General features: G+C 52.5%; 1 protein-coding gene across 5 annotated transcripts; it reads left to right on the top strand.

The window, feature by feature from the left end:
• The first annotated feature begins 19244 nt into the window (after positions 1-19244).
• Positions 19245-54261, top strand: LOC140729356 (thyroid receptor-interacting protein 6-like). Of its 5 annotated transcripts, none has more exons than XM_073049005.1 (10): positions 19253-19474; positions 31199-31409; positions 33196-33344; positions 35327-35446; positions 35759-36247; positions 39386-39506; positions 40812-40981; positions 42458-42636; positions 44266-44386; positions 53254-54261. In XM_073049005.1, the coding sequence occupies exons 1-10, from the start codon at positions 19370-19372 to the stop codon at positions 53383-53385; spliced, it is 1797 nt and encodes a 598-aa protein (XP_072905106.1). In that variant the 5' UTR covers positions 19253-19369; the 3' UTR covers positions 53386-54261. The 5 variants fall into 5 exon arrangements, with proteins under 5 accessions (XP_072905107.1, XP_072905106.1, XP_072905108.1 ...); XM_073049007.1 differs by having other exon boundaries at positions 19254-19438; XM_073049006.1 differs by lacking the exon at positions 44266-44386 and having other exon boundaries at positions 19245-19474.
• The last annotated feature ends 17357 nt before the right edge of the window (positions 54262-71618 follow it).

Here is a 71618-nt window from a genome sequence, read left to right on the forward strand (position 1 = left end):
ATGTTATTCATTCTTTGGGGTTGTTTTCTCTCTGTTTGGTGGATGTCTGTGAAGAGCAAGAATTTCAGGCTCTGTACTATACACATTCTCTGTATTAAATGGAATCATTGATCCATCTACCTGAAAGAGTCATTTTGTCACGAGATCGTTTCCTGTCAGAGTCACCGTCTGTTACAGATGTCTGCACCAAATGTCACTTTATGTACATGCAATCAGTAAGTAAGTAAGCTAATCTTAAGCCACACTCAAACTTGTACATTAAGGTTTATCGGCTTGTTTTTTAAACTGATCCTCCAGGAGAAGCACAAGCTTGTCATGGTGTGGAGGTTTACGAGCCTCAATGACCCAGAGAGCTGTGTTGGCTGGAGTCAGGGCTTTGTGCTTTGGCTCTCGGTTGGGTCACCCAGGCCAAACAGGTCAAAGGGTAGAGGTCAGACTCAGAGTGGTCCACCGGTCCTCCAGGTTCGAAGGTTCAGCTCAGGGCTAACAACCCTGACTGGTAAAGCAGAATTGTTATGGAAACATCCTTTTACATCCGAGTGTGACGGTATTCCGGAGTCTCCACCCGGGACTTGCATGATGAAAACCCGGCTACTGACATGATGAAGGAAGCAATGTCCCAGAGAGAGGACCTTCATTGATGCCCTAAATGCCAGCGGCATAACAAACAGTAATTTTACATTTATTGTGATTTTTTTTGTTTTTTATTCTGTTCTTTTGCTTATTGTGCTGTTTTGTGCTGCATTGGATACTGAATAACAATTATTTTGTTCTCCTTTACACTTGTGTACCAAAAAATCTTAAATCTTAAATCTATGGAGAGAAGTAAATCGACAGTGCTTCGGGCCAAGACGTTTCATTGGGATTGGAAAGGAAATTCAAAAGTTTAAAGTTCAAAGTTCAAAGTCAATTTTATTATCAAAGTACGCATATGTCACCATATACAACCCTGAGATTCATTTTCCTGTGGGCATACTCAGCAAATCTATAGAATAGTAACGATAACAGAATCAATGAAAGATTGACCAGAGTGCAGAAGACAATAATCTGTGCAAATGCAAATATAAATAAATAGCAATAAACAATGAGAACATGAGATAATAAGATAAAGAGTCCTTAAAGTGAGATCACTGGTTGTAGTAGCATCTCAATGGATGGGCAAGTGAGTGAAGTAATTCCTTTTTGTTCGAGAGTCAGGTGGTTGAGGGGTAGTAACTGTTCCTGAACCTGGCAATGTGAGTCCTGAGGCTCCTGTACCTTCTTCCTGATGGCAGCAGTGAGAAGAGAGCGTGTCCTGGGTGGTGGGGGTCCCCGATGATGGATGCTGCTTTCCAGCGACAGTGTTTCATGTAGATGTGCTCAGCGGTGGGGAGGGCTTTACCCATGATGGCTGGGCTGTATCCACGACTTTGTGCAGGATTTTCCATTCAAGGGCATTGGTGTCTCCATACCAGGCTGTGATGCAGCCAGTTAATACACTCTTGACTACACCTCTGTAGAAATTAGTCAACATTTTAGATGTCACGCTGAATCTCCACAGACTCCTAAGGAAGTGGGAAGAAGGTAGAATAAGAAAGTGAGGGGAGAGGAAGGGATTCAAGCTGGCAGGTGACATCAGGAGAGGGAGAATGTGAATGGATGCGGGGTTAGAGGGGGACGAAGTAAGAAGCAAGGAGGTGATAGGCGGAAGAGGTAAAGAGCTGAAGAAGAAGGAATCTGATAGGATAGGTAGGCCCTGGGAAAAAGGGACCAAGGCAGGCAACAGAGGGAAGTGATGGGCAGGTGAGGAGAAGATGAGAGGGAAACCAGAATGGGAAATAGAGGAAGAGAGGAGGAGAAATCAGGAAGAATTACTGGCAGTCTGAGAAATCAATGCTCGTGTCGTCAGGTTGGGGGCTACCCAGACGGAACGTAAGGTGTCTCCTCCGCCCTGAGGGTGGCAGTAGAGACGGCCACGGAGCAACATGTTGGAATGAGAATGGAAAGTAGAATTAAAATGGCGGCTACCGGGAGATCCTATCTTTCATTATCTCATTCCAATAATAACAGTTAACCTCATAAAATAACCAGATTCCAGTGGTGTGACGCCAGTTGCAGTAAAACTGAGAAGATTCTAGAGAAACACAGAATCAGTTCTACTACAGTCGCCGGAGGGTTTATTGAATTTACATGTATACAGGGGATTGCATAAAAATACGAAGAAGCATTAAGACACAGGAAGAGAATTTGCCCATTCAGCCCATTGTCTGCTCTACACTCGATCACAGCTGATTTATCGTGCCTCACAGCCACATCCTCCTGCCTTCTTACTGTAACCTTTGACACCCTTACTAATCGAGATGCTACCAACCTCGCTTTAAATATACTGTACCCATCAATAACCTTTTAAAGCCTTGCTAACTAAGAAACTATCAAAGGCAACACGAGTGAATCTGCAGATGCTGGAAATAAATAAAAACACAAAATGCTGGCAGAACTCAGCAGGCCAGACAGCATCTATGGGAGGAGGTAGTGACGACGTTTCGAGCCGAAACCCTTCATCAGGAGCCAGCCTCTGGCTAAAGGGATTCCTTCTCATCTTTGTTCTAAATGAACGTCCCTCTATTCTGAGGCTGTGTCCTCTGGTCCTCTCCACATCCACACTAACTAGGCCTTTCAATATTCAATAGGTCTCACTGAGATCTCTCCTCCCACCCGCCTATTATTCTAAGCTCCAGCGAGTACAGTCTCAGAGCCAACGAGTTCTCCTCATATGTTAACCTTTACAAAGAAAGATACTAGAAAAGTAACAATTCTGCAAGCTAATCTGCATTGTTATCAGCGACTGTGTGGTGTGAAAGTTTCGACCCTGCAATGAGAGACACCAAAGTGGTTAGATATTTGTGTTGAACTGCCGACCTTTTGTGTTCCTGTGGTCAAGATGCAGGCTGCAGATACCAAACGGCAAATAACTCAAGCAGTGCTGGAATCCTGCAAACCTCACCGGCCAAGTCTATAAGCAGAAGAATGATAAATTCAAACAGCTTTCAGAAAAACACGTCTCTTCATATTCACTCTCCTCAGCTGAGAGTTCTTGCTGAGAACAAATCACGGAGCCCTGTCTGGCCAAGGAAGGCATCACGCTGATGTTGGTTTAGACTGTAAAAGTGTTCGTTTTCTTGATAATTTGCTTTCCTGTGCTAGGATTAAAGTCAAAGTTCAAAGTAAATTTATTATCAAAGTAGATATATATCAGCATATACAACTTTGTGATTCATTTTCTTGTGGGCAGACTCAGCAGATCTACAGAATAATATCATTAACGGGGATCGGTAAAAGTCCGCCCAACTTGGATGTTCAACCAGAGTGTAATTTGTGCAAATACAAAAGCGAAGAAATAATAGTAATAATAATAAATAAGCAATAAATATCAAGAGCCTGAGATGGGGAACCCTTGAAAGTGAGTCGTTGGATTGTGGGAACATTCCAGTGCTGGGGCAGGTGAAGTTATCCCCTTTGGGTGAGGCTGTGTTTCCAGAGGCTGTTGTATCCCTTGAGATTCACTTTCTTGCAATCATTTACAGGAAAATAAAGATATTCGATAGAATTTATGAAAAAGCATACATAAATAAACACTTACAAACAAGCAATTTGCAAAAGAAGACAAACTGCATATAAATAGATGGATATAAAGATAGTTAGATAGATAAGCAAATAAATCATACTGAGAATATGAGTTATAGACTGCTTGAAAGTAGGTTGTGGAATCAGTTCAGAGTTGAGGTGAGTGAAGTTATCCACTCCGGTTCTGGAGCCTGATGGTTGTAGGATAACAACTGTTCTGAACCTGGTGGTGTCAGACCTAACGCTCCTGGTTCAGGAGCCTAATGGTTCTTGAACCTCTTGGTGTGGGATCGTGAAGGTTCGCTCTAATTGTCACACGCACACTGGACATCAAAACATGGAGTGAAATACATTTTTTTGACTCAATGACCAGCACAGTCCGAGGATGTGCTGGGGGCAGCCCACAAGTGCCACCACTCTTCCAGCGCCAACACAGCAGGCCCACAACTGACTAACCCTAACTCATACGTCTTTGGGATGCGGGAGGAAGCCCGCGCAGTCACGGGGGGGGGGGGGGGATGTGTAAACTCCTTACAGACTGAACCCCAATCGCTGATCAGTGGCACTGTAATAAGAGTTACGCTAAACCACCCGCTGCCCCTATCTGTGTGTAACTCGTGGTACGGTAACGTAGTGGTTGGCACTGGAAAGGTGGCACTGGGTAGCGTGGTGACAGCTGCTCAGCACAATCCTCGCTGATCCGATTTGGTGCGTTTCACTCTATGTTTCGACGTACGCCTGACAAATTACACTAGACTTTAACTTTTGTTCAGTGAAGTTTCAGCATTTGTAATATGGCTAATCGCGCATTTTTCTGGAAGTTTCTCTGCAGCCTGTGTCACCCAACTGAACCCATTTCACCGGAGACCGCTCATCACAGGGACGAGCTTTACACCTCCAGTGAGCTAGATTTTCTACCCACAACTTCCTTTTAATGTGTCTTTTATTCTTCTTCATCACTTTCTCTCTCTCCCCTTATTTTTAACCCCAATAAACAGCTATTATTACAAGATTTATGCCACATTCTTGGCTTCCAAAGAACCTCTGGATTAAAAGGCATTTAGACAAGCACATGGGTGTGAGGGATATGGACGGACGTGGCCATTGTGCAGGCAGAAGGGATTATTTAGTTGGCCATTTGATGACCGAGTTGTTTATTTATCTATTGGTTTAAGGCCCTTCTGGTCCTTCAAGCCACGCGGCCCCCAGTGGCCCCCAATTTAATCCTGGCCTATGTCCTGGCCTACCAACCGGTACGTCTTCGGATGGTGGGACGAAACCCTCATGGTCACGGGGAGAACGTACAAACTCCTTATATGTGGAAATTAATTTGACTGGTTCAGTACAACATTGTGGGCTGAAGGGCCTGTGCCTGTGGTGTACTGATCAATGTTCTAATATCAGCCGAATCCCACCACTGCAAGTGAACCTTTCGACCAAGGTCAGTGCACAGGACTGGGAACAGGAACCCCAGCAAATAGACGATCGGAATCACAACGGCCATCGTCTCTACTTTCCTAGGAGATTGAAGAGGCTCAGTTTATCAGCAAACACTTGAACAAACATCTCCAGATGTACCATTGACTGGTGTACCACAGTCTATATGGGGGTTCAAGCATACAAGAACGTAAGCAGTGGACTCTGCCCATCACATCCCTTCTCACTATCCACATCTACAGCAGGCGCTGCCTTCGGAACATCATCTGTCTTCAAAGATCCCCCTCCATCCAGGCCATGGCATCTTCTCACAGCTCCCACCAGCCATGAGCTACAGAAGCCTGAAGCCCCAACCACCAGACTCAGGAGCGGCTACTTCCCTTCAGTCATTCGATTCTTGAGCTAACTAGCACAGTCGTAATAACTACCTCGGTGTCAAACCCGTGGGATATGACTAAAGGGCGAATGGCTGGAGTCGCTTCACACTTTAGTGCAAGGGTGTTTATTAGCTGCATCAAAAATCAAGCTTACAAAAATTAGCGAAATAGAGAAAACTGCCAATATTTACGAAAAGCTATCTACCAGAAAACACAATAATAGATCCCTTCTTATACTTGTCCAGTGTGAACCCCTGATAGCCCCAATCTCTCTCCCCTACTGTGGTCAAAAAGCCCCATTTTATTCGGCACCATCTTTAATTACACACAAAGTTAACTTAAGACTGCGCATGAATTAGAGTACGATGCACCCCACAATGTAGTTACAATCCTATTACAAAATAAACACAAGTAGCTGCCTTAAGTACAGTATACAGACAGCATTTACACATCGCCAGGACTGAAGAAATGGGATATTCCGCTGTGTGTGGTGGGGCTGACACCAGAGAGCCAAACTCGTTTGAGAATACGAGAAGGCGATGAAGTGTTCGCACTCAGCACGACGACAGCGTGACAAGGCGATGTTTGTGTGTGTAAGGAGTGAGCCCTCACTCAGCACGATGACAGCAGCATGACAAGGCGATGTTTGTGTGTGTAAGGAGTGAGCCCTCACTCAGCACGACGACAGCAGCGTGACAAGGCGATGTTTGTGTGTGTAAGGAGTGAGCCCGCACTCAGCACGACGACAGCGTGACAAGGCGATGTTTGTGTGTGTAAGGAGTGAGCCCGCACTCAGCACGACGACAGCGTGACAAGGCGATGTTTGTGTGTGTAAGGAGTGAGCCCTCACTCAGCACGACGACAGCAGCGTGACAAGGCGATGTTTGTGTGTGTAAGGAGTGAGCCCTCACTCAGCACGATGACAGCAGCGTGACAAGGCGATGTTTGTGTGTGTAAGGAGTGTGTTTTACTGACTGCCCTCTGTCACACTGAGTGATGGCAACATGATGGCCACTTTGCGCTGGAGAGAACTTTGGTTTTGTTTGTTCTAATTGTGTTCTTTCTCATATAATTTATGTTTAACTTGTGCTTTTCTTGCAAATATCGTGTAGATGATGTTATGTTATGCAATACTGCTACAAGGACGTTTCCTGTGGTTCTAGTGTACACTTGCTCACCTGACAATAAACACAACGTTGACTTTGACATTGAAGGTGTACCCTCATTGGTCACTTTATTAGCTACACCTGTTCACCTGCTTGTTTAAACAGCCAATCACGTAACAACAACTCAATGTATTAAAGCATGATCGAGAGTTTCAGTTGATGTTCACACTGAATATCGGAATGGAGAAGAAATGACTTTGACCCATGGACTGACGGTTGGTGACAGACAGAACTATTTTAATTATTTCAGAAACAGCTGAGTTTTCACACCCCATCATTCTCTATAACAACCTGGGGTCCACCGACCCCTCATTTAATGGTAAGGGTCCATGTCATAAAAATAGGTTTGGAGAATAGTGTGAAAAACAAAAATCGTCCAGTGAGCGGCAGCTCCGTAGGTGAAAACGCCTCGTTAATGAGAGAGGTCAGAGGAGAATGGCCAGACTGGTTCAAGCTGACAGGGAGGTGACAGTAACTCAAATAACCACAAGTTACTACAGTGGTGTGCAGAAGAGCATCTCTGAACGCACGTCGAAGCACGAAGTGGATGGTTTACAGCTGCAGAAGACCACATAAACTTTATTCCCCTAACAAAGTGACCTGTGAGTGTGTGAGGAGGAGGAGGAGGAGGGCTGATGACTGCAGAGTGAGGGGTAGCCGGGCTCAGAGCGTTGTGACCGAAAACAGAAAGGCTTTGAGTGTGATCCAGAGCTACTGCAGTGATCTGCACTCCATCTCCGGAGTCCAGAGCTCTCTGCAGGTTCAACAGGCCTAGACAGAGTGGACGAGGAGAGGATGTTTCCAATGGTGGGACAGTCTCGGACCAGAGGACATCCCTTTAGAACAGAGAAGAGGAGGAATTTCTTTAGGCTGAGGGTGATGAATCTGTGGAATTCATTGCCACAGGCAGCTGTGGAGGTTTGTCACTGGGTACATTTAAAGAGTTGAAAGGTTCTTGATCAGTCAGGTCATCAAAATTTACGTGACCCTGATCAGGGTGGGGAGGGCTACAAATCGCCCAAGGGCGGCCTGCGGGGTGAGGGAGGGAAGGAGCTCCTTACACTTCCCTTGGCAGAGACGTATCTCACCCCGTCACCCTACGTTTTTGCACAACTTACTTATTTGTAGCACTTCTTATTGTAACTTGTAGTATTTTTAATGGCTTGCACAGCTACCACAAAACAACAAATATCAGTGATAACGAGTCTGACTGTGAAGTGAAGTTGGAGTGAATAGCTGGTTGCTGTAATAGTGGGAAAACTCGAGGTACCCAAATGGCCTTCTGCCCGTCGAATATATTCCAGACTGAGAGGCACTGGAAGAATCTGCAGGAACAGGCAGAAAAGTGAATCTGGAGCACGAGTTCCCAACCTTTTTTGTGCCACGGAGCAATGCAATTTAGCAAGGAGTCCCAGGTTGGGGGACCCCTGAAAGCCCAGAGCAGTTGTGGTGCAGATTGAGGGGTTGGGTGCCTCATTTCATTGAGTGGGAGCCCCCACTGAGGGTCACAGTTCCTCCTGCCATGTACCCCATCACTACCACTGTCTCTCCCTCGAGCACCACAAACTGCAAAGTCCTGTCTCTCTCTTTAGGCCGTTCCCAATGCTGTCACCGTCATTCCCCATTTCCCTGTTCTCTACGCCTGACTTCCTGCATGTTCCTCCACCAAATCTTGCCCAGCTTTCATTCCCAACAAGGGGATTAGTGTCGATGGACAAAAGACATCGGGATGGCTGTGGTTTCCGTTCTATACAAAGTTATTTTTCTACACATAGAGCGGTGGGTGGGAAAAACGCCCTGCTAGGGGTGGGTGAGCACGTGAGGATATTTAAGGGAGTCGTAGGTAGACACTGTTGTAAACTGCTGGGGCAGGAAACTCAGAGGAGGGAGCAGCACCAATAGTGGGGCGGATGAGGTTGTCAGGATTAGAGAGCATATCATATGAAGAGAGGTAGAGCAAGCTAAGTCTTTTCTCTCTGGATCAAAGGAGGATGATAGACAACTTGATAGGATGAACAAGATGACCAGAGGCATAGAGTGATGGACATTTTCCCCAGAGTGGAATTGGCTAATGTGACGGATTGGAAAAAAAGAACAAGGGGACGTCAGAGACAGGTTCTTTACACAAACTGGTGTGTGTGCTGGGGTGCTGCTAGAGACAGATACATTAGGGACATTTCAGACACTCTTAGAGAGCAAGTGGGTGAAAGAAAATGGAGGTGTATGTGGGAAGGAAGGGTTAAATTGATTTTAGGGTAGTTTAAAAGATTAATTCATCATTGTGGGCCAGAGACTGTACCGTTCTATGTTCTTAACGTTATATCTGCTTTTTATGAATAACTTCTGTTGGAAGTTGTACTCACTCTGCACTCTGAACCTTCACTCAACCTTTTCTTCATTCCCCTAATTCTTTATACTCCCTGCCATCAACTTCACCACCACCCATCACCCCTCCCATCGCCCACCCTTCACTCCTCTCCCCACCCATCGCCTCTCTCGTCCCATTGCCCACCCTTCACTAATCTCCTCACTCATTGCACATCTCTTCACCTAACACCCAACCCCATTCCCAACAGCCACCCTTTACCTATCTCCCCACCCATCGCCCATCTCCTCTCCCATCACCCACCAGTCAACCATCTTCCCACACCATCACTTATCAACTCGCCCAACACCCATTTCCCCACCCATCTCCCCACCCATCACTCATCTCCCTGCCCATAACCACCCTTTACCTATCTCCCCACCCATCGCCCATCTCCTCTCTCATCATTAACTCCATGCCCAACACCCATTTCCCATCTCATAGTTCATCACCTATTACCCCTTTCATCAGTTGTTCTCCCAACCCATTGTCCATTTTGCAACATCTCCCATCACCTCAAACATCACCCCACCAATCTCCATCTTCCTATTAATCTCCACCTCCCCTCCAATTATTTCTCATCTCCCCACTCATGACCCATCTCCCCTTCCATTAGACATACGAGTGCCTATAAAAAGTATTCACCCCCCCCCCCCCGGAAGTTTTCATGTTTTATTGTTCATAACATTGAATCACAGAGAATTTAATTTGGCTTTTTTGACTCTGATCAATAGAAAAAGACTCTTTCATGTCAAAATAAAAAACAGATCTTTACAAAGTGATCCAAATTAATTGCAATATAAAATGCAAAATAATTGATTGCTTAAGTATTCACCCTCTTTAATATGTCACACCAAATCATCACTGGTGCAGCAATTGGCTTTAGAGGTTACATCATTAGTTAAATGGAGATCACCGCGCGCAGTCAAGGTGTTTCAAATGATTATAGTAAAAATACACCTGTATCTGGAAGGTCCAACTGCCGGTGAGTCAGTATCCTGGCAAAAACTACACCATGAAGACAAAGACACTCCAAGCAACTCTACGAAAATGTTATTGAAAAGCATAAGTCAGGAGATGGATACAAGAAAATTTCCAAGTCACTGAACATAGCACTGTTGTAAATCTGCCTAGAGCAAGCTGATCTCAAAAATTGAGTGACTGTCAAGAAGGGACTAGTGAGGGAGGCCACCAAGAGACCTATGACCACTCTGGAGGAGTTACAATCTTCAGTGGCTGAGATGGGAGAGACTGCACATACAACAGCTGTTGCCCGGGTGCTTCACCAGTCGCAGCTTTATGGGAGAGTGCAAAGAGAAAGCCACTGTTGAAAAAAACTCACATGAAATCTTGGCTAGAGTTTGCCAGAAGGCACGTGGGAGACCCTGAAGTCAGCTGGAAGAAGGTTCTATGGTCTGATGAAACCAAAACTGAGCACTTTGCCCATTAGACTAAACGCTATTTTTGTTTTAAAGCAAACACCACACATCATCAAAAACACACCATCCCCACCGTGAAGCATGGTGGGAGCTGCATCACGCTGTGGGGATGCTTCACTGCAGCAGACCCTGGAAGGCTTGTGAAGGTAGAGGGTAAAATGAATGCAGCAAAATACAGGGAAATCCTGGAGCAAAACCTGATGCAGTCTGCAAGAGAACTGCAATTTGGGAGAAGATTTGTTTTCCAACAACCTAATGGCCTCAAGCATAAAGCCAAAGACACACAGAAAGACTTTAAAACAACCAAGTTTAATGTCCTGGAGTGGCCAAGTCAGAGTCCAGACCTCAATCTGATTGAGAATTTGTGGCTGGACTTGAAAAGGGCTGTTCACTCACAATGCCCATGCAATCTGACAGAGCTTGAGCAGTTTTGTTAAGAAGAATGGGGGTCGGGGGGAATAGGAAGGGACAGAAGGTCATGGAAGGAAGAAAAGAGCGAGGAGCTGCAGACAGGAGGTGATAGGCAGGTAAGGAGATAAGGTGAGAGAGGGAAATGGGAATGGTGAAAGAGGTGGTGGGGGGGGGGGGGCATTACCAGAAGTTCAAGAAATCAATGTTCATGCCATCAGGTAGGAAACTACCAAGATGAAACATAAGGTGTTGCTCCTCCAACCTGAGTGTGGCCTCATCGCGAAGGTAGAGGAGGCCATGGACTGACATGTTGGAATGGGAATGGGAAATGGAATAAAAATGGAGGCCACTAGAAGATCCCATTTTTTCTGATGGACAAAGTGTAGGTGATCAGGTCTCACTGATATACAGGAGGCCACACCGGGTACAGTCGATGACCCCAACAGATTCGCAGGTGAAGTGTCGCCTCACCTGGAAGGACTGTCTGGGGCCCTGAATGGTAGTGAGGGAGGAGGTGTAGGGGCAGGTGGAGCACTTGTTCCACTTGCAAGGATAAGTGCCAGGAGCGAGATCAGTGGGGAGGGGCAAATGGACAAGGGACTCGCCTAGGAGCGATTCCTGTGGAAAGCAGAAAGTGGGGGTGAGGGAAAGATGTGCTTGGTGGTGGGATCACGCTGGAGATGGCAGAAGTTATGCTGAATTATACGTTGGACCCAGAGGCTGAAGGGGTTGTGAGGACGAGGAACCCTCTCCCTGGTGGAGTGCCGTGAAATGGAAGAGATGCGGTTGATGAAGCGCCATTGATGGAGGAGGAAGGGAAGCCGATCTGCTTTGTTCTGGAATGAAACACCTCATCCTGGGAACAGATACGGTGGAGACAGAGGAATTGAGAGAAGGGAACGGCATTTTTACAAGTAATAGGGTGGGAAGAGGAACTGTATAGTCCAGGCAGCTGTGAGAATCAGTGGGTCTAAAACAGACATCAGTAGATAAGCTGTCTCCAGAGATAGAGACAGAGAGATCGAGATAGAGGAGGGAGGTGTCAGAAAAGATCTGGGTAAATTTGAGAGCAGGGTGGAAGTTGAAGGCAAAGTTGACCAAGTCAACAAATTAATATAGCGTCAATATAGCGTAGAAAAAGCTGGGGAGTGATACCAGTGCAGGCTTGGAACAGACTGTTTCACATCCATAGATGCTGCCTTGCCTGCTGAGTTCCTCCAACATTTTGTGTGCGTTGCTTGTGTATCTACTAAACACTGATTTAAAGGGGGTGAATTCTTATGCAATCAATTATTTTGTGTTTTATATTTGTAATTAATTTGGATCACTTTGTAGAGATCTGTTTTCACTTTGACATGAAAGTCTTTTTCTGTTGATTAGTGTTTAAAAAAAAGCCAAATTAAATCCTGACGAAGGGTCTCGGCCCGAAACGTCGACAGCGCTTCTCCCTATAGATGCTGCCTGGCCTGCTGTGTTCCACCAGCATTTTGTGTGTGTTGCTTGAATTTCCAGCATTTGCAGACTTCCTCGTGTTTGCAAATTAAATCCACTGTGATTCAATATTGTAAAGCAATAAAACATGAAAACTTCAAACACGAGGAAATCTGCAGATGCTGGAAAATTAAACAACACACTCAAAATGCTGGTGGAACACAGCAGGCCAGGCAGCATCTATAGGAAGAAGTAGAGTCGATGTTTCGGGCCCACAGTCAGGACGAAGGGTCTCAGCCCGAAACATCGACTCTACTTCTTTCCTATAGATGCTGCCTGGCCTGCTGCATTCCACCAGCATTTTGTGTGTGTTGCAAACATTAAAACTTCCGGGGGGGGGGGGGGTGGTGAATAGTTTTTATAGGCACTGTATGCTCACACATCACCCCTCGTCCAAACTCTCCACTAATCTCCCTCCCACTATCTATCTCCCATATCCTATCTTCCTGCCCATCACCCATCACCTTACCGATCCCCATCTCCCCACCTCTCATCCCACTGATCTCCATCTCCCCACCCAGCATCCCCACCGATCCCCATCTCCCCACCTCTCATCCCACCAATCCCCATCTCCCCACCTCTCATCCCACTGATCTCCATCTCCCCACCTCTCATCCCACCGATCCCCATCTCCCCACCCATCATCCCACTGATCTCCATCTCCCCACCTCTCATCCCTCCGATCCCATCTCCCCACCTCTCATCGCACTGATCTCCATCTCCCCACCTCTCATCCCTCCGATCCCATCTCCCCACCTCTCATCGCACTGATCTCCATCTCCCCACCTCTCATCCCTCCGATCCCCATCTCCCCACCTCTCATCCCACTGATCTCCATCTTCCCACCTCTCATCCCTCCGATCCCCATCTCCCCACCTCTCATCCCACTCATCTCCATCTCCCCACCCAGCATCCCACCGATTCCCATCTCCCCACCCAGAATCCCACCGATCCCCATCTCCACACCCAGCATCCCACCAATCCCCATCTCCCCACCTCTCATCCCTCCGATCCCCATCTCCTCACCTCTCATCCCACCGATCCCCATCTTCCCACCTCTCATCCCTCCGATCCCCATCTCCCCACCCAGCATCCCACTGATCCCCATCTCCCCACCCAGCATCCCACTGATCCCCATCTCCCCACCTCTCATCCCTCCGATCCCCATCTCCCCACCCAGCATCCCATCGATCCCCATCTCCCCACCTCTCATCCCACCGATCCCCATCTCCCCACCTCTCATCCCACTGATCCCCATCTCCCCACCCATCATCCCTCCGATCGCCATCTCCCCACCTCTCATCCCACCGATCCCCATCTCCCCACCTCTCATCCCACAGATCCCCATCTCCCCACCCATCATCCCTCCGATCGCCATCTCCCCACCTCTCATCCCACCGATCCCCATCTCCCCACCTCTCATCCCTCCGATCCCCATCTCCCCAACTCTCATCCCACCGATCCCCATCTCCCCACCTCTCATCCTACCGATCCCCATCTCCCCACCCAGCATCCCACCGATCCCCATCTCCCCACCCATCATCCCTCCGATCCCCATCTCCCCACCTCTCATCCCACCGATCCCCATCTCCCCACCTCTCATCCCACCGATCCCCATCTCCACACCAAGCATCCCACAGATCCCCATCTCCCCACCCATCATCCCTCCGATCCCCATCTCCCCACCTCTCATCCCACCGATCCCCATCTCCCCACCTCATCCCACCGATCCCCATCTCCCCACCAAGCATCCCACCGATCCCCATCTCCCCACCTCTCATCCCACCGATCGCCATCTCCCCACCTCTCATCCCTCCGATCCCCATCTCCCCAACTCTCATCCCACCGATCCCCAGCTCTCCACCAAGCATCCCACAGATCCCCATCTCCCCACCCATCATCCCTCCGATCGCCATCTCCCCACCTCTCATCCCACCGATCCCCATCTCCCCACCTCTCATCCCTCCGATCCCCATCTCCCCAACTCTCATCCCACCGATCCCCATCTCCCCACCTCTCATCCCACCGATCCCCATCTCTCCACCAAGCATCCCACAGATCCCCATCTCCCCACCTCTCATCCCACCGATCGCCATCTCCCCACCAAGCATCCCACCGATCCCCATCTCCCCACCTCTCATCCCACCGATCACCATCTCCCCACCTCTCATCCCTCCGATCCCCCATCTCCCCACCTCTCATCCCTCCAATCCCCATCTCCCCAACTCTCATCCCACCGATCCCCATCTCCCCACCCATCATCCCTCCGATCGCCATCTCCCCACCTCTCATCCCTCCGATCCCCATCTCCCCACCCAGCATCCCACCGATCCCCATCTCCCCACCTCGCATCCCACCAATCGCCATCTCCCCACCTCTCATCCCACCGATCCCCATCTCCCCACCTCTCATCCCACCGATCCCCATCTTCCCACCCAGCATCCCACCGATCTCCATCTCCCCACCCATCATCCCTCCGATCCCCATCTCCCCACCTCTCATCCCACCGATCCCCATCTCCCCACCTCATCCCACCGATCCCCATCTCCCCACCTCTCATCCCACCGATCCCCATCTCCCCACCTCTCATCCCACCGATCCCCATCTCCCCACCAAGCATCCCACAGATCCCCATCTCCCCACCCATCATCCCTCCGATCCCCATCTCCCCACCTCTCATCCCACCGATCCCCATCTCCCCACCTCATCCCACCGATCCCCATCTCCCCACCAAGCATCCCACCGATCCCCATCTCCCCACCTCTCATCCCTCCGATCCCCATCTCCCCAACTCTCATCCCACCGATCCCCATCTCCCCACCGATCCCCAGCTCTCCACCAAGCATCCCACAGATCCCCATCTCCCCACCTCTCATCCCACCGATCCCCATCTCCCCACCTCTCATCCCACCGATCCCCCATCTCCCCACCTCTCATCCCCACCGATCCCCATCTCCCCACCAAGCATCCCACAGATCCCCATCTCCCCACCGCATCATCCCTCCGATCCCCATCTCCCCACCTCTCATCCGACCGATCCCCATCTCCCCACCTCATCCCACCGATCCCCATCTCCCCACCAAGCATCCCACAGATCCCCATCTCCCCACCTCATCCCACCGATCCCCATCTCCCCACCAAGCATCCACCGATCCCCATCTCCCCACCAAGCATCCCACCGATCCCCATCTCCCCAGCAAAGCATCCACAGATCCCCCTCCCCACCCCTCAACCCACCGATCCCCATCCTCCCCAACTCTCATCCCACCGATCCCCATCTCTCCACCAAGCATCCCACAGATCCCCATCTCCCCACCTCTCATCCCACCGATCCCCATCTCTCCACCTCTCATCCCACCGATCCCCATCTCCCCACCAAGCATCCCACAGATCCCCATCTCCCCACCCCTCAACCCACCGATCCCCCATCTCCCCAACTCTCATCCCACCGAGCCCCATTCTCCCCACCTCTCATCCCACCGATCCCCATCTCCTCCCACCAAGCATCCCACAGATCCCCATCTCCCCCACCTCTCATCCCACCGATCCCCATCTCCCCACCTCTCATCCCACCGATCCCCATCTCCCCACCAAGCATCCCACAGATCCCCATCTCCCCACCTCTCATCCCTCTGATCCCATCTCCCCACCTCTCATCCCACCGATCCCCATCTCTCCACCAACAGCCATCCACAGATCCCCATCTCCCCACCTCTCATCCCACCGATCCCCATCTCCCCACCAAGCATCCCACAGATCCCCATCTCCCCCACCCATCATCCCTCCAATCCCCATCTCCCCACCCTCTCATCCCACCGATCCCCCATCTCCCCACCTCTCATCCCACCAATCCCCATCTCCCCACCAAGCATCCCCACAGATCCCCATCTCCCCACCTCTCATCCCACCGATCCCCATCTCCCCACCTCTCATCCCACCGATCGCCATCTCCCCACCTCTCATGCCCTCCGATCCCCATCTCCCCACCTCTCATCCCACCGATCCCCATCACCTCACCCCTCAACCCACCGATCCCCATCTCCCCAGCAAGCATCCCTCGATCCCCATCTCCCCACCTCTCATCCCACCGATCCCCATCTCCCACCTCTCATCCCACCGATCCCCATCTCCCCACCAAGCATCCCACAGATCCCCATCTCCCCACCTCTCATCCCCACGATCCCCATTTTCCCACCTCTCATCCCACCGATCGCCATCTCCCCACCTCTCATCCCACCGATTCCATCTCCCCACCCAGCATCCCACCGATCCCCATCTCCCATCTCTCATCCCACCGATCCCCATCTCCCCACCTCTCATCCCACCGATCCCCATCTCCCACCCCTCAACCCACCGATCCCCAATCTCCCACCTCTCATCCCACCGATCCCCATCTCCCCACCTCTCATCCCTCTGATCCCCATCTCCCCACCCAGCATCCCACCGATCCCCATCTCCCCACCCAGCATCCCACCGTCCCATTCTCCCCACCTCTCATCCCACCGATCTCCATCTCCCCACCTCTCATCCCTCTGATCCCCATCTCCCCACCTCTCATCCCACCGATCCCCATCTCCCCACCTCTCATCTCTCCGAACCCCATCTCCCCACCTATCATCCCACTGAACTCCATCTCCCTGCCCATCACCCATCTCCAACCCATTGCCTGTTTCTCATCTCCCACATTCCCGTCTCTTCTGTCCAACTTTCCTCCCTCTCTCCCCCACTGTCCTCCTTTCTATTCTTTTTCCTTCTCCCTCTGTCCCCTCCATCTTTCCTTCTTTCTTTCTCCCACTCTCCATCCCTCTCACAATCTCTATCCCACACCTCCCTCTAAAACCATCTCCACTCATCTGTACCCTTCCTCTCTCTGTGCATTACCCCCAGTCTCCCCATCACACCCTCTCTAAATCTCTAGTTCCACTCTCTATTCTAACCTACCCTGCCTATCCCTTTCTTTTAAATCCTGCTCTCTCCCCAACCCTCCCTACAGACTAGTTGGGAGTTCCAAATTTTTAAACTTACTCCCTCTGTGAGTCTGTATCTCAGTTTCTCTCTATTGCCCTCTCTGTCTCCATCCTTTCTCTCTGCCACTCTTTCTATTCCACTATCTACCCCTCCCTTCCATTCCCTCTATATTCCTCCTCCCTCCCCCTCACTCTTTTCTTTATCCCGATCCCTTTTATTTCACTGCTCCATACTCCCGCCTTCTCCCAGCCTCCCTCCTTCCTTCTCCTCCTCTGCCACACCTGTCTCCCAGTCTCTCTCTCTCTCTCTCTCTCTCTCTCTCTCTCTCTCTCTCTGTCAGAATCAGGTTTAATATCACAGTACAGTAAATGCACACGTGTGTGTGAGTGTGTTTATGTATTTGTGTGTGTACACATATATATATATGTTAAATCAAATAAGCAGTGCAAATAAATGGAAACAAAAATAAAGTATGGAGTTCATGGGTTCATTGTCCGTTCAGGAATCGGATGGCAGAGGGGAAGAAGCTGTTCCTGAATCGTTGAGTGTGTGTCTTCAGGCTCCTGTATCTCCTTCCTGGTGGTAATGATGGGACGATGGCAAGAACACCTGGGCGGTGGAGGTCCTTAAAGACGGACGCTGACTTTTTGAGGCATCGCTTCTTGAAGATACTTTGGAGACTAGTGCCCATGATCAAGCTAACTAACTTTACAGCTCTCTGCAGCTTACTCTGATCCTGTCCTTACTCTTTTTCTCCCCTTTCTCTCTCTCCCATCACCCCACACATTCCCCATCTCCCCGCCCATCTCACACCACCGCTCCTCCCCACCCATTGCCGATCACTCTGCCCCATTATCCATCTCCATGCCCAACGCCCATCACCCATCAATCTCCATTGCCGTGACAATAATCAATCTCCCACCCAATCATCCATCACCCATCTCTCAACCCATCATCCAGCTCCCTACTCATTGCCCATCTCTGCATCACCCCTATCTCCCCGTCCATCACCCACCTATCCACTGATCTCCATCTCTCCGACTATCTCCTACCTCCCACCCATCACCCGTTTCTCTCCTCACACCTTCCCGTCTCCTGTCCAATCTCCCTCCCTACCCCTCTCTCCCACTGTCCCCCTTTCTATTCTTTTTCTTCTCCCTCTGTCCCTCCGTCTTTCCCTCTTTCTTTCTCCCAGACTCTCCATCCCTCTCACAATCTCTATCCCACACTCCCCCCAAAACTACCTTCCGCTCTGCTTCCCCCTTCCTCTCGATGTGCCTCACCCCCATATCTCCGTCACCTGCTCTCTAAATGTCAATTTCCACTCTCTTTCCTACCCTCCCCTTCCCATCCCTGCTCTCTCCCCAGCCCTCCCTACAGTTCAAAGTTTAAATTCACTCCCTCTGTGAGTCTGTATCTCAGTTTCTCTCTATTGCCCTCTCTGTCTCCATCCTTTCTCTCTGCCACTCTTTCTCTTCCACTATCTACCCCTCCCTTCCATTCCCTCTATCCTGGTCTATTGTTCCTCATTATCTCCTCCCTCTCCCTGTCCACCCCCTACAGGTCTCTCCCAATCTGTATTCCCCCTCTTTCCACTTCTCTTTATCCCCATCCCTTTTTACCCACCTCTCTTTCTCTGTTCCTCTCTCCGTCTCCCCTGCCTCTCCCTCCTCCCCTCTGCTCTTTCCCTCTATTTGCTCCCTCCCTCTCCCTTTCTTTCTCTCTCCCTCCCCCTCCCTCCCTCTCTCTCTCCCTCCCTCTCTCTCTCTTCCCCCTCCCTCTCCCCCCTCTCTCCCCCTCCCTCTCTCTCCCCCCTCTCTCCCCCTCCCTCTCTCTCCCCCCTCTCTCCCCTCTCTCCCCCTCCCTCTCTCCCCCTCCCTCCCCTCTCTCCCTCTCCCTCCCCTCTCTCCCTCTCCCCCTCCCTTCCCTCTCTCTCCCCTCCCTCTCTCTCATCCTCCCTCCGTCCCTCTCTCTCTCCCCCTCCCTCCGTCCCTCTCTTCTCTCCCTCTCCCCCCTCTCTTCCCTCCTCTCTCCCCCTCCTCTCTCTCCCAGTTCCTATCCCAGATTCCAGCTCTGGCCGATTTCCCGCGCGCGTCACCCCTTTGGAATCCGATGACGTCAGCGGCTGGTTGGCTACATAAAGTTCCAAAGAAAGTTCCCCGGCAGCGGCGGTGGGAGCAGGTACTGGGGGCGCGGTCCGGCGGGCGAGGGGAGCAGGTACGGGGGTATCGGGTGGGCACCGGGGACGTGGGCGGGGGAGAGAGGGAGAGGGCATCCTAGGCCCCGGGCCCACCGCCCCCCCTCCCGGCCGCCAGCGCCTCTCTTTCCCCCAAGCTGGAGACGCAGGCCCGGTGGGCGTAGCGGAGCGGCCCGTGATCGAAGCCCGGAAGGTCTCCCTTCCCCTGCAAACCACTCCAGCCCTTTCTGCCTCCACGCTCTCGAGCGCATCTCTTCTCTTTCTACCTCCCTTGCCCTCTTCAACCCTCCTGCACCTCTTCTCCCACCTCCCCCCTCCATCACCCCACCCTCTACACCCAACCCTACCCGCTCGCCCTCCTCCTGCACCAGATCCACACGTCTGTTACACGAAAGCTGACTGCACCCCCATCGCACTCCTACCCCATCTCCTCCCTCCGACCGTCTTTCCCATTTGTAGCTTCGCCCTGTATCCCCGCTTAGAAATATCCTTCACTTCGGTATCTTGAAGCAAACATCTTCCCCCCCCCCCCCCCCCCCGTGTCTTGGGGTCATTTTTGCTAACACCCCCCCCCCCCAAATGGGAGATGTTACTGTAATGTCCCATTAGTTAGTTAATGGTCAGCTTTGCCCCAATGGGCTGAAGGGTCTTGCTTCTCTGTTCCAGAGTGGAAAAAGTGACAGACTTGGGATAAACTCAGGAAAGCAACCCCCCGCCCCCCCCAATCACCTGTTGTGAACTTTTTATTTTAATTTATTAAGATAGCGCGCCCCCCCCCCCCACCGAGCCGCACTGCTGGCAGTGACTCTGTGGTGGGAGGCAGCCCACGCAATCACGGGGAGAACGTGCAAACTCCTTACAGACAGCAGCAGGAATTGAACCTGGGTTGCCTGTACTGTAAAACGTTGTGCTCACCACTCCAGTGTTGGCAATCTTCCAGGGTACCGACACCCATCCATATCTACTCTCATTGTGTACCCCCATACACCCTCTGGTCAATGTATCAGCCAGTCACGTGGCAGTGACCCAGTGCAGGCATGGTCAAGAGGTTCAGCCGATTCAGAAAGTGGGGCAGTTGGGAAACCTAATGCATTGTACGGTGGGGAGAGGGTTGCAGTTACTGACTCTGAGAAAGCAGAATTATTAACAAAAACATATGTCAGTATGTAGTTTGGCCAATTTAAGTAAAGAAGTGAGGATTTTTTTTAGAGAAATGGTTTTGGCCAGCAGTCCTCAGATTGCTGAGCAAAATGAATGTTCCAGTTCCTGCCTGAATGCCAGATTTACATTGTTTGAGCTTAAAATGGTGCTGGTCAGATGTGACCGGCGAAATGGGTGAGTTGCCTGTATATCTACGTAGATCACAGTCACCAATGGTTTATTAGCTTCACACAAACGACCCGAAGTGGGTCATCCAATATCGACGTGTTATTAGTGTTGGGAGCACTTCATTTGTAAAGTCTTCGGTTTTCAGTGGACGGGGAATGAATGGGTACGAAGTATTGGGTTGTTCGATGTGGAATATAGTCCCAGTGTACCCCCTAGGGGTCGAAGAAGTAGATAATCAGGGCATTCTTCTGTGCTCTGATTCACTCTTGGTCTTGACATCTATTAAAACAGCTACTTCAAATTGTAGGGCAGACATTCTTCTTGAGATTGGACAACATCTATTGAGGCTGCAGGGTCCAGGCCTGTGTATACATTTCATATGGGTTCCTGTCCATGTTTGGGTTGAAGGAGATGCGATGGCAGATGTTCTTCCCAAGCAATTACTTAAAGTTAAGGATGGAAACGTAGTGGTGCCTTTGCATAAGGGGGGAGATGAAAACCATAATTAAAAACTCGATTCAATCACGGTGGCAACAAAGTTGGGATAAGGACAAGAAAGGACATAATTTATATAAAATTCAGAGGATGGTGGTAACTCAACTGGGAGATGGGTATGAAAGTACGGAAGAAATTATAGCACGCATGGACATACTAGGTTGAATAATTCCTTGTTCAGAATTAATATGCATGATACGGGTATTTGTAGGGTGTGCACACGTCAAGAAGTGGTGCAGCATATGTTGTTTGAATGCTGTTCCTGTGAGGTACAAAGGAAACACCTAAATTGAGATCTTTGGGATGGACACAGTTTAACATTGAAAGCTTGTGAGAATATAATTGTCATCGTAATGTATATGATTGAGAATTTGACTCACTGAAAAGCATTGGACTACTTGATATTATTTGAGTTCTTTTGGGGGGTTTGCTTCCTGTCTTTGCTTCACACACCAACTTGGGTGGTGGTAATGAACTTTATGTTGGTCTGTCAGCCGCTATTAAACTTTACATGAAGAGGAGGTTGAGTTGTTGAGACGAACTATCAGAAAGAGACTGTGGAATGGTTGTTGGTGCCTGACGGGGAGGTTTGATCATCTCAGAAACGGCTTAGCTCCTGGGATTTTCAGAACTAGACTACAGACAATGGCGACCAAAACAAAAAACTCATCTGGTGAGTTCTGTGGGTGAAAATGCCTTCTCAATGAGAGAGGGCAGAGGAGAATGGCCAGACTGGTTCAAGCTGACACGAAGGTGACAGACACAGAGTGAATCTCCCTCCACACTGTCCCATCACACACTCCCGGGGTCAGACACAGAGTGAATCTCCCTCCGCACTGTCCCATCACACACTCCCGGGGTCAGGCACAGAGTGAAACTCCCTCCATACCGTCCCGTCACACACTCCCGGGGTCAGGCACAGAGTGAAACTCCCTCCACACCATCCCGTCACACACTCCCGGGGTCAGAAACAGAGTGAAATTCCCTCCACACCGTCCCGTCACACACTCCCGGGGTCAGACACAGAGTGAATCTCCCTCAACACCGTCCCGTCACACACTCCCGGGGTCAGACACAGAGTGAATCTCCCTCCACACCGTCCCGTCACACACTCCCGGGGTCAGACACAGAGTGAAGCTCCCTCCACACCGTCCCGTCACACACTCCCGGGGTCAGACACAGAGTGAAGCTCCCTCCACACCGTCCCGTCACACACTCCCGGGGTCAGACACAGAGTGAAGCTCCCTCCACACCGTCCCGTCACACACTCCCGGGGTCAGACACAGAGTGAAGCTCCCTCCACACCGTCCCGTCACACACTCCCGGGGTCAGACACAGAGTGAAGCTCCCTCCACACCGTCCCGTCACACACTCCCGGGGTCAGACACAGAGTGAAGCTCCCTCCACACCGTCCCGTCACACACTCCCGGGGTCAGACACAGAGTGAAACTCCCTCCACACCGTCCCGTCACACACTCCCGGGGTCAGACACAGAGTGAATCTCCCTCCACACCGTCCCGTCACACACTCCCGGGGTCAGACACAGAGTGAATCTCCCTCCACACCGTCCCGTCACACACTCCCGGGGTCAGACACAGAGTGAAGCTCCCTCCACACCGTCCCGTCACACACTCCCGGGGTCAGACACAGAGTGAATCTCCCTCCACACCGTCCCGTCACACACTCCCGGGGTCAGACACAGAGTGAAGCTCCCTCCACACCGTCCCGTCACACACTCCCGGGGTCAGACACAGAGTGAAACTCCCTCCACACCGTCCCGTCACACACTCCCGGGGTCAGACACAGAGTGAATCTCCCTCCACACCGTCCCGTCACACACTCCCCGGGTTCAGACACAGAGTGAATCTCCCTCCACACCGTCCCGTCACACACTCCCGGGGTCAGACACAGAGTGAATCTCCCTCCACACCGTCCCGTCACACACTCCCGGGGTCAGACACAGAGTGAAGCTCCCTCCACACCGTCCCGTCACACACTCCCGGGGTCAGACACAGAGTGAAGCTCCCTCCACACCGTCCCGTCACACACTCCCGGGGTCAGACACAGAGTGAAGCTCCCTCCACACCGTCCCGTCACACACTCCCGGGGTCAGACACAGAGTGAAGCTCCCTCCACACCGTCCCGTCACACACTCCCGGGGACAGACACAGAGTGAATCTCCCTCCACACCGTCCCGTCACACACTCCCGGGGACAGACACAGAGTGGAGCTGTTCTGAATGCGCTGGGAGAAATCGAGGAAAACTGCTGTATTAAGGTTGTGAGTTACATTGGAGGTGGTTTGAAACGTCTCTTGGACATCTAAGTGAGCGGCTGGTTTAGTGTGGAAGCTTCGTTTGGAGTTTTTCCTGCCAGTTTGGACAAGTTCGTTGATGGCTGCTAACTGCATAGCACCCTGCTGTAGCCGTTGGCAACTTGCCAAAAACCGGAGACAAACGCCGTTGTTCCCCCACTGACATCGGGACAACCTCCTTCCATCTTTATCATCGTGACTCACGTTCGGTGTGGGAGCCGAAGCATCGTTTGAGACGTCTCGACCTCTCACGGCCTGGAAGTTCTGCAGGACTAACGGAGCCTTTCCTGGCGTTGGAATTTCTGGCACTGAGCCAGCAAGGTACTGTCGAGTACAAACTTTTCCGGCCAGTTACTCAACTTGCTCCAAGACTTTATAACCAGCACCACTGTATCATTCTCGATTCGGACATAGAAGCAACATGCCGGACCGGTCTACAGGGAGTCGCAGGCCTGCGGGGAGTTATGCCAAGGCGGCTGCCTCTCCAGCCTCGGACAACGCCCTGTTTCGGTCGGTGAAAGTGGAACGTGGGGTGCAATGTATTTTGCGAACTGGAACTACCCTGGAAAAGTGCGCGGAGGCTATGGAGGACTTGTTGGGGAGAGATGGTGTTTTGGCCACTGAGAAAGAGTTCGGGAAGGCAGTGTTTTACCTGAGGAATGATGAGTTGGTGCATCCCGGGAATGTCTGTCCCCGGGAGTGTGTGATGGGATGGTGTGGAGGGAGCTTCACTCTGTGTCTGTCCCCGGGAGTGTGTGATGGGACGGTGTGGAGGGAGATTCACTCTGTGTCTGACCCCGGGAGTGTGTGATGGGACGGGTGTGGAGGGAGATTCACTCTGTTTCTGACCCCGGGAGTGTGTGATGGGACAGTGTGGAGGGAGCTTCACTCTGTGTCTGTCCCCGGGAGTGTGTGATGGGACGGTGTGGAGGGAGATTCACTCTGTGTCTGACCCCGGGAGTGTGTGATGGGACGGTGTGGAGGGAGGGTCACTCTGTGTCTGACCCCGGGAGTGTGTGACGGGACGGTGTGGAGGGAGCTTCACTCTGTGTCTGACCCCGGGAGTGTGTGATGGGACGGTGTGGAGGGAGATTCACTCTGTGTCTGACCCCGGGAGTGTGTGATGGGACGGTGTGGAGGGAGCTTCACTCTGTGTCTGACCCCGGGAGTGTGTGATGGGACGGTGTGGAGGGAGATTCACTCTGTGTCTGACCCCGGGAGTGTGTGATGGGACGGTGTGGAGGGAGATTCACTCTGTGTCTGACCCCGGGAGTGTGTGATGGGACGGTGTGGAGGGAGATTCACTCTGTGTCTGACCCCGGGAGTGTGTGATGGGACGGTGTGGAGGGAGTTTCACTCTGTGTCTGACCCCGGGAGTGTGTGATGGGACGGTGTGGAGGGAGTTTCACTCTGTGTCTGACCCCGGGAGTGTGTGATGTGACGGTGTGGAGGGAGCTTCACTCTGTGTCTGACCCCGGGAGTGTGTGATGGGACGGTGTGGAGGGAGATTCACTCTGTGTCTGACCCCGGGAGTGTGTGATGGGACGGTGTGGAGGGAGTTTCACTCTGTGTCTGACCCCGGGAGTGTGTGATGGGACGGTGTGGAGGGAGTTTCACTCTGTGTCTGACCCCGGGAGTGTGTGATGTGACGGTGTGGAGGGAGCTTCACTCTGTGTCTGACCCCGGGAGTGTGTGATGGGACAGTGTGGGGGGTGATTCACTCTGTGTCTGACCCCGGGAGTGTGTGATGGGACGGTGTGGAGGGAGATTCACTCTGTGTCTGACCCCGGGAGTGTGTGATGGGACGGTGTGGAGGGAGTTTCACTCTGTGTCTGACCCCGGGAGTGTGTGATGGGACGGTGTGGAGGGAGTTTCACTCTGTGTCTGACCCCGGGAGTGTGTGATGTGACGGTGTGGAGGGAGCTTCACTCTGTGTCTGACCCCGGGAGTGTGTGATGGGACAGTGTGGGGGGTGATTCACTCTGTGTCTGACCCCGGGAGTGTGGGATGGGACGGTGTGGAGGGAGCTTCACTCTGTGTCTGACCCCGGGAGTTTCACGGTGGAAAACATCTTTTTACAGATGGAGCTAGTGACAGCTCCCACACAACGCATCGTCCTCGGTCACGCAAAGCCTTTCATCCCCAACGAGGACCTGCTTCCTGCACTAGCACGCTTGGGGCAAGTACGGTCAGAAATAACATGAAACTTACCATAGCTGTGGAGGACCGCTCGGGCATCCGACATGACCCAGCATCGGCAAAAAAGTTAAAGGAGCTAGTCGTCTCCTTTGACTTGGTGGACAGCTGGAGGAATCTTCACCCCGACTCTAGCGCCTTCTAGAGAGGGGGGTTCCCAGATAGACCGCCTGTATATCTCTCGGGCTTATGTCTCCCGCGTGTCGGCATCCTCCATGCGGCCGGTGTCGTGCTCGGATCATCACCTTGTGTGGATGGAATTTACTCCTCTGCACCCTCGGGTGGGATCCGGGTATTGGCACTTTAACAACCGGCTGCTGGAGGAGAGCCGATTCCGGGATTCATTCCGAGCGTTCTGGGCCACCTGGAGAGAGAGACGGAGAGAGTTCTGCTCCCTACGGCTGTGGTGGGATGTGGGCAAGGCCCACATCCGGTTTTTATGTCGGGAGTACACTAGGGGGTCGACAAAGAGGCGGGGCTCTGAGATTGAGCGGCTTGAGAGAGCGTTGCTTGACCTAGAGTCCCGTCTTGGTCCGACCGGTGGAGACCATCAAATGTGGCAGGAATACCAGGAGAAGAAGGACGCACTCAGGCATCTGCAGCTTCAGCAGTCCCGAGGTGCATATGTGAGGTCGCGGATCCAAATGCTGCAAGATTTGGACCACGGCTCACCCTTCTACTCGTTGGAGAAGTGGCGGGGAGTTCAAAAGCAGCTGGTGGAGCTACTGGCTGCTGATGGCTCCTCCATCACGGACCCCGACAAAATTATCAAAGAAGTCCGCACTTTCTATCGGTCCTTATTCTCACCAGATCCGTCGAATACAGAGGCGTGCAAAAAGGTCTGGGAAGACTTGCCAAAGGTCAGCCCAGAGCGCTGGACGCTCCCCTGACTCGGGAGGAGCTGTCTACTGCCCTTCGGCAACTCTGGAGGGGTAAGTCCCCTGGCTTAGATGGTCTGAGTGTAGAGTTTTACCAGGCTTTTTGGGATGTCCTGGGGGTTGATTACAGCCTTGTCCTAGGGGAGAGCCTAGCCACCGGGGAAATGCCCCTCTCATGGCGGAGAGCTGTTGTGGTCCTGCTGCCCAAGAAGGGAGACCTCTGCCTGCTAAAGAACTGGCGCCCGGTCTCCCTCTTGTGTGCGGACTACAAGATCTTCGCCCGGGCAATGGCCAGCCATCTTGGATCAGTACTGAGACAGGTGATCCATCCTGACCAATCTTACACGGACCCGGGCCGCTCCATCCAGGACAACGTCCACCTAGTACGGGACCTGATCCACCTGCAGAAGGAGACTGGGTCCCGGGCAGCGTTTCTCTCTCTTGACCAGGAGAAGGCGTTTCACCGGGTAGACTACAGTTTCCTGGTGGGCACTCTGCTGGCCTTTGGGCTCGGACCACACTTTGTGGCCCGAGTTCGGCTCCTATACTCTGCCGCAGAGTGCCTTGTTAAGATCAATGGATCACTGGCAGCACCCATTCCCTTCGGGAGAGGAGTACGTCAGGGATGCCCCATGTCCGGTCAATTGTACACGATCTGTGTCAAGCCATTCCTGAGCCTTCTTCGGCGAAGGCTGACAGGTCTGGTTCTGCGTGAACCGGACGTGGAGGTCGTTCTGTCGGCCTACGCCAATGATGTACTCCTCATGGTGACAGATCCCAGTGACCTGCGGAGGATGCGCGAGTGCCAAGAAGTTTTCTCGGCAGCATCCTCCGCTAGGATCAACTGGGCGAAATGTTCCGGACTCTTAGTGGGTCAGTGGCAGGTGGACTCCCTGCCAGAGGAGATGAGAGCTTTTGAGTGGAGCACTAGACGTCTCCTCTGTCTGGGAGTCTACCTGAGTCCTTCTGGGGAGACCTGGCTGGCGAACTGGCAGGACCTGGAGATGAAAGTCATGGCCCGGCTGGGGTGCTGGTCAGGCCTTCTCAGGCTGCTTTCCTATCGAGGCAGGGTGGTGGTCATAAACCAGCTGGTGGCCTCCATGTTGTGGTATCGGATGGTCACCTTGGCCCCTCCTGCCCCGTTTGTTGCGAGAATGCAGAGGAAGTTAGTGGACTTCTTCTGGGGCAACAGGAAACACTGGGTCTCTGCAGCGGTCTTGAGTCTCCCAGTGGGAGAGAGTGGACAGTCGCTGGTGTGCGTTCGAACGCGACTGGCGGCTCTCCGCCTCAGGACTCTGCAGAGATTCCTGGACGCCGAGCACCCTCCCAGGTGGCACGTGTTGGCGACTTTCTTCCTCCGGAGGGGCTGATGTCTTCACGAAGACTTGCGGCTACCACCGGCGGGCGTCAGCCGTACTGCTTTGCGGAGTCTGCCCGGCTTCTATCAGGACCTACTGAGAGTCTGGAACATGGTCGCCTCAGGCCGGGAATCCCCTCCTCTGGCCGACACTCGTCCTACCTCAGTGGGTGTCGGTGCGGCTCGGGTGTGGACCGACTCAGGCCGAGCTGCTTGTCGGGCCCAGACCCCGCAATCTTCTCCGGGAGCCGAGTCACACACTAGAGCCATCTCTCCTCGATACCCACAGTCCCATTCAGGGATGCAAGTAAGAGGTATTTGTATGGGCTGCTGCTCCACACCCTCCACTTCCTTGCCCTTGTCCACCGTCCCGACACGCCATGGCGGTCCGTTTTTCCACCCGGAGGTGAGGAAGGTCCCCTCTGGAAGTCCCTTTACGAGGGGGTTCTTCCCATGCACCTGGGGGATCTCGGCTGGAGGCTGCTGCATAGAGCGGTGCCCTGCAATAAGTTTTTTAGTTTGTACATGGATCTCCCACCCGCATGCCACTTCTGCGGGCTGGAGGAGACCGTGTATCACATGTACATGGAGTGTGCGAGGCTGCAGCCTCTTTTTGCGGATTTGCGTGGGCTGCTTCTCGCCTTCTGGCTGCATTTTAGCTCCACCCTATTTATATATGGTCATCCAGTATGGAGGGATGAGGATGTCCTTGTTAACTTGCTCCTGGGGCTGGAGAAATCTGCCATCCGAGGGTCTTGGAAACGGGTGGCGGGAGGATCTCCCCGGGCAGACTGCCTCGCAATGTTTAGAGGGTATGTTCGTGCTCGGGTAAATATTGAAAAAGAACACGCGCAGTCCACGGCGACCTTAGAGGAGTTTCGAGACCGTTGGGCTCCGCGGGGTGTAAATGCCATCGTGGATAGAGATGGCAACATTTCGGTGTAATGTCTATTGTCTATTTGTAGTGAAGTAATTGTGTTTGCCACTGTTTTGTATATATTGTATAGCACCGATATTTGTAATAAAGGATTTTGTAAAAAAGAGGGTCAGACACAAACATCTGACTGACTCCTAACATCTGATTTTTCTCCTCTCTGCCAATGCTAACCAAGTGCTCTTATGGTGACTGATCCCAGTGTTTGTAGGGAATGCGCGAGTGCCGGGAGTTTTTCTTGGCAATGGCCTTGGCCTGGCAAAACGTTCTGGATTGTTCATGGGTCAGTGGGAGGAGGACTGTTCATCCCCTCCGCCAGGGTCCCTCTGGGGAGGCCTGGCCACGGCTGGATAAGAGAGTTGGGGCGCTGTCCGGGCCTCCTCGCGGTGCTTTCCTACCGAGGCAGGGTGGTGGTCATCAACCAGCGGGCGGCCTCCATGTTGTGGTGCCAGGTGGTCAGTGTGACCCCACCCACTGCCTTTGCCACAGCGATGCAGAAGTTAGCGGTCTTCTGGGGCAGCACGAATCACCGGGTCTCTGCAGAAATCCCTGGTGTGTGTCCGTACACTTTGGGTGACTCTCCGTCTCAGGACCCCGCTCGCTGGGCTCCTCAGGTGGCACACGTTGGCAACGTGCTTTCCCTGGGGTGGGGGTTGCTGCTGCCTTCACAAAGCCAGGCACAGACACAGCCCGGGCAGAACCCTGAACCCTGCTTTCACACCGCACTGTCCTGTGAGCCTTCTGGGTTTTCAAAACTCTGTGTCAGCTGCTCACACTCCCAGCGGACCCTCAGGAAACAGCTTTTTTCCCAGCCTTTGTTCCTTTGTGGCACTGTAGAGAGATGAGGAGGGATTTCTTCAGCCGGAGAGTGAAGTCATTCCCGCAGATGGATTTTCGGGCCTAGTCGTTAAGGCAGAGGTGGACAGGTTCTTGATTGGTGTGGGGTGGAGGGAGGGTTAGGGGTTATGGGGAGAAAAGCTCGAAGTTCAGAGTAAATTTATCATCAAAGTACATGTATATCTCCACATACTACCCCGAGATTCATTTTCCTGTGGGCATTCACGGTCAGTACAAGACACACACACACCGGTATCAATGAAAGACTGCCCCCAGCAGGATGGGCCAGCAATCAATGTGCAAAAGGCAAGCTGTGTAAATACAAAAGGAAGTAATAATAAGTTCAAAAGCAATAATTACGGAGAATGTGAGATGGAGAGTCCTTGAAACTGAGTACCTAGATGGTGGGAACATTTCAAAGACTGGGCAAGTAAAGCTGAGGGAAGTTGCCCCCTTTGGGGTAATAACTTGGTAGTTGGTACTGTTAATAACCTGGTGGTGTGGGTTCTGAGCCACATTACCACCTTCCTGATGGCAGCAGCGCGAAGAGAGCACGGCCTGGGTGCTGCTTTCCAGCCACAAAGCTCCATGTAAATGGTGGGCAGGGCTTTCCCTCGACGGACTGGGCCTTGCCACTACTTTTTTGTAGGAAGCAAGAGAATGGAGTTAAGTTTTAAAAAAACAAATGGGCTGTGATTGAGGCAGAGCAGGCCGGATAGGCCAAGTTCGCTGTCCGAACTCCACTGGCTCCCTCCCCTGCCCAAGTGCTGGTCTGTCAGGGATTGCTTCGCTTCCGGGCAGCTGGGACCTGAGAACGAGTGGAGTTGGGACCCTGCCCGCTGCTTCCGGTGGCCACCTGCTGTCCCCTGTATGGAGGGGTTGAATGGCCTTTCCCCAGCGAGATCTGGCACACGGGTTGTGGTTTAGAGAGAGAAATCTTGACTTCTGATTGCCAGGTTCCGCACTTCCATCCACCTGGTTCCTGTTGCTTGAGAACAGCTCGGAGTGGAGGCTGTCTTCCCCGGCTGCCGCTTACTGCTATATTAGGTAAAACTCTGGCTCTGTGTTCCCAGAATGGCTGCTCCCTCCGGGACCCTGTGTGAGTACACAGAACGTCCCGGGCTGGGTGGGAAATGTCCGCACGTGTCTCTGATTATTCTTTCTCCCCAGCACCCCTCCCATCCGTGAGCCTGAAAGTGGAGGGAGGGAGAGGCTGGGGGATGGGAGGATCATCTAGGATCCGTCATCTTGTTGGTTCTCTTTATATTATCCACCTCCCCCTTCCCCTCTGCCCCCTTTCTTTTTCCGTTTCCCCTCGTCACCCCTCCCCACTGCTCTCCTCACCATCCCCCCCCCCCCCACCTTGCCGGTTTTAATTTGCTCTCCCTCCCACCCCCGCACACAGAGTCTCCGGCGATGTCGGGCCCCACCTGGCACTCCCCCAGGACCAGTGGCAGTACGGCAGAGGGCCCCGGCCCTGGCCCCCCCCCTCGCCTTCGGACAGCAGCAACGGCTGGGCCTCACCTCCCCCCTCCGTAACACCGGCCCGGCGCTGGAGCAGAACGGGGGGCTGAGCGCTGGGCCAGGGAGGGCACGGTACCCCTCCCCTCAGACAGGTACCAAGCGGGCGGGGATTGCCAGGGAGATGGGAGGGTCCCTCAGGAGGCGTATTACAGAGGTGCCGAAACACGGGAGGGGCTAGGAGGGGGAGAGGAAGTGCCTGGAGAGGGGTAATAACCCTATCCTTGGGCAGGTGGAGGGAATATAGTGCGGGGGAGGGATCCTATGAGAGGGGGAAGTATTACCTGTCCCAGACAGGTAAAAGGGGAGTGGGGCTACAGTCTGGTGGGAAGGGAGGGTATCTGGAGGGTAGGCTTGTGGGCATGCTTGGTGTGGGAACTCCAGGGAATGGGAGAATTCGGGCCCCTATGAGTTGGGTGGGGCTGGGGGGCCGTGTCAGGACCCCTGGGGGAAGGGGCTGGAGGGAATGAGGACCCATCTTCCCCCTCGCTCACTTCCCGCCCCAGGGGAAGGGGATGTGCCGCTGGTCTCTGCCCTGGGCCTCCTTGTCAAGGGCTGTGGGTTCATGAGAGCCAAAAGCCCCCGTCCATCTCCTGTTTTCTACCCCCCCCCCCCACCCCCAGGATTCGTCCACAGTGTAAAATATCAGTAGCAGTCACCTCCACTCACCCCACTGACCCAAAGGATGGGGTGGCTACGAGCCACCGTCCCGCGACAGGCCCCTTTCTCCAAGGGTTAAGCCCAACTCCTGGCCCCAGGGCTGGGTATCCCCCAGGTGTCCTAACAGGGGCATGTTCATCCAGGTGAACGCAGGCCCTGGGCGATTGGAACACACAACAGTACAGGCCATTCGGCCCACAATGTTGTGCCAACCCTTTAACCACTTCAGGATCAATTCAGCCCTTCCCTCCCAAATAGCCCTTTATTTTTTCTTCCTACCTAAGAGTCTCTTAAATGTTTCTGATGTTTCTGCCTCAATTATTAGCCATTTCCACCCTGGGGAAAGGTCTCTATCAAAGCTCTTATATCTTGTACGCCTTTATCGTGTCACCTCTGCTCCTCCTATCCAAAGAGGAAGAACTCTGGCTCACTCAAACTCTCCTCATCGGACACGCTGTCTAATCCAGGCAGCATCCTGGTGAATCTCCTCTGCACGCTCTCTAATCCAGGCAGCATCCTGGTGAATCTCCTCTGCACGCTCTCTAATCCAGGCGGCATCCTGGTGAATCTCCTCTGCACGCTCTCTAATCCAGGCAGCATCCTGGTGAATCTCCTCTGCACGCTTTCTAATCCAGGCGGCATCCTGGTGAATCTCCTCTGCACGCTCTCTAATCCAGGCAGCATCCTGGTAAATCTCCTCTGCACGCTCTCTAATCCAGGCAGCATCCTGGTGAATCTCCTCCACTGCATCTCTAAAGCTTCCACAGCCTTCCTGTAATGAGGGAGCGGAACTGAACGCGATACTCCCGAGTGTGGCCTGACCAGATGCAACGTTACCTCGCGGCTCTAGGACGCGACCCCCTGACTGATGAAGACCAACACACCTTCTTAAACACCCTATCAGCTTGCGTGAGGGATTTTTGGACGTGTACCTCGTAACCCCTCTGTACCCCCACACTGCCGTTAACATGTTCTCTGCCTTCCCAAGGTGAATCACCTCACACTTTTCCTGATTGACCAGATCCTCCAGCGTGCCCAGCGGCATCTGGAGACGGAACGAAGTCAGGTAGGGCCCTCACCCCTTCCCCTCCCGCCCTCCAAACATAGGGAAGTCTGACCTTGAACCTTGGCGCGAGGATGTTATCGACTACCCCCACCCCAACCCTCGAGGAAGAGGGGGTGCTCCTCTCATTTCTGTCACTGCCTCCTTTGCCCCCCCAGGGCCGGTACCTGCCAGCTGCTCGGACGACCCCCGGCTGTCACGCCCGTCGCTGGTTGTGGCCGGAGACCATCGCTACACAGCAGGGAGGGAAGACGGGACCCTCGCCCCCTGGAACCAAACGCAGCCACAGGCGGCACCCGAAATCCAGGTGAGTACACGCTGGCCACGCCCAGCTCCACTTCCGGGGCGGGCCGGCCGGTAGAGTTCTGGGCAGCTGCCTCTGGGCTGCTGTGGAGGGAGGGGGTGGATGTGGTGCTGAACAAGTGGGGGCTGTTCTGTTCCGGACAGTGTGCACCTCGCGAGAGGAGGAGCCGCCCTCATCCGGGCCAGAGTGACCCTCCCTCCGCACCGTCCCATCACACTTACAGACAGAGTGACCCTCCCTCCGCACCGTCCCATCACACTTACAGACAGAGTGACCCTCCCTCCGCACCGTCCCATCACACTTACAGACAGTGACCCTCCCTCCGCACCGTCCCATCACACTTACAGACAGAGTGACCCTCCCTCCGCACCGTCCCATCACACTTACAGACAGAGTGACCCTCCCTCCGCACCGTCCCATCACACTTACAGGCAGAGTGACCCTCCCTCCGCACCGTCCCATCACACTTAGTCAGAGTGACCCTCCCTCCGCACCGTCCCATCACACTTACAGACAGAGTGACCCTCCCTCCGCACCGTCCCATCACACTTACAGACAGAGTGACCCTCCCTCCGCACCGTCCCATCACACTTACAGGCAGAGTGACCCTCCCTCCGCACCGTCCCATCACACTTACAGGCAGAGTGACCCTCCCTCCGCACCGTCCCATCACACTTACAGGCAGAGTGACCCTCCCTCCGCACCGTCCCATCACACTTACAGGCAGAGTGACCCTCCCTCCGCACCGTCCCATCACACTTACAGGCAGAGTGACCCTCCCTCCGCACCGTCCCATCACACTTACAGGCAGAGTGACCCTCCCTCCGCACCGTCCCATCACACTTACAGGCAGAGTGACCCTCCCTCCGCACCGTCCCATCACACTTACAGGCAGAGTGACCCTCCCTCCGCACCGTCCCATCACACTTACAGGCAGAGTGACCCTCCCTCCGCACCGTCCCATCACACTTACAGGCAGAGTGACCCTCCCTCCGCACCGTCCCATCACACTTACAGGCAGAGTGACCCTCCCTCCGCACCGTCCCATCACACTTACAGGCAGAGTGACCCTCCCTCCGCACCGTCCCATCACACTTACAGAGTGACCCTCCCTCCGCACCGTCCCATCACACTTACAGACAGAGTGACCCTCCCTCCGCACCGTCCCATCACACTTACAGACAGAGTGACCCTCCCTCCGCACCGTCCCATCACACTTACAGACAGAGTGACCCTCCCTCCGCACCGTCCCATCACACTTACAGACAGAGTGACCCTCCCTCCGCACCGTCCAATCACACTTACAGACAGAGTGACCCTCCCTCCGCACCGTCCCATCACACTTACAGACAGAGTGACCCTCCCTCCGCACCGTCCCATCACACTTACAGACTGTGACCCTCCCTCCGCACCGTCCCATCACACTTACAGACAGTGACCCTCCCTCCGCACCGTCCCATCACACTTACAGACAGTGACCCTCCCTCCGCACCGTCCCATCACACTTACAGACAGTGACCCTCCCTCCGCACCGTCCCATCACACTTACAGACAGAGTGACCCTCCCTCCGCACCGTCCCATCACACTTACAGACAGAGTGACCCTCCCTCCGCACCGTCCCATCACACTTACAGGCAGAGTGACCCAACCTCCGCACCGTCCCATCACACTTACAGGCAGAGTGACCCTCCCTCCGCACCGTCCCATCACACTTACAGGCAGAGTGACCCTCCCTCCGCACCGTCCCATCACACACTCCTGAGGTCGGAGTCGGTGGATAATGTCCCGTCACACTCCTGTCCCATAGATGGGGAGAGGCCAGGTGTTGTTGGAGGGATAAATCACTTTCCTGCAGGATCCCTACCCTCTGATTTGTTCCTGTAACCGCGTAGCGTCCCATCACCCCTGTCACTGCGGTAACGTCAAAGCCCAGACCCCCATCCATTTGCTGTGTGTGACCCCCCCCCTTCTGGTCTTCCCACAGACACGACCCCGGGAGAAGGTGATGAACCGGCCCTCTAGTATCGATGCGGAGATAGACTGCCTTACCAGCATGCTGGCTGACATGCAGAATAACTCCCCCTTCGGGCCCAGGCCCCGGCAGGTGAGAGAGGTGGTGCTTCAGCTGGGTCACCGGGGTCGAGTTGGTGTGAGCCTGGGGTCACGGGTTCGTGGAGTTGTGAGGTCACTGGTGTGGGGTCGGAGGGGTGTGTGGGATTGAGGTCGGGGGTTCACTGTAGCTGGGTTGTAGGGTCAAAGGGTGACGGCTCGGGTCATGGGGTGCTGAGAGGTCAGAGGTGGGGTTCATGGGATGACTGGGGTTGAATCACGGGGTCACAGGGGGATAGCGTGGTGATGGGTCAGAGGGAAGTCACGTGGCTGGGTCCACAACTTACAGTCTCTCTGTGTTTTCCAGAACTACGACAGTGGCCCAGCCCCCTTCACATCCCAGCCGCCCCCCACCACCGCCCCTGTCCCCCCTCCTGCTCCGCCCAAGCACACCCCTCCCTACAGACCGCTAGGTCAGCCGGCGGTTGCCGCGGCAACCCGTGCCCCCCGCTCCCTCCCCCAGCCGGTGGCCGCCCCCTACTCCACCTCCACCTCGGCTGGGCCTCCTCCGCACGTCCAGGTGAGGGTGGCACAGCCCGTGCCCACCTACGCCCAGCCGCCTCGTCAGGCCTCCGCCCCCGAGACTACCTCCTCTGGCTGGTTCCCCACCCCCGCACACTACCCCGCGGGCCCGGACCCCCGGCGTGGACCCGAGGGGGTGCAGGCACTGCGCAGGACCGACCTCCCCTCCTACAGGGTGCCAGGACACCCCTCCCACCTCGCTGGCAAGAAGGGGGCCTACGGCGAGGAGCTGCCACCTGCACCTGCCCCTCCCTCCGCTGGACATCCAGCTAAGGTAAGGAGCATGGGAGGGAGTGTCAAGTGGGGTGGGGGCTGAGATAGCAAAGTTCGTATGCAATTTCCAACCTGGAGTTTGTCTCCTTACAGGCAGCACCAAACAAAGAGACACATTAGAACCCTGTTTTTTTTAAAAAGACCGTTAAACACCCAAAGTACAAAAAGAAGCAATAAAAGTAACATTTAGAATTGATGCTCACGGAAGTGAGGGCACACCCGCTGTCAGCTGTAGGCCTCGGCCTCCGTTCCAGGACGGGTGGCACACTCAAACATTGGCATGTTATATAGGTCATAGAACACTGGAGCACAGTGCCGGCCCTTCAGCCCACAATGTTGTGCTGGCCTTTTGACCCACTCCAAGATCAATTGAACCCTTCCCTCCTTCCCCTTCATCTTAAATGCCCCTAGTGTATCAGCCTGTACCGTCACCCCAGCAACACGTTCCACTCTGGTTTCTGACTTCTCAAACCCATTCTTCCGCCTTCTCCCTGTAACCCTTAACCCGCTTAACGCTCAGGAGTCTGTTAATCTCTGCCTTAAGTATGCCAGTGACTTGGCCTCCACAGTCGTCTGTGGCAATGAACTCCACAGATTCACCTCCCTCCAACTGATGATATTCCTGCTCACCTCTGTTCTAGAGGGACGTCCCTTTATTCTGAGGCCATGCGCTTGGATCGGAGACTATCCTACTGATAGAAACATCTCCTTGTCCATTCTGTCTTCCCTTTCAATATTCAATGAGATTCCCCCCCAACCCACCCCATCCTTTTAAACTCCAGTGAACACAGGCCCAGAGCCATCAAAACACTCCTCGTACGTTAACCCTTTCATCCCTGGGATTATCTCGTGGATCTCCTCTGGACCCTCTCCAGGGCCAGCGGGGGGGGGGAATTGGGCTGACGTAATGGCTGCCAGAAGTGTGTGGTTACTAGGATCAAATTGATTATTGGTCTAATAACAAGAATAATAGTAAAACAATTATCAGGTGTACCAAGATGCAGTGAGAAACTTCTGTTTCGGTGCTCTCCAGACAGATTAATTCAAAGTAAGTTTATTATCAAGGTACATATGTCACCATATACAGTCCTGAGATTGGCTTTCCTGTGGGCATCCTCAGTAAGCCTATCGCATAATAACCATGGCAGAATCGATGAACGACTACCCAGCCGGAGTGCAGAAGACAACAAACTGTGCAAATACAAAAAGAAAGGAAGAATAATAAATAAACAATAAATATCGAGAACATGAGATGAAGAGCCCTTGAAAAGTGTGTCCACAAGTTGTGGGAGCAATTCAGTGATGGGGAAAGTGAAGTTATTCCCTGATGGTTGAGGGGTAGTAACTGTTCCTGACCCTAGTGTGAGCCCTGAGGCCCCTGTACCAGCCTCCTGATGGCAGCAGTGAGAAGAGAGCCTGACCTGGGTGGTGGGGGTCCCGACGATGGATGCTGCTTTCCTGTGACAGCGTTTCGTGCTTAATGGTGGGGCGGGGTTTACCCATGATGGATTCCATACACAAGTCTTTCGAAGTAACCGTTTCTCTTGGCAGAGAGCGTAGTGCAGCTCGACCAGACGAGGCAGGATAACAGGTCAGCACAGACTAGATGGGCCGAAAGACATGTTCCTGTGCTGTAGTGCTCTGTGACTTGGTAACTAGGATGCACGGGTTTTAGTTAATTGGTGAACTGGTTAAAATCAGCTTCTTACTGTTGCGTGCAGCGAAGTACAGTGAAAGGCTTTGTCTTGCGTGTAGATCTTTCATCTGTACTTTAAGGTACTAAAAAGGGGAAATGATGCAGAATAAAGTGTTACACTTAGAGAGAGAGAGCAGGGCCACATCAAGGCAGATTGCGAGATCAAAAGTTCCATCTTTTAGTCTCTGAGAACCTGCTGTCGTCGGGGTGGAAGCTGCCCTGGAGCTTGTTGGTGTGTTCTGTTCCACTGGGGGGAGAGGAGAGTTTCCTGGGTGGGTGGGGTCTGGTCTTTGATTCTGCTGGCTGCTTTAACAAGGCAGTGAGGAGTGACGAGAGGCTGGTTTCAGTGATGGACCACGGGCAGCGAAGTTGCCGTACAAGCCGTGATGCATCCCAATAACAGTCAGAAACTGGTTTATTATCTCTGCAAATCGTGAAATCTGTTGTCTTGTGGCAGCAGTGCAGTGCAGTGCATAGAATATATTAAAACGACAGGATATAGTGCCAAAGCAGTGAGACGATGTTCATGACAATTTCAAATGACTGCGCGTTGACATTTCTGATGATCTATCCTGGACCCAACATATCGATCCAGCTACAAAGGAGACACAACAGCGGATACATTTCATTAGGAGTTTGAGGAGATTTGGTTTGTCGCAGATATTTGCAAATTTCTACAGATCATTCTTAACTGGTTGCTTCACGTCGGTCGGGGGGTGGGGGGGGGGGGGCGGATACTGCACAGGATTGAAATTAGCTGCAGAGAGTTGTAAACTCAGTCAGCTCCATCATGGGTGCTAGACTCCGTCGTATCCAGGACAGTTTCAAGGAGCGATGCCTCAAAAAGGCGGCATCCGTCATTAAGGACCCCACCACCCAAGACTACTTCTTTTTGTTACTGGAGAGGAGGTACAGGAGCCTGAAGGCACGCACTCAGTGATTCAGGAACGGCTTCTTCCCCTCTGCCCTCCCATTGCTGATTGGCCATTGAGCAGATGTACTTCAGTACATTTTTTAATTTCCATTTTTGCACCTGGTGTACATTGACAGTTTTTTCTATAATTGAGTATGCACTGTACTGCTGCCGCACACACAATTAATCCCACAGCAGATGCCGGCGATGTGAAACCTGATCGTAAACCCGATGGCCGAGGGGAAGAAGCTGTCGAGTGTGGGTCTGCAAAACTGTCGAGGGTTGGCGGGGACAGGAAGTTTCCTCGGGTGTTTGAGGAACAGGAGAAGAGGGGGACAAGCCTGGTGGATGGAGCTCAGACAGAGGGATGGAACAGAGAATGACTGGGATGGGGAAAGAGTCTTCCCAAGGGCTCGCAGAAGAGGGAGCCAGGTTTGGGGGAAGAGTGTGCCCGATGCACGTGGAGAAGCAGATGGAAGTTGGAGGGTGGGAGAGGGAGGACACAGGGAGTCACCCTCTGCTCTCTGCAGGCCTCCTACGCAGTTCCTGGCGGAACTCAGCAGCAGATCAGCCGGCCTGAGGAGGAACTCGATCGAATCACCAAGAAACTGGTCCATGACATGAACAATCCCCCGTCCGAAGAGTATTTTGGTGAGTTCTCTTGGGGGGGGGGGGGCGAGTGGGTAGTTCCCTCCACACTGTCCCATCACACACTCCCGGGGTCAGACACAGAGTGAATCTCCCTCCACACCGTCCCATCACACACTCCCGGGGTCAGACACAGAGTGAATCTCCCTCCACACTGTCCCATCACACACTCCCGGGGTAAGACACAGAGTGAATCTCCCTCCACACCGTCCCATCACACACTCCCGGGGTCAGACACAGAGTGAATCTCCCTCCACACCGTCCCATCACACACTCCCGGGGTCGGACACAGAGTGAATCTCCCTCCACACCGTCCCATCACACACTCCGGGGGTCGGACACAGAGTGACCCTCCCTCCACACCGTCCCATCACACACTCCCGGGGTCGGACACAGAGTGACCCTCCCTCCACACCGTCCCATCACACACTCCCGGGGTCGGACACAGAGTGACCCTCCCTCCACACCGTCCCATCACACACTCCCGGGGTCGGACACAGAGTGAATCTCCCTCCACACCGTCCCATCACACACACCCGGGGTCGGACACAGAGTGAAGCTCCCTCCACACCGTCCCATCACACACTCCCGGGGTCGGACACAGAGTGAAGCTCCCTCCACACCGTCCCATCACACACTCCCGGGGTCGGACACAGAGTGAAGCTCCCTCCACACCGTCCCATCACACACTCCCGGGGTCGGACACAGAGTGAATCTCCCTCCACACCGTCCCATCACACACTCCCGGGGTCGGACACAGAGTGAATCTCCCTCCACACCGTCCCATCACACACTCCCGGGGTCGGACACAGAGTGACCCTCCCTCCACACCGTCCCATCACACACTCCCGGGGTCGGACACAGAGTGAAGCTCCCTCCACACCGTCCCATCACACACTCCCGGGGTCGGACACAGAGTGAAACTCCCTCCACACCGTCCCATCACACACTCCCGGGGTCAGACACAGAGTGAATCACCCTCCACACCGTCCCATCACACACTCCGGGGGTCAGACACAGAGTGAAGCTCCCTCCACACACTCCCGGGGTCAGACACAGAGTGAATCTCCCTCCACACCGTCCCATCACACACTCCCGGGGTCAGACACAGAGTGAATCTCCCTCCACACCGTCCCATCACACACTCCCGGGGTCAGACACAGAGTGAATCTCCCTCCACACCGTCCCATCACACACTCCCGGGGTCAGACACAGAGTGAAGCTCCCTCCACACCGTCCCATCACACACTCCCGGGGTCAGACCCAGTGAAGCTCTCTCCAGGACTGAAGCCTGTTTGTCTCTGACAGGACGGTGTGCGCGGTGCGGAGAGAACGTGGTGGGCGATGGGACGGGCTGTGTGGCCATGGACCAGGTGTTTCACGTGGAGTGTTTCACCTGTATGACCTGCCGCTGCCGCTTGCGAGGACGTCCATTCTATGCCGTGGACAGGAGGTCGTACTGCGAGTCCTGTTACATAGTGAGTAGGCTCGTCGGCTGTGGCCGCCCCCCGTTTGCTCTGCCCCACACGCCCCTGCCATCAGTGACACAGCGAGGCCGGTGAGAATCCCCAACCTTCCGACTCCCACTGGACTTGCTCCCTGATCCTCACCTCGGGAGTCAGTCCACCCCAGCCGCCGGCTGATCACTGGGTTGCCGAATATGGAACCCGTGTCGTCTGGGCTTTTAAACAATGGGCAGGGGGCTGTCAACACCATCAGGTGGCTGAGACCTTCCCTCCCTCCCACATTCTCTGCTTTCTGTAGGGATTACTCTCTCCGTGACTCCCTCAGCCACTCGTCCTTCCCCACTTGTCTCCCTCCCGTGCTCCACCTGAGGGCCCCAGACTTCACCTGCAAGTCACCTACTGTGTCCGGTGTGGCCTTCTCTACGTCAGTAAGACCTGACACAGACTGAGGGACCTGTGCTCTGTCTGTTTCAAAAGGCAGGAGTTCCTGGTCTCCACAGATTTCAATTCCATTTCCCATTCCCATTCTGACATGTCTGCCCGCGGCTGCCACGATGAATCCACTCCCAGCGTGGAGGGGCAGTTCCTCGTGTTCCGTCTGGCAGCCTCCAACCTGATAACACGAGCGTTAATTTCTCTGCCTTCCAGTAGTTTTACCCCCTCTCCCGCTATCTCTTTCCAGTCCCCTCTCTGGTTCTCCTCTCCCCTGGTTATCTCTCTCTCTCCTTCTGGGCCCACTCCTCCCCTTTCTCTCATGGTCCACTCTCCTCTCCAATCAGGTTCCTCCTTCTTCAGCCCTTGATCCCATCCACCTATCACCTTCCAGCTTCTTACTTCATCAGTTCCTTCCCCTCACCTATCTCCTGCCAGCTTGTACTCCTCCCCCACCCACCCTTCCTCCTCATTCTCCCTTCTTGCCCCCTCCTCTCCAGCCTTGGTGAAGGGTCTCGGCCCAAAACATCGACTCTTCATTCCCCTCCATAGCTGCTGCCTGACATGCTGAGTCCCTCCAGCAGTCTGTCCAGCTGGTCCCTCCCCACACATGCCCTCCCCGTCGCCCTCGCCCCAACCCCAGGACTCCTGACAAGTCCATGCGATGTTCTGTAGACGGGGGAAGCAGTCGGATGAGCAGAAACAGAGCGCTCAGAGACTTGTCCTGCAGCTGGTTGGATCGAGGATCGACGGAGCCTCTGCGCTGTCCTGAGGGCTCGGGTACTCGAGGGAAACTGGCGTGGTCACAGGGAGAGCGTGCAAGCCCCCTCACAGACAGCGATGGGAATCATGACAGCCGTATAGTGTTCCCCTGGGAATTGGCATCGTCTGCCCCAGAATCCCGCTGTGCAGCAAGGTGCGGGGGAGTTGGCTTGGGGGGGGTGTGACTGGGTGGGTCATGCCCGTTGGGAGTGGACCACAAACCAGAGACGGGTCCCAGAGAGACGGACGTCTGTCGTGGATGTTCGGTAATGCTGTCTCCGTGTCCCATCACAGAACACCCTGGAGCAATGCTCGGTGTGCTCCAAGGCCATCATGGACCGGATCCTGCGGGCGATGGGCCGGGCGTACCACCCCCAGTGTTTCACCTGCGTGGTCTGTCACCGCTGTCTCGACGGCATTCCCTTCACTGTGGACGCCACCAGTCAGATCCACTGCATCGAGGACTTCCACATGTAAGTGCTGGGCCAGACACAGACTGAACCTCCCTCGACACCGTCCGCTTCCGCAAGGCATTTGATAAGGTGCCCCATACCAGGCTTATTGAGAAAGTAAGGAGGCACGGGATCCAAGGGGGACATTGCTTTTTGGATCCAGAACTGGCTTGTCCACAGAAGGGAAAGAGTGGTGGCAGACAGGTCATATTCTGCATGGAGGTTGGTGATCGGTGGTGTGCCTCAGGGATCTGTTCTGGGACCCCTACTCTTCGTGATTTTTATAAATGACCTGGATGAGGAATTGGAGGGATGGGTTAGTAAGTTTGCTGATGACTCAAAGGTTGGGGGTGTTGTAGATCGTGTGGAGGGTTGTCAGAGGTTGCAGTGGGACATTGATTGGATGCAAAACTGGGCTGAGAAGTGGCAGATGGAGTTCAACCCAGATAAGTGTGAGGTGGTTCATTTTGGTAGGTCAAATATGATGACAGAATATAGTATTATGTAATGGTAGGATTCTTGGCAGTGTGGAGGATCGGAGGGATCTTGGGGTCCAAGTCCATGGGACACACAAAGCTGGTTGACTCTGTGGTTAAGAAGGCACAAGGTGTATTGGCCTTCATCAATCATGGGATTGAGTTTAGGAGCCGAGAGGTAATGTTGCAGCTATATAGGACCCTTGTCAGACCCCACTTGGAGTACTGTGCTCAGTTCTGGTCATCGCACTAGAGGAAGGATGTGGAAACCACAGAAAGGGTGCAGAGGAGATTTACAAGGATGTTGCCTGGATTGGGGAGCATACCTTATGAGAATAGGTTGAGTGAACTCAGCCTTTTCTCCTTGGAGCAACGGAGAATGAGAAGTGACCTGATAGAGGTGTATAAGATGAGATGCATTGATTGTGTGGATAGTCAGAGGCTTTTTCCCAGGGCTGAAATGGTTGCCATAAGAGGACACAGGTTTAGGGTGCTGGGGAGATGTCAGGGGTAAGATTTTTATGCAGAGAATGGTGAGTGCATGGAATGGGCTGCCAGCAATGGTGGAGGGGATGGATACGATAGGGTCTTTTAAGAGACTCCTGGACGGGTACATGAAGCTCAGAAAAATAGAGGACTATGAGTAAGCCTAGTAATTTCTAATGTAGGGACATGTTGGGCACAACTTTGTGGGCTGAAGGGCCTGTATTGTGCTGTATGTTTTCTATGTTTCTATCACATACTTATAGGGTCAGACACAGAGTGAAGCTCCCTCCACACTGTCCCATCACACACTCCCGGGGTCAGACACAGTGAAGCTCCCTCCACACTGTCCCATCACACACTCCCGGGGTCAGACACAGAGTGAATCTCCCTCCACACCGTCCCATCACACACTCCTGGGGCCAGACACAGAGTGACCTTCCCTCCACACCGTCCCATCACACACTCCCGGGGTCAGACACAGTGCTGCTGTGAGTGGGGTCCTGTTACAACTTGCTTGAATGTTCACAGGTCTTTGCCTGGGAGGCCATTTGGTCTATGGTGTGTGTGAATGCCTCCTGTTCCTGCCTGGATGTGTGTGTTTCCCCAAAGCGGTGTGCTGAGTCTGACACATCTGGCTGGGGGGTTGAGTTTTCTGAACTCCCGGACTGACGTTCTGTTGCCCTGGCAGGAAGTTTGCCCCGCGCTGCTCTGTGTGCGCCAAGCCGATCATGCCCGAGGCGGGTCAGGAGGAGACAGTGCGGATCGTGGCCCTGGATCGCAGCTTTCACGTCAACTGTTACAAGTGTGAGGTGAGGCGAGGCTCCCCGGGCTGGGGTGGGGAGATCTGGCATGGTATGGACGGTACAGCCTGCTCAGGGTCGAGTCTAGAACCAGTTCCTGAGGAAGGAGCCGGGCAGACATTCCCTCAGATACTTGCCATTAGGCGATGAGCAGGAATCCAAAAGCCCGGGAGTGAAAGGGTTAATCCATGAAGCTCATTTGGCTCTGGGCCTGTGCTTGCTGAGGTTCAGAAGAATGAGAGGAGTTGCATTGAAACTGGGGGATATTGAAAGGCCTAGATGAGTGGATGTGGAGAGGTTGTCTCCAGTGGTGAGGGAGTCTACGGCCAGAGGGCACAGCCTCAGAATGAAAAGTCATCCCTTTAGAACAGGGATGAGGAGGAAATTCTTCAGCCATCTATAGAATTGATGACCATGGATGATTGTGGAGGCCAGATCACTGTGGGTATTTACATGATTGATAAGGGTGTAAAAGGTCATGGGAAGAAGGCCAGAGAGTGGGTTGAGAGGGATAATAAACCACCATGATGGAATGGTAGTGCAGACTCGATGGCCTAATTCTGCTCCTGAGTCTCACCGAAGGCCTGACCTATCAGTATTGCGGTAAAGAAAATTACAGAGGTATGAGGGGGGAGTTGGCCAAAGTAAATTGGAAGGAGCTACTGGCTGGGATGTCAGTAGAGCAGCAATGGTGTGAGTTTCTGGGAAAAATGAGGAAAGTGCTGGACATGTGTATTCCAAAAGTGAAGAAATACTCAGATGGTAAAATAGTACAACTGTGGCTGACAAGGGAACTGAAAGCTAATGTAAAAGCAAAAGAGAGGGCATACAACAAAGCAAAAATTAGTGGGAAGACAGGGTTGGGAAGCTTTTAAAACTCTACAGAGAATCATTAGGAAGGAAAAGATGAAAGCAAGCTAGCAAACAATATCAAAGTGGATAGAAAAGGCTTTTTCAAGTGTATTTTTAAAAAAGAGAGATGAGAGTGGATATGGGACCACAGGAAAAAGTTGTTGGGTTAACAGATATTCCATGGAGTTAGACAGGTGTGTCTGTGGGCCCTGTCTGCTGTCCCTTGTTGCCCTCTGCACCGTGAAAGTGGAGTGAGGGGCTCCCAAACAACCTGGCAAAGCCGATTTCGGCGTCAAGCAGGAGGTCTTGTAGGGTGGGGAACTATCCGGGTGTCTGTGTAAGTGGCATATGTTGAACACCTCCCACCTCCCTCCCAGCAGCAGAGTGACTGCCTCGCATCCCCACCCTGGTGCTCTCTGTGTGGAGCTCACACGCTCTCCCCTGCGAGCGCGCGTGCTTTAAACATTCACTTGTCACGTGCGCATTGAAATCTGTTGTTTACAAGACGATCCGAGGATGTGCTGGGTGCAGCCCGTAGGGGTCACCAAGCTTCTGGTACCAGTGTAACACGCCCTCCATACAGCTGTAGAGTGTGGGAGGAAACTCGCACGGTGACGGGGAAAGTGCAAACTCCTTCCGTACGGCGGTGGCTATTGAATGGCGATCGCTGGTGTTACACGCCCACAGTACTGCTGTGTCCTTGTTGGAACATCATGTTCCAAGTTTACAATGCTCGGGTTAGACCATATGCAACTGCGAGTGGATGGCGTCCCAATAATGGCGGGGGGGGGGGGGGTTGAGTTAACGTGCAAGGGAGGAGTTTTAAGGGGGATGTGAGGGTAAAGTTATTTTTATGCAGATATTGGGTGATATAAGACCATGAGGACATATGAGAGAATTAGGCCATTTTGGCCCATCAAGTCTGCTCCACCATTTTATCAAGGCTGATCCATTTCCCTCTCAGCCCCAATCCCCAGCCTCATCCCTGACCAATCAAGAATCTATCAACCTCTGCCTTAAATATATGTAAAGACTTGGCCTTCACAGCTGCCTGTGGCAAAGAATTCCATAGATTCTCCACTTCCTCCATTCTAAAAGGACACCCCTCTATTCCAAGACTTTGTCCTCTAGTCTTAGACTCTCCCACCATAGCAAACATTCTCTCTCCACCTCCACTCTAATAAGACCTTTCACCATTCAATGAGATTCCCCCTCATCCTTCAAAATTCCAGCAGTACAGACCCAGAGCCATCAAAAATTCCTTGTATGGTAACCCTTTCATTCCTGGAATCATCCTTGTGAACCTCCTCTGGACCCTCTCCAATGCCAGCACATCTTCTCTAAGATGAGGGGCCCAAAACTGTTCACGGTACTCGAGGTGAGGCCTCACCAGTGCCTTATAAAACCTCACCTTATAAAGATCCCTGCTGTTTATTCTAGACCTCTTGAATGCAAACATCACATTTGCCTTCCTCACCACTGACTCAACCTGCAAGTTAACCTTTAGGGTGTTTTACACAATGACTCCCAAGTTCCTTTGCAATTCAGATTTTTGGATTTTCTCCCTTGTTTAGAAAATAGTCTGTACATTTATTTCTGCTATTGCATTTTCCAATATTGTATTTCATTTGCCAGTTTCTTGCCCATTCTCATAATCTGTTTAAGCCCTTCTGCATCCTACCTGTTTCCTCAACACTACCTGCCCCTCCACCAATCTTTATATCGTCTACAAACTTGGCAACAAAGCCATCTATTCCATCATCTGAATAATTTATATTCAGCATAAAAAGCAGCGATTCCAACACCGACCCCTGCGGAACACCACCAGTAACTGGCAGCCAACCAGAAAAGGATCCTTTAATTCCCACTCGCTGCCTCCCACCAATCAGCCAATGCTGTAACCATGTTAGTAACTTTCCTGTAATACCACGGGCTCTTAACTTGGTAAGCAGCCTCACGTGTGGCACCTTGTCAAAGGCCTTCTGAAAGTCCAAATATACAACATCCACTGCATCCCCTTTATCTATCCTACTTGTAATCTCCTTAAAGAATTCCAACAGGTTCGTCAGGCAGGATTTTCCCTTAAGGAAACCATGCTGACTTTCTCCCGTCTTTTACTGTGTCATCAAATACTCCATCACCTCATCCTTAACAATTGACTCTAACCACTGAGGTCAGGCTAACTGGTCTACAATTTCCTTTCTTAAAGAGTGGAGTGACATTTGCAATTTTCCAGTCCCTTGCCACCATGCCAGAGTGCAATGATTTTTGAAAGACCATTACTAATACCTCCACAATCTCTACCGCTGTCTCTTTCTGAACCCTAGGGTGCAGTTCCTCCGGCCCAAGTGACCTGTGTACACTTGGGTCTTTCAGCTTTTTGAGCACCTTCTCCCTTGTAACAGTAACTGTACTCACTTCTCTTCCCTCACACCCTTCAACACCTGGCACACTGCTAGTGTCTTCCACAGTGAAGATGGATACACAATACTCATTTAGTTCATCTGCCATCTCCTTCTCCCCCATTATTATTTCTCCAGCCTCATTTCAAGCGGTTGTTGTGATGGAAATGAGTAAGATTCTTTGGGTCTCAAAGGCAAGAGCTCTGGACACACAGTTTTAATAATAAGGAGTTTATTCACAAGGGGAGAAAAGGCTTGGGAACAACACAAGCGGCTACAGTATTCGTACAAACGCGCTTAGAATAGAGGAGCGTGGGAAAAGTTAGGGTGTGCAGTACAATACACGGGAAAACAGTGTTGGGGACGGAGTACAGGTACACATACAAGCAAGGGAGAAGTAACTACAATACTTGCCCCCTTTGGCCAAGGGTAATCACTGCTCTTTGCTAAAGGGACAACAATAAACGCTCCCACAACCCTATTCAATGAACACCTTACCACGTGTCTCCAGCGCTGTTCTGCAGTCTTCAGCCTGGACTGAAGCAGGGTGACCACGGGTGGCAAAAAGAGAGCGAGCCAAGCACATGTAGCACCCTTTTTAGGTCAGGGGGCCAACGGCTTGGTGCTAGACAGGTTAATCCAATTAAGGTGGCCAATGGTTAAGTGTGCATTGATTAGTTAGGAGGGGCGAAATGTTGACTGGCTGGTGGTGTGACCTCCGACCAGGTGAGGGCAGTGCTGTCACATGACAGGCACAGCTCTGGTTACAGTTATATATCCACTCACTCTTTTATGTTTTACATACTTAAAAAAAACTTTAACTTTCAACTTTGATATTGTTTTCATATTTCATCTTTTCCCTCTTAATGATTCTTTTATTTGCTGTCTGTAGGGTTTTAAAAGCTTCCCAATCTTCTACCTCTCTGCTAATGTTTGGTGTTGTATGGCCTCTCTTGCTTTTACATAAACTTTGACTTGTCAGCCACGGTTTTACTATTTTGTTATTTGTGTATTTCTTTGGTTTTTGGAATACATCTATCCTGCACCTTCCTCATTTTGCCCAGAAACTCACACCAGTGCTGCTCTGCTGTCATCCCTGTCAGCATCTCCTTCCAGTTTACTTTGGCCAACTCCTCTCTCATATCACTGTAATTTCCCTTGCTTCACTGAAATACTGCTATGTCAGACTCTCTCTGTATCAAAGTTTAATTTGGGCTCACTCGTATCCAGTACATTACACAACACACAATTCAGTATCGCTAATCCCCTTGTAGACTCAATGGCAATCTGCTTTAAAAAGCCTTCCCGTAGGCATTCACAAACTCAAAGTACACTGCAGATGCTGTGATCAAATCAACACGTACAAACAAGCTGGAGGAACTCAGCAGGTCGGGCAGCATCTGTTGAAACGAGCAGTCAACATTTCGGGCCGAGACCCTTCGTCAGGACTGGAGAAGGAGGGGGCAGGGGCCCTATAAAGAAGGTGGGGGGAGGGTGGAAGGTGCCAGGTGAAAAACCAATCAGAGGAAAGATCAAGGGGTGGGTGAGGGGAATCAGGGAGGGGATAGCCCAGAGAGGTGAAGAAGGAATGTAAGGGGAAAGCACTATGGGTAGTAGAAGAAGGCAGAGTCATGAGAGAGGTGATAGGCAGCTGGAAGAGGAGGCAGATTGAAAGTGGGATGGGGAAAGGGAGAGGGAGGGAATTACCAGAAGTTGGAGAATTCGATGTTCATACCAAGGGGCTGGAGACTACCCAGATGGTATATGAGGTGTTGCTCCTCCAACCTGAGTTTGGCCTCATCATGGCAGTAGAGGAGGCCATGTATGGACATATTCGAATGGGAATATGAAGCAGAGTTGAAGTGGGTGGCAACTGGGAGATCCTGTCTGTTGTGGCGGACGGAACGGAGGTTCTCGACGAAACTGTCCCCCAATCTGCGTCGGGTCTCGCCTATGTGGAGGAGGCCGCACCGGATGCAATAGATTTACCCCAACAGACTCACTGGTGAAGTGTTGCCTCACCTGGAAGGACTGTTTGGGGTCCTGAATGGTGGTAAGAGAGGAGGTGTAGGGACAGGTGTAGCATTTATGCTTACAGGGATAAGTACCAGGTGGGAGATCCATGAGGTGGGATGTGTGGACCAGGCAGTCGCAGAGGGAACGATCCCTGCGAAAAGCAGAGAGGGGTGGAGAGGGCAAGATGTGCTTAGTGGTGGGGTCCTGCTGAAGGTGGCGGAAGTTGTGGAGGATAATATGCTGGATCCAGAGGCTGGTGGGGAGTTAGGTGAGGACAAGGGGAAGTCGGTCCCTGTTGTGGTGACGGGAGGATGGGGTGAGGGCTGAAGTGTGGGAAATGGAGGAGATGCGGGTGAGGGCATCATCGATGACGACAGAAGGGAAACCATGATCCTTAAAGAAAGAGGACATTTGAGCTGTCCTGGAATGGAAAGCCTCATCCTGGGAGCAGATGCGACAGAGACGGAAGAACTGGGAATAGGGAATAGCATTTTTACATTTGGCAGGGTGGGAAGAGGTATTGTCGTGGTAGTTATGGGAGTCAGTGAGTTTATAGAAGATGTCAGTGGACAGTCTGTCTCCAGAGATGGAGACCGAGAGATCGAGAAAGGGGAGAGAAGTGTCCGAGATGGACCAAGTGAATTTGAGGGCTGATTGGAAGTAAGAGTCAAAGTTGATGAAATTGACGAGCTCAGCATGGGTGCAGGAAGCAGCACCAATGTAGTTGTCGATGTAGTGAAGGAAAAGTTGGGGAGCAGTACCAGTGTAGATTTGGAGCATAGACTGTTCCACATAACCAACGAAGAGGCAGGCATAGCTGGTGCCCATGCGAGTGCCCATAGCTACACCTTTGGTCTGAAGGAAGTGGGACGAGCCAAAAGAGAAGTTATTAAGTGTGAGTACCAGTTCCACCAACCGGAGGAGTGTGGTGGTGTTGGGGAACTGGTGAGGTCTATTGTCCAGAAAGTAGCGGGGGGCTTTGAGTCCTTCTTGATGGGGAATTGAAGTGTATAAGGATTGGACATCCATGGTGAAAATGAAGCGGTCGGGACCGGGGAACTGGAAGTTATTGAAGAGGTGGAGGGCATGGGATGTATCCCAGATGTAGGTAGGGAGGGACTGAACTGTGGGTGACAAAATGGAGTCCAGGTAGGCAGATACAAGTTCGGTGGGACAGGAGCAGGCCGAAACTATAGGCCTACCAGGACAGTCAGGCTTGTGGATCTTGGGGAGGAGGTAAAACCGAGCAGTGCGGGGTGTGGGAATTATGAGTTCTTTGGCTGAGGATGAAAGGTCTCCGGAGTTGATAGGGAAGTGATGGTACGGGAGACAATGGTAAGACCCGACACAGATTGGGGGACTGCTTCATCGAGCACCTCCGCTCCATCCGCCGTAACAGACAGGATCTCCCGGTTGCCACCCACTTCAACTCTGCCATGACGAGGCCAAACTCCGGTTGTAGGAGCAACACCTCATATACTGTCTGGGTAGTCTCCAGCCCAGAACATCGAATTTTCCAACTTCCAGTAATCCCCTCCCTCCCCCTTCCCCCATCCCACTTTCACTCTGCCTCCTCCTCCAGCTGCCTATCACCTTTTCCATGATTTTGCCGCCTTCTACTACCCATAGTGCTTTCCCCTTTCATTCATTCTTCACCTCTCCTGCCTATCCCCTCCCTGCTTCCCCTCTCCAACCCTTGATCTTTCCTCTGATTGGTTTTCCACCCTCCCCCCACCTTTATAGGGCCCCTGCCCCTCCTTCTCCAGTCCTGACGAAGGGTCTCGGCCCGAAATGTTGACTGCTCCTTTCAACGGATGCTGCCCGACCTGCTGAGTTCATCCAGCTTGTTTGTACGTCTTGATTCAACAAACTCACTGTCTTGAGATCCATCACCAACCTGATTTTTTCCAATCGACCTGCATGTTGAAATCTCCCATGACTATCATAACATTGCCATTTTGACACACCGTTTCTGTTTCCCGTTGTAATCTCTGGTCCACATTCCAGCCACTGTTGGGAGGCCTGTATACAACTGCCATTGGGGTCCTTTTACCCTTGCAGTTTCTTAACTCAACCCACAAGGGTTCAACATCTTCCGATGCTATGTCACATCTTTCTACTGATTTGATTCCATTCTCTACCAGCAGAGCCACGCCACCCCCTCTGCCGACCTTCCTGTCCCTCTGATACACTGTGTAACCTTGGACATTCAGATCCCAACTACAACCATCCTTCAGCCACGATTCATCATACCCGGCAATCTGCAACAGTGCAACAAGATCATCCACCTCATTTCTTATACTCCGTGCATTGAGATACAACACCTTGAGTACTGTATTTGCTGCACTTTTGATTCTACATCCCTAATGCAGTGAAATGCACCCTGCTGGCTGCAATTATGTCCTGTCATCGATGCCCGCCCTTCCTGACAGTCTGACTGCACAGTATCTTTGCTTTTTAACCGTCTGTCCTATCCTGAGCCCCTTCATTCCAGTTCCAATCCCCCTACCAAATCAGTTTAAACCCTCCCCAATGGCTCTAACAAACCTGATGTGAGAATATTTGCCCCCCCTCAGGTACAGGTGCAACCTGTCACTTAGAAGAGGTCATGCCTTCCCCAGAAGGGATCCCAGTGATCCAGGAACCTGAAGCCCTGGCCCCTGCACCAGCTTCTCAGCACATACTTACCTGCCAAATCATCCTGTTTCTACCCTCGCGGGCCCGTGGTACGGGCAGCAATCCAGAAATTACTACCCTGGAGGTCCTGCTTCTCAGCTTTCTGCCTAGCTCTCTAAATTCTCTTTTCAGGACCTCATTGCTTTTCCTTCCCATGTCGTTGGTACCAATATGTACCGAGACATCTGGCTGCTCCCCCTCCCTCTCCAAAATGTTGTGGATGTGATCAGAGACATCCCTGACCCTGGCACCTGGGAGGCAACGTACCATCCGGGTGTCCCGTTCACGTCCAGAGAATCTCCTGTCTGTTCCCCTCACTACTGTATCGAGTCCCCTCTCACTACTGCTCCCCTCTTTCCCTTCTGCACCACAGACCCTTGCTCAGTGCTCAGTGGCGTTCCAGAATGGCATACTTGTTATTGAGGGGGATGGCCACAGGGTGCTCTGCACTAATAGCCCGTTCACATTTCCCTTCTTCCTGGCAATCACCCAGCTACCCACCTCTCGCAGCTTAGACTAACTGAGCCATGAGCTCCTCGCTCTCCCGTACAAGCCAAAGGCCATTCCAGCTGCTGCTCCAGATCCCTAACACGGTCCTCAAGGAGCTGCAGACAGAGTCATCCAGGACTCCCAACATCCGGCATGAAGAACACACAACGGCCATTTAAACTACACAAGTACAGTAAGAGGGGAAAAAGGGACCGTAACAGAAAGTTACCCAGAGCCAATGCCTCTCTCCAGCCTGGCACTCCCACTCCCACCGCTGATCGGACGACCGCGGAGCGCTCCTCTTACTCGAGCGTGCCGAGATCTTGCTGTGTAGACGTGAGGAAAGGCAGGAGGTGGTGGGGAGGTGGGGCACGGTGGAAGGAAGGGGATTGAGAGGACCCCTCCCTTACTGACATTCTCTCTACTCTGTTCCCCCCCCAGGACTGCGGATTTGTCCTGTCCTCTGAGGGCGAGGGCTGCGGCTGTTACCCCCTGGATGGGCACGTTCTCTGCAAGAGCTGCAGTGCCCGGCGGATCCAACACCTCTCGGCCAACGTCACCACCGACTGCTGACGGGGAATGTCCAGAACGCTCGGGGCTCTGCCCCGGGACATCCCGCATGCTCCCAGAACACTCCTCCTCCTTGCCTGGGCTGTCCTGGGTCGTCCCCGGAGCCACATAGCCCTCCCTACCTGACCTGTCCTCGGACGCCGTACTCCCTCGGGGCTCCTGAAACAATACCCCACCGCACCTGACCCACCCTAATCTGCCCCCCTCCTCCATATTTGCCCCACTCAACCCAGCTCAGGACATTCCACAAGCTCGGGGGTCCCAATACAACCCCCTCCTACCCACCTGAACCTGCCCCGGGATGTCTCGCTCGCCCGGGGCAGTGGGAACAATGCCCTCTGCTCCCACCCGACCTGTTACAGCCAAGCATGTCCCAACAAACTTATCCCAGAACATCCCGTGTACTCTGGGCTCTCGGAACGCACCTCTGCCCCACCAGCTGAGCTGAGGCAATTCCTCACCCCCACCCCCTCCCCAAGAGAATGCCAAGTCATTTCCCCTGCCTCGCACCAGCGCTTCCTTCCCCAACCCTACCAGCTGGTGTCAGGTCTGGTGCATGGGGCTGAGGAAAAGGCTGCATATTGGACACTCCAGACCGTGGACCATTCCCCCCACCCCAGGAAAGGGGGTCTTCGGATCACTGCCCCCCCCCCCACCTCAACCCGAACTTCTCCCTCCCTCCCGTTGAGGGTGGGTGGACCTTCACTGTTGGCCCATGCCACTGGGGAGAGGTGTGTGGGTGATGGTGACGGGGTGGTGGGCTGCCCTGTGCCAGGGCCAGAGCCTGGCTCAATCCCTGGGTGTGTGACCCTCTGAATCGCTGATCAGTAATAAAAACTCGAAGCACGGGTGTTGGACTCGCTGCGTGACCGTAAACAAGACGAGCTTTTCACTGTGTGGCGGTTCCTTCCTCCTCGCTGGAGCACACTCGGCCGACTCTCTGACACGGCCAGCACTTTCTCCGCCTTCCCTGGGTTCCTGGGGCCAGAAGTCAATGCTGCACCTTGCTGAACCGGGGTTTGACTTCCACCCGGGGAAGTGTGGCTTGCCCAAGGCGCTGAGTGGGGACCAGGTGGTGGTTCCCTGGGCCTGGCCTTCACAATCAGGGCCCTGAGTCTAGAAACAGGGTGCTGTGTTGCAGTTGTACAAGTCAGTGGTGGGGCCACACTGGGAGACTGTGTATGAAGATGAGAAAAGGCAAGTTTACTGTTCTTCAGCTAAATGAAACATCGTTCCTCTGGGTCCAAGGTGCAAAACATCACATAAAATAATACTAACACATTGAAAATAAAAGTATTCCGCAGATTTAATTGTTCAGATATAATATGGAATAGGCCCTTTTCCTTTTGTGACCCACGCCGCCCAGCAATCTCCTGATTTAACCCGAGCGTAATCACGGGACAAATCACAATGACCAATTAACCTACTAACCGGTGCATCCTTGGACTGTGGGAGGGAACCAGTGGGCAGGGGGAGAACGTACAAACTCCTTACAGGCAGCAGTGGGAGTACCGTACTAGTGCACATCAGGTGCATAGATCACGTAGTGTAGTATGCCACAGAATGATGCTAATGGCACAACAGAGAGCAGTGCGTGGGGGAGGCATTTACGAGGATGTTGCTGGGATTTGAGAGCCGAGATTTTTGGCAGACTTGGGGCATTAACTCTTTAAGTGTAGGAGTGACTTTGTAGGGCTGTATAAAATCCCAAGGAGCACAGACGGGGTGAGTGCGTGCAGTCTTTCCCTCGGGAACTAGAGGGCACAGGTTTAAGGTGAAAGGGAAGTGATTTTTAAAAATAAACTACTTGAGGGTCAGTTTTTGTAAGGGAAGTGGTTGAGGTAATAGATGGCACGGGTGCATAGTGCCAGTGACCGGGGTTCGATTCCTGCCACTGTCTGTAAGGATCTCCCAATCCCCCTGGATAATCTGGTTTCCTCCCACAGTCCAAAGGTGTACAGTACTGGTCAGTAGGTTCACTGTAAGTTGTCCTGTGATTAGGCTAGGATTAAATCGGGTTGCTGGCCTGTTCCACACTGTGTCTCAATAAAATACAGGTTTAAAAGACACCTGGACAGCTACGTGGACAGGGCAAAGAGACCAGCATGGATGACGTTTTGGATTCTGCACCCCCACTCCTGAGCTCTGTTGTGTCACTGTCTGCCCCCCTCCTCTCTCCCCAACCATTTTTCCCCTCTCCTGTCTCCCCACTCCTCCTCTCTCCCCAACCATTTTCCCCTCTCCTGTCTCCCCACTCCTCCTCTCTCCCCAACCATTTTTCCCCTCTCCTGTCTCCCCACTCCTCCTCTCTCCCCAACCATTTTCCCCTCTCCTGTCTCCCCACTCCTCCTCTCTCCCCTCCCCCCTTACCCTGTCTCCGCTCCCCAACCTCACCACCCCCTTCCTCCACCCCCTCTCCCCGTGTATGTCTCTGCCTTTCCCCTCCATTCTCCCTGTGCTGACAGGCACAGCCGTGGCCAGGACGGTGGGTGGGTGGGTGTGAACACTCCAGAACCCTGTCCCTCTCTGCGCAAGCGGTGCTGGTCCGGTTTAAAAGTGCCCGTGCGGGTACTGACCGCTGGCGAGCACCAGCAGTCACGGGTCTCTAGGCCGAGAGACTGGAGCCGAGCCTGCGTGCCACCGCCCTTCGCCGGAGGAAGTAGGTAGAAAATAGCCACTCGCTCGATGCTGGAAATCCGGAGGAACTCGGCAGGTCAGGCGGCGTTTGTGTAGAATAAACACGACGTTCCACCAGAGTCCCGATAAAAGGCTAAAATATTAACTAACTATTCTATTCAGATGTGTAATGTTTATATAAAAACAGCGGAACACGGTAACTGTACATTTTGATAAAGAGCACGAGAGCCGCTTCTCGCCGGCGGACGGGGATTTCCGCGAGTGTGCGGGCAGTGGGCAGAGTGGATCCCTGCCCCGCGGAGATGGGCACCGAGCGGGGACGGAGTGGGTGGAAAGATTCACGTTCGCCCTCCAGGCACCGAGAGAACTGCACCGCTGGGAAAAGGAGCCTCACTCACCCTGGCGGGGTGGAGTCCAAATGATCACTGTCTCAAAGGACGTGAAATTCGTTGTTTTCCGACGGCAGAGACAGAAGTAATGTAACTGACATTTTATACTAATGTTCCATTCATTTTACGAATTTTGCTTTGCGGCGGTAGCACAGTACAGGGCTTCCGGCGGCGACGTAACAGGCCCGAGCGGTTTCGGTCGCCCAGCTACGGGAAAGATGTGAATGAAGTTGAAAGGGTACAAAGGAAATTTACGAGGATGCTGCCGGGACTGGAGGACCGAGTTATACAAGATTGCCACCGTCCTCCTGATATACTCCTGACGAAGGGTTTCGGCCCGAAACGTCGTCACTACCTCCTCCCATAGATGCTGTCTGGCCTGCTGAGTTCTGCCAGCATTTTGTGTTTGAATAAGATTGAATTGGTTTGGACTTTATTGCCTGGAACGGAGGACAATGAGGGGAAATTTGATAGAAATTATGAGTGCTGTGGATAGGGTAAATGCAAGCAGGGTCCCCCCACTAAGGCTGGGTGGGAGTACATCATGTGCTAAGGGTGAAAGGTGAAATGTTTAAGGAGAACATGAGGGGAATGAGCCGCCAGCACAAGTGGTGCTTGCGAGCTCGATTCCAGTGTTTAAGCGAAGCTGTGGTCCCGGTGCAGGTTTTCGGTACGGACTAGATGGGCTGAAGGCCTGTTTCTGTGCTGTTCTTGTCTGATGACTATGAGAGCTTTGGAGCGGCCAGAGGGAGGAGGTGCGAACCCCACAGACGGTGGCAGAATTGAAGCCGGGTCACACTCTGCTGCTCTTTACGGATACAACGCCTCACGATTTGGGTTCATACTCCACTAGTCTTCTCAGTGCGGTAGTAACACTCAAAACAACGCCGGAGGAGCTCAGCAGGTCAGTGGAAATGAATAGACAGTCGACGTTTGGCGCCGAGGCGCTTCTTCAGGACTGGGAGGGGAGTGTTGAGGAGGTGGGGGGAAGGGGAGGAAGAAGTACAAGCTAGTAGGTGATAGGTGAAACCGGGAGAGGGGGAGGGACGAAGTAAATAGCTGGAAAACGATTGGTGAAAGAGATAAAGGGGGAGTCTGATAGAGGGTAGAGGATGATGGTGATGAGTCAGAAACCTTCCCAGTGACGAACGGTGTGAAGCAAGGATGCGTTCTCGCCCCTACACTCTTTAGCATGGTCTTCTCTGCTATGCTGATTGATGCCTTCCGCGATTGTCAGGATGGTATACACGTCAGATACAGGACTGGAGGTGGGCTATTCAACCTCTGGCATCTACAGGCTGTTACAAAGGTAAAGGAGACCGTCGTCAGAGACCTCTTATTCGCTGATGATTGCGCCCTCAATGCCGGCACAGAGCAGAAGATGCAGCGAGAAATGGACTGCTTCTCACGAGCCTGTGACAACTTCGGACTTACAATCAGCACCAAAAAGACCGAAGTTATGTACCAGCCCACACCCGGAAAACCCTACCAGGAACCACACATCACAGTAAAGGGGCAGAAGCTACTGGCAGTCAACAGCTTTATTTATCTGGGCAGTACTCTATCACGAGCAGTGAACATAGATGCAGAAATCAGCAACAGAATTGCTAAAACCAGTGCTGCCTTTGGGAGACTCCGTGAGAATGTATGGGAGCGGAGAAGACTCAGCCTTACCACCAAGCTGAAGGTCTACCGAGCAGTGGTTCTCACCACCCTCCTCTATGCCAGCGAGACCTGGACTGTCTACAGCAGACACGCTAAACAGCTCAACCACTTCCACTTGAGCTGCCTCCGCAGACTTTTCCATGTACGATGGCAGGACAAAGTCCCAGACACGGAGGTCCTGGAGTGGGCTAACACCCACAATGATGACACCCTCCTACAGAAAGCCCAAGCCAGATGGGCTGGCCATGTCGTCAGGATGTCTGACAGTCGGCTACCAAAACAGCTGCTGTATGGAGAGCTGAGCCAGGGCAAGCGCTCAGTTGGAGGGCAGAAGAAACGTTTCAAAGACTGCCTCAAAGTGTCCCTCAAAGACCTCAACATCAATCCCAGTAGCTGGGAATCGCTTGCTCTGGACCGCCCAACCTGGTGGAGCAGGACCACTAAAGGAGCGTATACAGCAGAAATCAGACGCACCGCAGAGGCTCAGAGGAAACGCGCCGCGCGCAAGGCTCGAGCTACCTCCACTTCCACTGCAGCACCTACCCTCATGTGTCCCACATGTGGGCGAGCTTTCAGGGCCCGGATTGGCCTCACCCGTCACCTCCGGACCCACAGTCACCAACCCTCCGTCTGACAGAAGTCGTGGTCATCTTCGACTCTGAAGGACGAACAGCAGTACGGAGGAGCACGGAAGAAAGGGAAGGGGTGGAGAACCAGAGGGAGGGGATGGGCAGGTGGGAGATAGGGTGAGAGAGGGAAATGGGAATGGTGAAGGGGGCACCACCGAAAGATCCCACTTTTTTCTGGCGGACCGTCCGTAGGTCTCGGCGAAGCGGTCTCCCAATCTGCATCTCACCAATATACAGGAGGCCGCACCATGAGCACCGGATGATCCCAGCAGACCCGCAGGCGAAGTGTCGCCTCCCCTGGAAGGACTTTTTGGGGCCCTGAGCGGTCTCTTGTCCTTCTGGTTTTAATTCATGCTCAGCAGGTCGGGCAGCGGCTGTGGCGAGAGTTCAGAGACTCACCCTTGGATTTCAGAAAGAGCAGCGGGGGAAGGGGAGGGAAGGAGGGATTATATCGGTTTGCTTACGCTACACAGTGTCCGGGAGGCAAGCATCACCCTAGATTCACAACTTGCACGCCCGACCCCACCCGCCGCAGGAGAAACTTGTGCTCCGAGTCTGGACCTTCAGCCTGTCTTCCTTGGATTGCAAACTCTCACCTAACACCTCTGGTGTTCCAGGCCTCTCAGCCACGGTGTAGCTTAACCAAGCCCACAAAATATCTCGCTACCCACCTCCACTGTTTGCAAATCCAAATGTTTAAGCCATGAATCTACCACCAAACGAATCTTTACCTCCCCCCCCCCGCAAGTATAGCTCCCTCTGCGATTTCCTTGTCCATTCTTCTCTCCCCAATAATCTCCCCACCCACCCCGCACTTAACCCTGTAAGTGGCCAAAGTGTTACACCTGCCTATTCACCTCCTTCCAGGGCTCCAAACTGTCCTCCCATGTGAGGCAACGCTTCCCCTGAGAATCTGCTGGGGTAGTCTATTGTACCCAGTACCCCAATGCGGCCTCCATGAGTTGTAAATTGGAGGGGGGGGGGTGATTCATCGAGCACCTCTACTCCATCTGCCAGAAGTGGAACTTCTCAGTGGCCAAACATTTTAATTACAAATCCCATCCCTGTTCTGACATGTTGGTCCATGGATTCCTCTTATTCCATAAGAATCAAGTCACTTTTTATCGTAATTTTGACCATAACTGCTAGCACAGTACACAGTAAAAACGAGACAATGTTTTTCAGGACCATGGTGCTACATGAAACAGTACAAAAACTACACTGAAACTACATAAAACAACACAAAAACTACACTAGACTACGGACCTACCCAGGACTGCATAAAGTACACAAAACAGTGCAGGCATTACAATAAATAATAAACAAGACAACAGGCACAGTGGAGGGCAGTAAGTTGGTGTCAGTCCAGATTCTGGGTATTGAGGAGTCTGATGGCTTGGAGGAAGAATCTGTTACATAGTCTGGTCGTGAAAGCCCAAATGCTTTGGTGCCTTTTCCCAGATGTCAGGAGGGAGAAGAGTTTGTATGAGGGGTGCATGGGGTCCTTCATAATGCTGTTTGCTTTGCGGATGCAGCGTGTAGTGTAAATGTCCGTAATGGCGGGAAGAGAGACCCCAATGATCTTCTCAGCTGACCTCACTATCCGCTGCAGGGTCTTGCGATCCGAGATGGTGCAATTTCCAAACCAGGCAGTGATGCAGCTGCTCAGGACGCTCTCAGTACAACCCCTGTAGAATGTGATGAGGATGGGGAGTGGGAGATGGACTTTCCTCAGCCTTCGCAGAAAGTAGAGACGCTGCTGGGCTTTCTTTGCTATGGAGCTGGTGTTGAGGGGCCAGGTGAGATTCTCCGCCAGGTGAACACCAAGAAATTTGGTGCTCTTAACAATCTCTACTGAGGAGCCATCGATAATCCCCAACCTGATTACATGAATATCAGTTTGTCCTTCTGGTAAAAAAAGAACCCTATCCCCTCCCCCATTCTGGATTCTTACCTCTTTTCACCTCCCCCTGTGTCCCCTCCTCCTTCCCTTTCTCCTATGGTCCACTCTCCCATCAGATTCCTTCCACTCCAGCCTTTGACCTTTCCCGCTCACCCAGCTTCACCTATCATTGGTCCCCCTTCCCTTCCCTCACTGTTTTATTCTGACGTGTTCCCCCTTCCTTTCCAGTCCTGAAAAAGGATCTCGGCCGGAAATGTTCATTTCCGTATAGGCTGCCTGGCCTGCTGAGTTCCTCCGGCACTTTGTGTGTGTTCCGTTGGGCTTGCAGCTTCTGCAGAATCCCTTGTGTTCACAATTTCAACCATCACTTCCGGCAAAGCTAAAATATTAAACACCAGTTATTTGTAAATGGTGGAGAAAGAACATAAAACAGTACAGCATAGTACAGACCCTTAAGCCCATGATGTTGCACCCAGCTTTTAACCTGAGCTCAAACTCAAGTTTAATTTTCATTCAGTCACAAACTGCACGACTATCTTGTTGCACTATTACAGATTGTCAGGTATAATGTTATGGCCGAACGATGGTTGTAGTTGGGAGCTTAATGTCTAAGGTTATACGTTATATCAGAGGGATAGGAAGGTAGGCAGAGGGGGTGGCATGGCTCTACTGGTAAAGAATGGCATCAAATCAGCAGAAAGATATGACGTAGGATCAGAAGATGTTGAATCCTTGTGGATTGAGTTAAGAAACTGCAAAGGTAAAAGAACCCTGATAACAGTTATATACAGGTCTCCCAACAGTAGCTGGGAAGTGGACCACAAATTTCCACAGTTTGCCTTGCCTCACAAACCTGTTGGAATCCTTCGAGGAGATTGTAAGTAGGATAGATAAAGGATGTTGTGGATGTTGTATATTTGGACTTTCAGAAGGACTTTGACAAGGTGCCACACACGAGGCTGCTTACCAAGTTAAGTGTCCATGGTATTACACGGTTAGAGCATTGGCTGATTGGTAGGGGGCAGTGAGCAGGAATATAATGATTGTTTTCTGGTTGGCTGCCAGTGACTAGTGGTGTTCCATAGGGGTCAGTGTTGGGACCACTTGCTTTTATGCTGTCTATCAATGGATGATGGAATAGATGGCTTTGTTGCCAAGTTTGCAGATGATATGAAGATTGGTGGAGGGGCAGGTAGTGTTGAGGAAACAGGTAGTAGTAGGCCTCCGTTAGTCTCGATAGACCATAGATTTGCACCTTGGAAAGTTTCCAGGGCACAAGCCTGGGCAAGGTTTTTTTTGTGGAAGACCGGCAGTTGCCCAAGCTGCAAGTCTCCCCTCTCCACGCCACCGATGGCATTAGGACCCATACAGCTTGGCACCGGTGTCATCGCAGAGCAATGTGTGGTGAAGTGCCTTGCTCAAAGACACACACACAGCCTCAGCCAAGGCTCAAACTAGTGACCTTCAGATAACTAGACTGAGGAAACAGGAAGGCTGCAGAAGGACAGACAGATTAGAAGAATGGGCAAGAGAGTGGCAAATGAAATACAATGTTGGAAAATGCATGGTCATGCACTTCAGTAGAAGAAATAAATGTGCAGACATAGGAAGCCATAGAAAGGGTGCAGAGGAGATTTACAAGGATGTTGCCTGGATTGGGGAGCATGCCATATGAGAACAGTTTGAGTGAACGTGACCTTTTCTCCTTGAAGCGACAGAGGATGAGAGGTGACCTGATAGAGGTGTATAAGATGAGATGCATTGATTGTGAGGATAGTCAGAGGCTTTTTCCCAGGGCTGAAATGGTTGCCACAAGAGGACACAGGTTTAAGGTGCTGGGGAGTAGGTACAGAGGAGATGTCAGGGGTAAATTTTTTACGCAGAGAGTGGTGAGTGCGTGGAATGGGCTGCTGGCAACGGTGGTGGAGGCGGATACGATAGGGTCTTTTAAGAGACTATTGGATAAGTACCTGGAGCTTAGAAAACTAGAGGGCTATAGGTAACCCTAGTAACTTCTAAGGTAGGGACATGTTTGGCACAACTTTGTGGGCCGAAGGGCCTGTATTGTGCTGTAGCTTTTCTATGTTTCTATTACTTTTTTCTAAATGAGGAGAAAATCCAAAATCTGAGATGTAAAGGGACTTGGGAGTCCCAAGGTTAACTTGTAGTTGAGTCGGTGGTGAGGAAGGCAAATGCAATGTTAGCATTCATTTCAAGAGGTCTAGAATACAAGAGCAGGGATGTGATGCTGAGGCTTTATAAGGCACTGGTGAGGCCTCACCTTGAGTATTGTGAACAGTTTTGGGCTCCTCCTCTAAGGAAAGATGTGGTTGCATTGGAGAGGGTCCAGAGGAGGTTCACAAGGATGATTCTGGGAATGAAAGGGTTACCATACGAGGAACGTTTGATGGCTCTGGGTCTGTACTCACTGGAATTTAGAAAGATGAGGGGGGGATCTCACTGAAACCTTTTGAATGTTGAAAGGCCTAGACAGAGTAGATGTGGAAAGGATGTTTCCCATGATGGGAGACTCCAGACAAGAGGGTTCAGCGTCAGGATAGAGGGGCGGCCATGCAGAGAAATTTCTTTGGCCAGAGGGTGGTGAATTTGTGGAATTTATTACCATAGGCAACCCTGCAGGCCTGGTCATTGCGTGTATTTAAGGCAGAACTTGATAGATTCTTGATTGGACATGGAATCAAAAGTTATGGGGAGAAGACCGGGGAGTGAGGCTGAGGAGGTGATAAAAAGATCAGCCATGATTGAATGAAAGAGCAGACTCGATGGGCCAAATGGTCTAATTCTACTCATATGTCTTATATGAAACTGCGTTCCTCTAGGACCAAGGTGCAAAATACAGTATTACCAGTCACACACAGCACATATAGTTACAAAAGCACGTACACTGTATGTCAGTCAACAAAAAGAAAATTATTCAATCTAACTCGTCGCTCCTATGTAGCCCTCCATTTTCCGATTATCCGTGTGCCTAAGGGTCTCCTACATGCCCCTAATGTATCTCCCACCACCACCACCAATCTCTCTGTGTAAAAAAAATGTACCTCCACCCACCCCCATACTTCATCGAATCAATTAAATTATGCCCTCTTATATTAGCCATTTCCACCCTGGGAAAAATTCTCTGCCTGTCCACTCAATCGACATCTCTTATCGTCTTGTACACATCTATCAAGACACCCCTCATCCTCCTTCACTCCAAAGAGAAAAGCCCTAGCCCACTCAACCTATCACAAGACTTGCTCTCTAACCCTGGTAAATCTCTGCACCCTCTCTAAAGCTTCCACATCCTTACTATAATGAGGCAACCAGAACTGAACACCATAGGGTGATCTAACCAGAGTTTTATGGAACTGCGGCTATTGAACGCAATCCCCTGAGTAACAAAGGCCAACATACCATATGCCTTCTTAACCACCCTATCAACTTGCACAGGAACTTTGAGGGATCTATGAATGTGGACCCTAGGATACCCTCTGTTTCTTCACACTGTAAGGAAGCATTCCATTAACCCTGTGCTCTGCTGTCAGTTTGACCTTCCAAAGTGAATCACTTCACACTTTTCCAGATTGAACTCCATCTGCCTCTACTCAGCCCATTTCTGCATCATAACAATGTTCTGTTATAAGCTTCGATAACCTACACATCCATAACTCCACCAACCTTTGTGTCATCAGCAAACTCACTAACCCACCCTTCAACTTCCTCATCCAAATCATTGATAAAAATCACAAAGAGCAGGGGTCCCAGAACAGATCCCTGTGGAACGCCTCTGGTCACTGACCTCCAGGCAGAATACTCTCCATTTACAACCTCTGTCTTAAGTGTTGGCAAGACAATTCTGAATCCATGCAGCTAAGATTCCCTGGATCCTGTGCTTTCTGACTTTCATAATGAGACTACCACGGGGAATCTTGTCAAACACCTTACTAAGATCCTTATAGGCCAATTTAGGCAAAATGCTAGAGGAAATGAACAGATTAGGATGGGATTTTTTGCACAATTCGTCTTCTTTCACACATTTGGTTGTTTGTCCATCTTTACTAATGTAAACTTACTTACCCACTGCCTGTTACGCCACTGGTAATTAAGGCAGCAATGAAGCTCCTCCGTCTGACCAGGACTTCCTTCATCATGTCAGGCGCTTCCTCTCGGTTCTCACTACTGTGAGATTCAGGAATACAGTCTCACTCAGATGTGGAAGGATTCTTCAGTGCTGTTTCCATAAAAGCTTTGTTTGAGCAGTCAGGGTTGTTACCCTGAAGCTAGAGGACCAGTGGACCTCTGCCCTTTGACCTGTTTGGCCTGGGTGACCCTATCAAGAGCCAAAGCACAAAGCCCTGACTCCAGCCAACGAAGCTCTCCAGGTCACTGCGACAGGCAAGCCTCCAAACCATGGCAAGGTCGTGGTCCTCATGGAGATTTACTTACACAGAGTTTCCAATAAATACCTGCAAGGAAATTAATCTCGTTAGCATATAGTATCATATGAGTTCAATGAAAATACATTTTACCTTGAACACTTTGGGCTGAATTGCTTCATCAGGACCCTGACTGACTTCTTCATAGTCCTGATGAAAGGTCTCAGTGCAAAGATTCATCAGCTGCTTATTCCCCTCTATACAAAACTGTCTGACCAGAGCTAAAATATTAACTATTACAGTCTCTGTATAGCCAAAAGATCAACTTTTTCCATCTCTGAAAAGCTAAAATATTAACCAATTTTCTATCCAAATGTACAATGTTTTTAAAAGAGCAAAACCGTTCCTGCTCCCCATCCCTGTCCACTGCCCCTGGGACAGAGGGGATTCATGCTCCCCATCTCTGTCCACATTAATCACTGGGTCAGAGGGGGTTCCTGCTCCCCATCCCTGTCCACCGCCCCTGGGTCAGAGGGGATTTGTGCTCCCCATCTCTGTCCACATTAATCACTGGGTCAAAGGGGGTTCCTGCTCCCCATCCCTGTCCACCGCCCCTGGGTCAGAGGGGATTTGTGCTCCCCATCTCTGTCCACATTAATCACTGGGTCAAAGGGGGTTCCTGCTCCCCATCCCTGTCCACCGCCCCTGGGTCAGAGGGGATTCATGCTCCCCATCTCTGTCCACATTAATCACTGGGTCAGAGGTGGTTCCTGCTCCCCATCCCTGTCCACCGCCACTGGGTCAGAGGGGATTTGTGCTCCCCATCTCTGTCCACATTAATCACTGGGTCAAAGGGGGTTCCTGCTCCCCATCCCTGTCCACTGCCCCTGGGTCAGAGGGGATTCATTCTCCCCATCCCTGTCCACCGCCCCTGGGTCAGAGCAAGTTCCTCTTCCTCATCCCCATCCACTGATTCGTGGGATAGAGGTGGTTTCTTTTCCCAATCTCTGACAACAGACTGTGGGTTGGAGAGGGTTCCTCCCCCGCCTGCCCCCATTCACATCCCCATCCAAACTGACCCCTGGGTCAGGAATGGTTCTTTCTTCCCATTCCCATCCACTCTACCCTGGGTCAGAGAAAGTTCCTGTTCCTCCTCTCTGTCCACTGACCCCTGGATCTGAGAGGGTTCCTGTTCCCTCTCTGTCCATTGACCCCTGTGTCTGAGAGAATTCCTGTTCCACCTCTCTGTCCACTGACCCCTGGATCTCAGAGGGTTCCTGTTCCCTCTCTGTCCAGTGACCCCTGGATCAGAGAGAGTACCTGTTCCTCCTCTCTGTCCACTGACCCCTGGGTCAGAGAGGGTTTTTTGTTCCTCCTCTCTGTCCACTGACCCCTGGATCTGAGAGAGTTCCTGTTCCTCCTCTCTGTCCACTGACCCCTGGATCTGAGAGGGTTCCTGTTCCTCCTCTCTGTCCACTGACCCTGGATCTGAGAGGGTTCCTGTTCCCTCTCTGTCCACTGACCCCTGGGTCAGAGAGGGTTCCTGTTCCTCCTCTCTGTCCATTGACCCCTGGATCTGAGAGGGTTCCTGTTCCTCCTCTCTGTCCACTGACCCCTGGATCTGAGAGGGTTCCTGTTCCCTCTCTGTCCACTGACCCCTGGATCTGAGAGAGTTCCTGTTCCTCCTCTCTGTCCACTGACCCCTGGATCTGAGAGGGTTCCTGTTCCTCCTCTCTGTCCACTGACCCCTGGATCTGAGAGGGTTCCTGTTCCCTCTCTGTCCATTGACCCCTGTGTCTGAGAGAATTCCTGTTCCACCTCTCTGTCCACTGACCCCTGGATCTCAGAGGGTTCCTGTTCCCTCTCTGTCCAGTGACCCCTGGATCAGAGAGAGTACCTGTTCCTCCTCTCTGTCCACTGACCCCTGGGTCAGAGAGGGTTCCTGTTCCCTCTCTGTCCACTGACCCCTGGGTCAGAGAGGGTTCCTGTTCCTCCTCTCTGTCCATTGACCCCTGGATCTGAGAGGGTTCCTGTTCCTCCTCTCTGTCCACTGACCCCTGGATCTGAGAGGGTTCCTGTTCCCTCTCTGTCCACTGACCCCTGGATCTGAGAGAGTTCCTGTTCCTCCTCTCTGTCCACTGACCCCTGGATCTGAGAGGGTTCCTGTTCCTCCTCTCTGTCCACTGACCCCTGGATCTGAGAGGGTTCCTGTTCCTCCTCTCTGTCCATTGACCCCTGGGTCAGAGAGGGTTCCTGTTCCCTCTCTGTCCACTGACCCCTGGATCTGAGAGAGTTCCTGTTCCTCCTCTCTGTCCACTGACCCCTGGATCTGAGAGAGTTCCTGTTCCTCCTCTCTGTCCATTGACCCCTGGATCTGAGAGAGTTCCTGTTCCTCCTCTCTGTCCACTGACCCCTGGATCTGAGAGGGTTCCTGTTCCCTCTCTGTCCACTGACCCCTGGATCTGAGAGAGATCCTGTTCCTCCTCTCTGTCCACTGACCCCTGGATCAGAGAGGGTTCCTGTTCCTCCTCTCTGTCCACTGACCCCTGGGTCAGAGAGAGTTCCTGTTCCTCCTCTCTGTCCATTGACCCCTGGATCTGAGAGGGTTCCTGTTCCTCCTCTCTGTCCACTGACCCCTGGATCTGAGAGTGTTCCTGTTCCTCCTCTCTGTCCACTGACCACTGGGTCAGAGAGAGTTCCTGTTCCTCCTCTCTGTCCACTGACCGCTGGATCTGAGAGGGTTCCTGTTCCTCCTCTCTGTCCATTGACCCCTGGATCTGAGAGTGTTCCTGTTTCTCCTCTCTGTCCACTGACCCCTGGATCTGAGAGGGTTCCTGTTCCCTCTCTGTCCACTGACCCCTGGGTCAGAGAGAGTTCCTGTTCCTCCTCTCTGTCCATTGACCCCTGGATCTGAGAGGGTTCCTGTTCCTCCTCTCTGTCCACTGACCCCAGGGTCAGAGAGAGTTCCTGTTCCTCCTCTCTGTCCACTGACCCCTGGATCAGAGAGAGTTCCTGTTCCCACTCTGTCCACTGACCCCAGGATCAGAGAGAGTTCCTGTTCCTCCTCTCTGTCCACTGACCCCTGGATCTGAGAGGGTTCCTGTTCCTCCTCTCTGTCCATTGACCCCTGGATCTGAGAGAGTTCCTGTTCCTCCTCTCTGTCCACTGACCCCTGGATCAGAGAGAGTTCCTGTTCCCTCTCTGTCCACTGACCCCTGGGTCAGAGAGAGTTCCTGTTCCCTCTCTGTCCACTGACCCCTGGATCAGAGAGAGTTCCTGTTCCTCCTCTCTGTCCACTGATCCCTGGGTCAGAGAGGGTTCCTGTTCCTCCTCTCTGTCCACTGACCCCTGGATCTGAGAGGGTTCCTGCTCTGATTCGCTGTCCACTGACTCCTGGATCTGAGAGAGTTCCTGTTCCCTCTCTGTCCACTGACCCCTGGATCTGAGAGAGTTCCTGTTCCTTCTCTGTCCACTGACCCCTGGGTCAGAGAGAATTCCTGTTCCTCCTCTCTGTCCATTGACCGCTGGGTCAGAGAGGGTTCCTGCTCTGATTCACTGTCCACTGACCCCTGGATCTGAGAGAGTTCCTGTTCCCTCTCTGTCCACGGACCCCTGGATCTGAGAGAGTTCCTGTTCCTCCTCTCTGTCCACTGACACCTGGGTCAGAGAGAGTTCCTGTTCCTCCTCTCTGTCCACTGACCCCTGGATCTGAGAGAGTTCCTGTTCCTCCTCTCTGTCCACTGACCCCTGGATCTGAGAGAGTTCCTGTTCCTCCTCTCTGTCCATTGACCCCTGGATCTGAGAGGGTTCCTGTTCCTCCTCTCTGTCCACTGACCCCTGGATCTGAGAGGGTTCCTGTTCCCTCTCTGTCCACTGACCCCTGGATCTGAGAGAGTTCCTGTTCTTCCTCTCTGTCCACTGACCCCTGGATCAAAGAGGGTTCCTGTTCCCTCTCTGTCCACTGACCCCTGGATCAGAGAGAGTTCCTGTTCCTCCTCTCTGTCCATTGACCCCTGGATCTGAGAGAGTTCCTGTTCCTCCTCTCTGTCCACTGACCCCTGGATCTGAGAGAGATCCTGTTCGTCCTCTCTGTCCACTGACACCTGGGTCAGAGAGAGTTCCTGTTCCTCCTCTCTGTCCACTGACCCCTGGATCTGAGAGGGTTCCTGTTCCTCCTCTCTGTCCACTGACCCCTGGATCTGAGAGGGTTCCTGTTCCCTCTCTGTCCACTGACCCCTGGATCTGAGAGAGTTCCTGTTCTTCCTCTCTGTCCACTGACCCCTGGATCAGAGAGGGTTCCTGTTCCCTCTCTGTCCACTGACCCCTGGATCAGAGAGAGTTCCTGTTCCTCCTCTCTGTCCATTGACCCCTGGATCTGAGAGAGTTCCTGTTCCTCCTCTCTGTCCACTGACCCCTGGATCTGAGAGAGATCCTGTTCGTCCTCTCTGTCCACTGACCCCTGGATCAGAGAGGGTTCCTGTTCCCTCTCTGTCCACTGACCCCTGGATCTGAGAGTGTTCCTGTTCCTCCTCTCTGTCCACTGACCCCTGGGTCAGAGAGAGTTCCTGTTCCTCCTCTCTGTCCACTGACCCCTGGATCAGAGAGGGTTCCTGTTCCTCCTCTCTGTCCATTGACCCCTGGATCTGAGAGTGTTCCTGTTCCCTCTCTGTCCACAGACCCCTGGGTCAGAGAGAGTTCCTGTTCGTCCTCTCTGTCCACCTACCCCTGGGTCAGAGAGGGTTCCTGCTCTGATTCACTGTCCACTGACCCCTGGGTCAGAGAGGGTTCCTGTTCCTCCTCTCTGTCCACTGACCCCTGGATCTGAGAGGGTTCCTGCTCTGATTCGCTGTCCACTGACTCCTGGATCTGAGAGAGTTCCTGTTCCCTCTCTGTCCACGGACCCCTGGATCTGAGAGAGTTCCTGTTCCCTCTCTGTCCACTGACCCCTGGGTCAGAGAGAGTTCCTGTTCCTCCTCTCTGTCCATTGACCCCTGGGTCAGAGAGAGTTCCTGCTCTGATTCACTGTCCATTGACCCCTGGATCTGAGAGGGTTCCTGTTCCTCCTCTCTGTCCACTGACCCCTGGGTCAGAGAGGGTTCCTGCTCTGATTCACTGTCCACTGACCCCTGGATCTGAGAGAGTTCCTGTTCCCTCTCTGTCCACTGACCCCTGGATCTGAGAGAGTTCCTGTTGCCTCTCTGTCCACTGACCCCTGGGTCAGTGAGTGTTCCTGTTCCTCCTCTCTGTCCATTGACCCCTGGGTCAGAGAGGGTTCCTGCTCTGATTCACTGTCCACTGACCCCTGGATCTGAGAGGGTTCCTGCTCTGATTCACTGTCCACTGACCCCTGGATCAGAGAGGGTTCCTGTTCCCTCTCTGTCCACTGATCCCTGGATCTGAGAGGGTTCCTGTTCCTCCTCCCTGTCCACTGACCCCTGGATCTGAGAGAGTTCCTGTTCCTCCTCCCTGTCCACTGACCCCTGGATCTGAGAGAGTTCCTGTTCCTCCTCTCTGTCCACTGACCCCTGGATCTGAGAGAGTTCCTGTTCCTCCTCCCTGTCCACTGACCCCTGGATCTGAGAGAGTTCCTGTTCCTCCTCCCTGTCCACTGACCCCTGGATCTGAGAGAGTTCCTGTTCCTCCTCTCTGTCCATTGACCCCTGGATCTCAGAGGGTTCCTGTTCCCTCTCTGTCCACTGACCCCTGGATCTCAGAGGGTTCCTGTTCCCTCTCTGTCCACTGACCCCTGGATCTGAGAGGGTTCCTGCTCTGATTCACTGTCCCAGACATTGAAACATAGAAATACAGAAAGCCTGCAGCACAAAGCTGTGCCAAACGTGTCCTTACTTTAGAAATTACCTAGGGTTACCCATAGCTCTCTATTTTTCTAAGCTCCATGTACCTGTCTAGGAGTCACTATTGTATCCGCCTCCACCACCATCGCCGGCAGCCCATTCCACGCTCTCCCCTCTCTCTGAGTAAAAAACTTACCCCTGACATCTCCTCTGTACCTCTTTCCAAGCATCTTAAAACTGTGCCCTCTCGTGCTAGCCATTTCAGCCCTGGGGAAAGGCCTCTGACTGTCCACACGATCAATGCCTCTCATCATCTTATACACCACTATCAGGTCACCTCTCATCCACCGTCGCTCCAAGGAGAAAAGGCTGAGTTCACTCAACCTATTCTCATAAAGCATGCTCCCCAATCCAGGCAACATCCTTGTAAATCTCCTTTGCACCCTTTCTGTGGTTTCCACATCCTTCCTATAGTGAGGCGACCAGGACTGAGCACAGTGCTCCAAGTGGGTTCTGACCAGGGTCCTATATAGCTGCAACATTACCTCTCGGCTCCTAAACTCAATCCCACCATTGATGAAGGCATACACCGTATGCCTCCTTAACCACAGTCAACCTGCGTAGCAGCTTTGAGTGTCCTATGGACTCAGACCCCAAAATCCCTCTGATCCTTCACTTTGCCAAGGGTCTTACCATTAATACTATATTCTGCCATCATATTTGACCTACCAAAATGAACCACCTCACACTTATCTGGGTTGAACTCCATCTACCACTTCTCAGCCCAGTTTTGCATCCTATCAATGTCCCACTGTAACCTCTGACAGCCCTCCACACTA

The sequence above is a fragment of the Hemitrygon akajei genome, chromosome 6 (assembly GCF_048418815.1).
Source record: "Hemitrygon akajei chromosome 6, sHemAka1.3, whole genome shotgun sequence".
In the NCBI taxonomy this organism is placed as follows: Eukaryota; Metazoa; Chordata; class Chondrichthyes; order Myliobatiformes; family Dasyatidae; genus Hemitrygon; species Hemitrygon akajei.

Coding starts and splice junctions, on each gene's coding strand:
- LOC140729356 (XM_073049005.1), top strand. CDS start 19,370: ATGACGTCAGCGGCTGGTTGGCTACATAAAGTTCCAAAGAAAGTTCCC. Junction 36,248..39,385: donor CCGCTGGACATCCAGCTAAG/GTAAGGAGCATG, acceptor TGCTCTCTGCAG/GCCTCCTACGCAGTTCCTGG. Junction 44,387..53,253: donor TCAACTGTTACAAGTGTGAG/GTGAGGCGAGGC, acceptor TTCCCCCCCCAG/GACTGCGGATTTGTCCTGTC.